The sequence below is a fragment of the Carcharodon carcharias genome, chromosome 19 (genome assembly GCF_017639515.1).
Source record: "Carcharodon carcharias isolate sCarCar2 chromosome 19, sCarCar2.pri, whole genome shotgun sequence".
Lineage (NCBI taxonomy): Eukaryota > Metazoa > Chordata > Chondrichthyes > Lamniformes > Lamnidae > Carcharodon > Carcharodon carcharias.
Genome location: NC_054485.1, coordinates 90952182 through 91013129, shown reverse-complemented (window position 1 = coordinate 91013129; position 60948 = coordinate 90952182). Strand labels below are relative to the sequence as shown.

Genomic DNA, 60948 nt, shown 5'->3' with positions numbered 1-60948 from the left:
TCTCGAAACGTCAACTCTTTTCTTCTCCGCCGATGCTGCCAGACCCGCTGAGTTTTTCCAGGTAGTTCTGTTTTTGTTTTGGATTTCCAGCATCCGCAGTTTTTTTATTTTTATTTTTGTTTTTAACCATTGAACGGAATGAGTTGGTAGAGTCAGAAGATTCGCAGAGAGAGAGAGAGAGAGGCTTTACGGGCACAAAAGGAGGCCATTCGGCCCATTCAGTCCCATTCCTCCCCGGCTTGTGTTGGGGAGTGCCTCGGGGGGTGGGACATCGAAACTGAAAGCGGGTTGGAATCATCAAGTGCTGAGTGTGAACATGGACTCTGGGCAGCAGCCCCGGAGCTGGACCCAGGAGGTAAATTGCTCCATTTGCCTTGATTTCTTCGCCGATCCGGTTTCACTGGAGTGTGGACACAACTTGTGCCGCTCCTGTATCACACGGTGTTGCGCACAGGCGGAGAGGGATTCCTGTCCGGAATGTAGAGAGGAGTTTCCGGACAGAAAACTCACGGTCAACAGGAATTTAGCGAGATTGGCGGAGAAGGCTCGAAAATTAAAGGTGAATCCGGGAGGGAATGGAAATAAACTTCACTGTGAGGAACATGAGGAAGAATTGAAACTGTTCTGTGAAACTGACAAGAAACTGATCTGTTTGATTTGTAGAGATTCGCGGGAACACAAATCTCACAATTTCATGCCGATTAAAGAAGCTGTTGAAATCTACAAGGTAACATGGAACAGATTTTATCTCCAGATTATTTTGTCACACTTTCACAGTCTGACCCTTTCATCCTGTGAATTTCTATCCCTATCCCAGGATCAGCTGAAATCATCTTTACAATCTCTCACAGAGAAGAAATCGATGTTTCTGGAAACGGAACTGAAACAGACATGGAAGATTTCCGAAGTTAGGGCAAGTTCTCCCTGCGCTGGGTTTTCTGGGGATCTCGGTTAGTTTTGTTCCCTGTTGTCGCGGTAAAGGATTATTTTTCACATTTCACTTGGCAGAAACAGTCGAGCAGTCTGCAAACCCACATCACATCCGACTTCAGGAAAATGCACCAGGTTCTCACTGGGAAAGAGCAGAGTTTACTGCGAGATCTCAGGAGAGAAGAGGAGGGGATTCTAGAAACGATGGAGAAAAACCTCCAAAAAAATTCAAGGCAATTTATATTCTATTGAGGAGGAGCTTTCAAAGATGCAGAAACAGGTGGAACAACAGGACGGAGTGAAATTCCTGAAGGTGAGGATTATGTTGCAGGTTAGTTTCAAATAAATGCAACATCTGCTGCGCAGCTCCAAACTGGTGTAAACAGATTAAATCATAGGTGAGAATCATTGAGTGGTCACAGCACAGAAGAAGGCTATTCAGCCCTTTGTTTCTATGTTGGCCCTCTGAAGGGGCAATTCCCCTTGTGCTACTCCCCAACCCCTTCACCGCCCCCCCACCGCCCCCGCCCCGCACCACCCCTCATAGCCCTGCACGTTTTACTTTTCAGGAAATAACCCAATTCCCTCCCGAAAGCCTCGAGTGAACTTTTCTCCATCACACTCTCAGTTAGCGCATTCCAGATCCTAACCTCTCGCTGCATTTAAAAAAAAAACCGGTTTCCCCTCGTGTCCCCATTGCTCCCTTGGACCAATTACCTTCAATCTGCCACCTCTGTTTCTCCAACCCTTCCACCAGTGAGAACAGTTTCTCCCTACCTCTACTTTGTCCCTGGCCCCTCCTGACTTTGAACACTTCCATCAAGCCCCCTCTCAACCTTCTCTTCAAGGAAAACAGTAACCAAGTTCTCCAACCCATCCACCTAACTGAAGTTCCTCAGCCCGGGAACCATTGCCGTGGATGGAATTTTACGGCCCTGTTGCGGTGGCTGTAACATTCCACCCCACGGACTTCGGTGGGACCGTAAAATCCCATCGGCGTAAAATTCCACCCCATGAATCTTTTCTGCACCATCCCTAGTTCCTTCACATCCTTCCCCAAGTGTCCAGTGCCCAGAACTGGATGCAATACTCCAGTTGAGGCCAAACCAGTTTTGTACAGGTTTGACAAAACTTGCTTGCTTTTGTACTGGATGTCCCTACTGATAAAGACCAGGGTACCATATGCCTTATTAAACACTCCCCAAACCTGTCCTGCTACCTTTAATGATTTATGCACATATACACCAAGGTCCCTCTGCTCCTGCGCCCCTTTTAGAATTGTATCCTTTAGTTTATACTGTGTCTCCGTGTTTTTCTATCAAAATGAATCACTTCACATTTCTCTGCATTAAATTTCATCTGCCACTTGCCCACCCATTCCACCAACCGGTCTATATCCTTTTCAAGTACCACACTATCCCCTTGGTTCACAGTACTTCAGAAGTTTTTTTTTATCATCTGCAAATTACATCCTACCTGGTCATTAATATATATCAGGAAGACCAGGGGTGCTAACACCGATCCCTGAGGAATACCTTCCTCCAGTCTGGAAAACAACTGTTAACCACCACTCTCTGTCACTCAGCCAATTCCGTATCCATGTTGCTGGTGTCCCTTTTATTCTATGAGCTCTAGCTTTACTGACAAGTCTGTTGTGTGGCACTTTACCAGACCCCTTTTGGAAACTCATGTACACCACAGCAACAGCACTGCCCTCATCAACCTTCTCTGTTAACTTATCAAAAAATTCAAGCAAGTTAGTTCAATACAATTTGCCCTTAACAAATCCATGCAGGTTTTTGTTAATTAACGTGCATTTGCCCAGCTGATTGTTAACCTCATCCTGAATTATCATTTCTAGAAACTTCCACACACTGAGGTTACACTGACTGGCCTGTAGTTGCTGGGCTTATCTTTTATTAAACAGGGGTATAGCATTTGCAATTCTCCTCTGACACCACCCTGGAATCTAAGAAAGATTGGAGAGTTCTGGCCAGTGCCTCTGCAATTCCACTCTCACTTCGCTTAGTATCCTTAGTGTATGGGGCACTGGTGAGGCCACATCTAGAATGTGATCCTTATTAAGCAGGGATATATACTTATATTAGAGATTCCTGGTCAGCCATGTGAAGGAAAGAATGTTGGAGCCTCTACCATCACTATCCATAGCTCCCAACAGCAAGATGCACATTGAAGTGCATGTTGCCACAGCATCTTGGACTTTCTGTCACACACCACTACCACCACACTTGAATTGGATGCAGTTCGGAGAAGGTTCACCAGGGTGATTCCTGGGATGGAGGAGTTGCCTTATGAGGAAAGGTTGAGCAGATTTAACCTATGCCTATTGGAATTTAGAAGAATGAGAGGTGATCGTATTGAAACCTACAAGATTCTGAGGGGGCTCAACATGATAAATGTTGGGAGGATATTCCCTCTCATGGGGAACCTAGAACTAGGGGGCATAGTTTCAAAATAAGGGCTCTTCCATTTAAGATGGAGATGAGGAGGAATTCCTTCTCTCAGAGGGTCATTAGTCTTTGGAATTCTCCACCCCAGACAACAGTGGAGTTTGGCTTATTGAATATATTCAAGGCTGAGTTAGATAGATTTTTGATCTACAAGGGAGTCAAGGGTTATGGGGGAGGCAAACTGTAAAGTTGAGTTGAGACCACCATCAGATCAGCCATGATCTTATTGAATGGTAGAGCAGGCTCAAAGGGCTGAATGGCCTCCTCCTGCTCCTAATTGTCTGTTCTTAAGTTCTATCTCCAAGGCTCTGGCAGTGAGAACTTGAGGTCATCATCCGCTTTTTGCAGTGCGTGTATAATTTCTGCTTTCTGGGTATATGTGATCAGTTGCCATTAACTCTGACTTGTGTTTTATTTGTTTCAGAAGATAATGTGTCAAAAGAGGAGGTAGGAAAAGATGTTCACTGAAACTTTGTACAATCTACTAAGATAGCTGAGGAAAATTTTTATGGCCAATTTGCATCAAATGTTTAATATTTGCAGGACTAGTGAGAACTATGACAAACAGCCATTAGCAGAGGGCAAGCTGTCAATCGGAAAGTTCAACAGCCCATTACAGTACATGGCATGGAGAGAAATGATTGACGCAATTAGCCCTGGTAAAACTCTTATATTCCTTTGCCCGATATATAACCCCAAGATGTGAAGATTCTAATCTGGCTCTCAGACTCGAGAGTATATGATCTGGGATGTCCAGCTCCAATCTGGGGCCAGGACATTAGTCAATATTTTATATCCAGCATTAAGGAGTCTCTTTGATGTTAACCATAGCTCAGTTGGGAGCATTCGCACCTCTTGAGCTAGAAGATTATGGGTTCACATGGGGTGATGCTGGCATAGTGGTAATGTCACTGGACTAGCAATCCAAGTGCCTAGGCTAATGCTCTGGGGCCATGGGTTCAAATCCCACTATGCAGCTGGTGGAGCTTGAATTTAATGAATAAATCTAGAATTGAAAGCTAGTCTCAGTAATGATGAATGACCATGAAATTATCATCGATTGTAAAAAAAACCCATCTGGTTCAATAATGCTGTAAATCTGCTGACCTCCATGTGACCCTAGAGCCACAGCAATGTGGTTGACGTCTGAAGTGGCCTAGCCACTCAATTCAAGGGCAATTAGGGTGGGCAACAAATGCTGGCCTACCCAGGGGGTGTGCATATTCCACAAAAGAATGGAAAAAAAAACTACCACTCATTCCAGTGGCTTGAGTCTGGAGTCACATGTAGGCCAGACCAGGTAAGGGCAACAGATTTCCTTCCCTAAAGGCCATTAGTTTTTAAAGACAATCAACAATGGTTTTGTGGCTGTCATCCAGATTTTTTTTGGATTCAAATTTCACCATCTGCCGTGGTGGGATTTGAACCCAGGTTCCCAGAGCATTACCCTGACCCAGACCATTGCCACTGCGCCACCACCTGCTCCAAGAAGACAGCAGTCACAGGGACTTCTGAAGTCTTTTCATTGGCTGAAAAGCGCTTTCAAACATCCTGAAGTGGTGAAGAACATTGTTCTTTTTGTGGAGAAAAGTGTTGACGGAATGGTGGTGAATTTGAGACTGCTTGGCTCTTTGAACCTTCTACATCCTGCAAGTGGGACGGTCAGAGAGGAGAAACCTCCGGCCGGGATTATAGCTTTGTGAAGCTTGTTCAGTTGGTGTGGTTTTGCCAGTTTGCGGCTCACCATCGCCATGAGATTGGGGAACAGAGAAGCCGTGTGCAAAATCGTTCTGTCATGTGTCTTCCACCTTTGGCCATTATGTCAGATGAGCCACCTTCTCAAGGGCAGTTAGGGATGGGCAGTAAATGCCAGCAGCGCCCACATCCTGTGAATGAATGAATAAATAAAAAAGGACAAACCCTCAGGTGAGAACGGACTCTCTTCTCAGAACCTGGGACCCATTCAAAAAAAGAGTTCTCACGTATCCCCCAAATTGCCACTTTAAAGCCGTTTTGTTTTTATTATTTTAATAAATCCCAGCACAAAACTAAATCACCTGACTTGTGTTATTTTAACTTACCCCCCAGCTCCAGCCTCTTTAACTCTTGATCCGGAAACAGCCAATCCCTGGCTCATGGTGTCTGAGGACCGGACCAGCGTGAGACTCAGGGACAAACCGCAGGAGCTCCCTGACACCCCGGAGAGGTTTGACTGTTGTGTCTCCGCCTTGGGATCGGAGGGATTCACATCAGAGAGACACTATTGGGAGGTGGAGGTGCAGAACAAGACATGCTGGAGTCTGGAACTTGCCCGACAGTCTGCCAACAGGAAGGGGCAAATCGACCCAAGGCCTCAGGCAGGCTACTGGACTGTTTGCCTGCTGCCTGGAAGAGGCTATGTTGCCGGCAGCTCCCACTCCGACACCCCGCTCGCCCCGGGTATAGGTCCCCAGAAGATCGGGGTGTTCCTGGACTATGAGGCCAGGCAGGTGTCATTTTACAATGCGGACAGCATGTCCCATCCCCACACTTACAACCACACTTTCACTGAGACACTCTTAGCATTTTTCTTTCCGGGACCAAATGATGGTGGGAAAAACAGAACACCTCTGAGCATCTGCGGATTCAAAGGCCACTAACCGGGCCATCCCATGAGGTCGCATTATCCACCTGTCCCCTGTAAACTGATGAGCATCAGCCTCTCTCACAGGTCATGCCATCTTCAATAAAGTGACAAGGTCTTATTGATAATCAGTGCAGTGGAAAAAACTCGCGGAAACTACAGGAACTACTGAAAAATCGTATTTTTAAAGAAAAAGCTTCAAGAACACTGAGGATCAGCAGGGCACGGAGATATACAGCATTAAGGTACAGGCAGAAATACAGCAGGAGAACCTGTGTCCACTTAGGAAGTTACAAGTAAAGATGGGCAGGAGCAAGTGTAAGAAATTGGGGTCTTTAAAACACTGGTATATTCAGGATAGTATGCAATCTTTGAGATTTGCTAAATAACATTGGCTCTCTCTCTGGCAGGAGAATTTCTAAACAATTTGACTTCTAAACAGTCCCTAGAAACACCAAGGTCACTTGATTCAGACTGCCATGTTGACATTCCTAAGCTGTTAAAGAGTTGCACGAGACACCATCCTATCTGTGCAAGCGTTTAGAAAGGACCAGGATATGACCCTCAGCATGATGTAAACTAAAAAGCTGACCTCAAAGTGGGTGGTGAACAATGGGGGGGTGGTGGTAACCACCCTGACGGTTTGGGTACATGCCCCCTGTATCATTGGCCAGAAGGGTTTTGATAAATGACTGACACTGGGTAAGCTACCATCTCCCAGGAAAAGGGTATATGAACAAGTGCTCAGGGCCAGGGGCGGGTCCTGGTGAGGTGGCAGTGCTTGTCAGCAGCTGCCTTCTTCGGATGGACGAGGAGGAGGATGAAGTTCGGGGGAAGCAACACTTGTGACTAGAGAGCAGAATGCTGTTATCATAAGCTACTGAGATCAACACAGTCTGTGCCAACCATCTGTTCTCTGGGATCATTAAACCGTTCTCAACTGTCATGGACCATTTACTTTTTCTGTCTAATTAGGTAATGCATGATATCTAAACTGTTGCTTATTATCTTAAAATAGTTGACTGCCTATCTTAGGTATCTGTGGCCTCCGAGAGAAAACTCGAGTGTAAAGTACATGATAAAGGGAGACCTTCTGAGATACGGCAAAACTTCGGTAGATGAAGCATTAGAGGGAGCAATTTCAGGGGTGCCGGTAGTAGGCAGTGTTCAATTGTTCTGTGCTTGATTATGTGAGCCTGGTGAATGATCTATGCTCACTGTGCTTGATTGGTTTAGCCTGGGTGCAGGCTCAGAGCAAAGTAAATAGATATCAGAGAAGCTCCTCAAAACTGGAGCTAGGAGGTGCATTGTGCAGACATTTTGTGAATGCCGAGATATTTTGAAACACTTCTAAATAACACTGTTGCACACCTAGAAACTAGTGTCATCTCTGCATTGCTCTGAGATATATAGAATATATCACAAACCGGTGAATATAAGAGGAGAGGGGTTGCGGGGGGGGGGGGGATCTTGATTACAGAAGACATGATCGGGAATTGCAGCGTTAAGGGAAGACACTCAAGTGATATTTTCTGAAATAGTACCGTGTCACGTACTGGCAAAAAGACACAGAATAACTAGGCAGACTTATATGTGGCTTGGATTTTGTTGTAAGGAATCACTGTTCCCATTCTTCAAACAGTGGGAAACACAGAATCATAGAATGACAAAGAACAGAAGAAGGTCCATCATGCCTGTGCTGGCTCCTTGTTGCAGTTATTCAATTAGTCCCAATGTCTTTCTGCCTTTTGCTACAGCCTTGCCAACTTTAGCTTGCAAGCACATGGCGGTGGGGGGGGTTAGGGTTGTGGGGGAGGGGAGGGGAGAGGAGGTGACATAGCGGTAATGTCACTGGACTAGTAATCCAGAGGCCCAGGCTAATGTTCTGGGGACACGGGTCCAAACCTCGCCATGGCAGCCGGTGCGATTTAAATTCAATTAACATAAAGCTCGTCTCAGTCATGGTGACCATGCAGCCGAGATCGGTGGTTGTAAGTTCAGGGAAGGAAATCAGTCTTCCTTACCCGGTCTGGCCAACATGTGACTCCAGACCCACAGCCATGTGGCTGACTCAGTTCAAGGTCGGTTGGGGATGGATAATAAATGTTGGCTTTAGCAGCGACGCCCACAACCTGTGAAAGAATAATGGAAAAAGAAAGCAACATACTGTGGTTGCTGGAAATCTGAATTCAAAACGGAAAATGCTGGAAAAATCCAGTGGGCCTGACAGCCGAGAGGGAAACAGAATTAAAATTTCAGGTCGTGACCTTTTAGAATGCACAGAGGTCAGGATTCTGATTAAAGGACAGGAAGGCATTCATTTTGTAGCTTTCCTTTTGACGCAATTCACCCTTTGATGCAACGCTTTCCATTTAACTGCACTTCCTCCTGCTAGCTCACCCATAAAATGGCCTCATTCTTGGGTGGGGGAACAAAGGAGGGACTTAAAATCCACCGGCAAAATTCAGAAAAGACAGGCCAGAACGCTGTAAATATATCGGGGACTGGATATCACTGGATATATCCTGGGAGGAGGCATTGGGTTCGAAGCTGGTTTTTTCAGCATTCGGGTAAGTGTGGTGGGGGGTGCGTGTAGGGGGGGAAGGGCGGGGGGTGGGGGGGTGGGGGTGAGGAGGAGGGGGGAGGGGGGTGGGAGGGGAGACGAAGGGTGTGAGGGGGAGGGGAGGGGGAGGGGGGCTGAGGGGGAGGGGAGGGGGAGGGGAGGGGGGGGAGGGGGTGGGACAGGTTAGCATTTAGGTTAGTAGAAATTCTTGGCCAGAGAACAGGGGTGAGGGAGATGGGCTGTGCCATCCCTCTTGACCTGTTCTATCAGCATGAAAGCCAATGGAGATTAATATTCAGTGGGCTGAGACCGGCATTCCACCCAATCCCATGGGGCTCATGTCTGCTAATTCAGACTAAATTTACCCTTGAAACTCTCTGGGCGTTGTTATCTTTCTGATATAGATTTCTTTCCTCTGCCTTTACCTCAAAGTAACAGATATACGAAAAGGTGGAAGTAATACTATTAGGTTCTGGTTAGGTTGCATTGAGAGCATTACATTCAGGCCTGTCCACCTCATCTCAGGAATGATATGTTCGCCTTGGGACGGGGTTGTGGGGGAGGTGGGGAGTGGTAGGCCGTGAGGCTTGCAGTTCAGTTTTGTCAGAATGATCGGCTAAAAGGTTTTAATATGAGAGCAGGTTGCATTAACTCTTATTTGCATCCCACTGTGTATGGAGGATGAAGGGCCTGGTACAAGTGAGACGTTTAAGAAAAATCAAAGCTTTCAATGAGGAAGCTTTCCAATGTTTGGAGACACGTGGGGCAGAAGTAGCCCATTTTTCCTGGAATGTGTCACTAGCCTAGAGCCAGATGCTACACAGCTTGAGGTGCACCAAGCAACAAGCATGGCTGACCAGGAAATTCTCCCGCTCTTGCCACCTGGAAGGATTGCAGGTTGATCACCAGCCTGTTTAGCCGCATTATAAATGCACCTTCCGTGGCCATTAGGTCTTGAGGTGGCGCTGGATCCTCCTCCAGATACCATGCCCTAAGAGTGCATTCATGATCATAGGCTTCCATTGGATTGGCCCAAGATGATGCTTGGCAAAGTACCGCAGTGGTTTGCCATTGCCTTCTGCAGTATGGCTGGCCTGGAAACTCTCTTGCTTTTCGTGCCTGCTATCAGGCACACTGGAAGGATTTACAAATTGATAATCAGCCTGTTTTGCCATGTTATGAACACACCTTCTGTGGCCACCAAGACCTAACATAGGATTTGAACACAGAGCTTCTGGTCCCAAGTTAGTGACGCTACCCACTGTCAGGTAAGGGACATGAGAGCAAAATGGAGTTATGATACAGAGCAGCTATGGTCACACTGAAGGATGGGACAGTCTCCTCTGTCCTTGTGCATTTTTAAGTGAACTGATCTCGTACATTTGCTAGTTCTTGTAGATTGCAGCTGAGGTGCGAGGAGACCCAGAAGTCAGTGCTCAAGGGGTGGGTCAGCCCAGAAGATCACGAGGAAACCAGAAGATGGCAGACAGCTTGTTGTGTTGAGGACTGCTGCCTTTCCTTGTCCCCACTGATATAACTAAGCGATGAAAAGACCTACTTGCTCACCAGGTGGCTTACGTGGTTCTACCAAGATGTTGACCTACCAGCCTCCAGCAAGTGGAGGTTTTCATATACCTTGACATTGAGTTGATTCAGCATTGTTGCCCATGTTGTAGAAACGATCTACTGGTGAAAATGTCCTGTTCGCCATAATATGAAACCTAGGTGAACCAGAAAGATGCTGGAAAAACTCAGCAGGTCCAACAGCATCTGTGGAGAGAGAAACAGAGTTAACGTTTCGAGTCCCTATGACCCTTCTTCCTCTGAAGGAAGTGACATTACCACTAATGCCACCACCCCCTCCCCCCTGGAAATGTTGTTTCCTAAGTCGGAGAAGTGATCCATGTCCTCGATGTTCTGTTGCCCAATGGTAATAGGAAGTCCTGGCTGCCATCCAGTAATCATTGTTTTGCTCTTCTCACAGGTGATGCGTAGGTGTTTCACAGGAGTGTTTATCAAAGGAGATTTGACACTGAGTCACACAAGGAGATATCACAACAGCTTGGTACGAGAGGCAGTTTTAAAGAAAGTCTGAAAGGAAGAGACCCATGTCGAGAGGCAGAGACGTATAGGAAGGGAATTTGAGAACTTAGTGCCCAGGCTGATGGAGGAAAACTGGGGATCCTGCAAAAGGCCTGAATTGAAGGGCTGTAGAGATCTCCGAGGGTGGTGCAGCTGGAGGATGTTACAGAGATCGGGAGGTTGGCCGTCATGGCAGGATTTGAAAACAAGCATGTAGGGTCTGGAGTCAATGTGTGTCAGTGAGCGCAGCGGGGGGTGGCGGGGGTGGCGGAGGGTGGTGGGGGTTGGTGGGAGGTGGTGGGGGGTGGTGGGGGGGTGGTGGGGTGTGATGGGGGGTGGGGGAGTGGTGGGGGTTTGGGGGGGTGGTGGGGTGGTGGGGGGGTGGCGGGGGGTGGTGGGGGGTGATAGCTGAACGGCACTGGATGCAAGTTACCATACGGGCCGCAGAGTCTTGGATGACTTCATGGAGGGTGCAAGGTGAGAGACCAGGCCAGGAAACATTGGAGTCATCGAGCCTAGAGATGCCTAAGGAATGGATGAAGGAATCCAAAAGTCTCTTCCGTCCAGTTAAAAACTTTCAAAGGACAGTCCCTGTGGTAATGTAGGAAATATCACAGCTGGTTTTCACACAACAAACTCCTTCACAAAGAAAGCAATGTGAAAATGGCCGGATTAGCAGTTCTAATGGTTTTGGTTGAGAACTAAATGTTGGCAAGGACACTGAGACTTCCCTTTTGAATCATACCATTTATGTTGCGGTTACAATTAGGTTTAAGGTTATGGTTAGCATCAAATTTAATGTTAGGTTAGTGGTTAGGATTATCAATACCTTAATGGACAGGGTTAGGAGAAGAGTTAGGCTGGGTGTAAGGGTTAGGGTTAGCATTAGGATTGCTTGTAGCACTTTAAAGCACCATGAGCAACATATTCACTGTTGACATTAGGATTTGGGTTAGGCCCAGTATTGACAACATCATTATGACTGGCCGACTCCAACTTTTTACCTTCACATTGATGAACGAGGAAACAGCCTCTCGTGAATCGCTCATTCAAGGAGCTGCCTTCTGGCAGGAGCTGGAGTTCCTCATGCGTCTACATCTCTGCATTTCTCGCAGAAAGAAAAAGACATCAGGCTGTCAGACACTTGGTATTTTGGCCAAAGTTGACCCAAGCGTCCCTCTGGTTGCGGTCAGTCAGCTGGTCGCCTGCAAAGTGCTGCTGAGAACAACAGGTCACCAGTCACCGCCTGCCAAACCACCATCTCTGCTTTTCCTTGGCCCTGTTTCTCATTGAAATACAAGTGGAGGCCAGGGATGCCGCCCTGAATGGAAAGTGGGGTGACTGAAGGGCGGACTCACATGGAGCATCAATGCACAATGGGAAAAGTGGGACTGGCCAGAGAGAGGGTGGTGGTGGTGGTGGGTGGGGGTGGGAGGAGGGAGGGGTAGTTGTACGTAAAACTCTGAGGCTGAGATGTGAACTGTGAACGGAGGGATCACGTGCTGGGGTAGGCGGGAAGGAGCGAAGGTTATTAAAACACTAGAGAAAGTGCAGGAAACGTTTACATGAATGACACCGGAATTGAGAGGTTATAACTGTCAGGGAAGGCTGAACAGACTGTGATTCTCTTCACTAGGAGAGGTGAACTGATCGAAGACTTTCAAATTGTGAAGGGCTTTCGTAGGGTAGATACAGAGAAGACGTTTCCATTTGTAGGAAGGACAATAACTAAGGTCATGAAGAAGTTCCTTCTAATGTCCCTGTGTGGCCTGTTTGTTGGACTGCACAGTCCCTTGCAGGCTGCCACTGGACCATGCATGCAGGCAACTTAAAGGCGCCACTGCTTCTGCACAGCATGTTAGACCCCTGGGCGACACATTCCCCATTGGTCCATGGCTACGGCACCGTGGAACTTAGAGGAAGTTTTAGGGTGTGAATTCACCCAAGGTTCCTTTGACAGCACCTTCCAAACTCACAACCACTACCATCTAGTAGGACAAGAGCAGTAGATAGACGGGAACACCGCCACCTGGAAGTTCCCCTCAAAGCCACTCACCACCCTGACTGGGAAATATATCACCGTTCCTTCACCGTCACTGGGTCAAAATCCTGTGACTCCCTCCCTACCAGCACTGTGGGTGTACCTACGGCACAGAGACTGCAGCAGCTCAAGAAGGCAGCTCACCACCACCTTCTCAATGGCAACTAGGGATGGGCAATAAATACCTGCCCGGCCAGTGAAGCCCACATCCCATGAATGAATAATAAAAAAAAATACAAAATAGTCACAAATAAATCTAGTAAGAAAGCCAGAAGAAACATTTTACTTACCCGGAGAGAAGTTAGAATATGGCACTGGCTACCACAAGTGGTTGGGGCAAAGAGCACAGATAAGGGGAAATTGTATACGTATATAACAGGGAAAAGGATAGAACATTGTGCTGATATGGTGAGGTGAAGAGGGCTAAGAGGAGGTTCAGGTGGAGCGTAAACTCCGGCATGGACCAGTTAGGCTCAATGGCTTGTCTCAGTGCTGAGAAACTCAGTATAACTTTATAAAGCCTAAGATCATCACCAGCAAAGTGAAGAGGGAGTTAGGAGAATTTTTAAGGGTTTAGTTAAGGCTTTCAAAGAGCCCATCCAGGCCTGATGGGTAGAATGGCCTTCCCGCTAAGCTGCACAATTCTACAGGGTGGGTTTTTGTACTTTGCTGAACCTTCCCTCTCATTAATTTGAAAGGAAGGGAACACCAACAGGTTCTCTTGTTGATGTTTGGCATATGTTTGGTGGTGGTATGTTTGGTGGGCCTGGCGAATTCATGACCTAAAACTCCCTCTAAACCTAATTGTAACCCCAATGTAAATGATCGCCTGAGTCTCCTATCTGCCCTGTACCCCCACCTCCTCCCCCCCAACTCTCACCCCTACAACACTTCCTGAAACTGAAGGTGCAAATCTACTCTTAATACCCTTCACTCTAAATCGCGTGTGAAAGCACTGATCTAAATAGTAGCAGCTCATAACTTTAACCCGGCCCAAAGCTCTTCACGGCCAGTCGGTTCATATTTATTTTTCCTGATGTACCCACACTGTTGTTAAGCAGGATGAGGAGTATTAGAAGAAGCAACTTGCCATTGTTTACCGGCGATGTACAGACTGAGGTGATTTTAATCTCAGCCGTCGGGCGGGTATCCTGGGAGATTGAGTGGAACCCCAGTTTTACCACGCATGCCAGAATGCTCCAATTGACTTTAAAGTCATGCTGGAGTGAAACCAGCATTGCCCCCACTCCTGTCAATTTCTCGATGGGTGGGTTAGAAAGAAGGAAAAAGCAAAAACTTGCAATTTTATAGCCCCTTTCCACCGTCTCAGGATTTCCCAAAGGACTTTAAGGCCAATGACGCTCTTTTGAAGCATCGTCACTGGTTTAATGTGGGAAATGTGGCAACCAATTTGTGCACAGTAAGATCCCAGTAACAGCAAGTGTTCTTTGAAATAGAGCCATGGGATTTTAAAATTCTTTAATTCTTTCATAGGATGTGAGCATCGCCAGCATTTGTTGCCCATTCCTAACCACCTTTTTGAACCATTGCTGTCCATGTGGTGTAGGTACACCCGCAGTGCTGTTCAGGAGTGAGTTCCAAGATTTTGACCTAGCGACAGTGAAGGAACGGTGATATAGTTCCAAGTCAGGATGGTGTGTGTTTTGCAGGGGTACTTGCAAGTGGTGGTGTTCCCATGCATCTGCTGCCCTTGTCCTTCTAGGTGGCAGAGGTTGTGGGTTTGGAAGGTGCTGTCGAAGGAGCCTTGGTAAGTTGTTGCAGTGCATCTCGTAGATGCTACACACTGCTGCTACTGTGCATCAGTGGTGGGGGTGTGAAAGTTTAATACAGCGAGTAGGGGCTGCTTTCTCCTGGATAGTGTCAAGAAGTCCATTCTCCTGGATAGTGTCAAGCCTCTTGCATACTAGTGAAGCTGCACTCCTCCAGGCCAGTGGAGGGTATTCAATCACACTTCTGACTTGTGATGTTGTTATGATTGTGAATATTTAAAGAGAAATTTGAGCACCCAGGGATTAACTGAAAGAACTGCACCACAAGATTTCACGTTTTCAACAAAAACAACCTTTACTGTATATTAAAAAAATAAACAAAGCAAATACTATTAACAACACTAAAGCTTGTAAATACATAGTATAAACCTTTTACTTTCCCCCACAAGAGCTCCCTTATACATTACATAATCTGTAGAGTTCATTCATTTCTTTTTTGGAACCAAGCAAAGTTATGCCACAGCTGTCTGGAATTCACTTTGAATTACCTTCAGTGTTCCAGCTATTCGCCAAGGTATGAGATTTCATGGGGATCCTTACGTTGGCTCTTGGCTAAGTGACCCTTCAACTGTCCTTCAAAACCTCATAATTGTGGACTCCTGAGCGCAAGCTCAGGGCTTCACTGCATTCTTACTTTGTGACTTTTAAAATCAGAAAACACTTTTGCTATGGTCCCGCAGCTGCTTTACAGCACCTTTCAGATTCTATCTTTCTGCCTTCTCCAGGCTCCAGCCAAGCTGATTTCTAACTGCTAGCTTTCTGTGACCAAACACACACAGATAAATTAAACAAAGGGACCCAACTCTATGGAAATGTGGCATACTTTGGGATGTTCCAAGCAGAAAGGTTAGCTAATCGTCCTTACCTTCATCACCATGACCCTTTAATTCTGAGGCCCACATGAATGCTTTATATCTCTAATTAAAATAACAGCCCTTTAACCATACTTACTGGTTCCATTAAGAAACTCCTGTGTTTTCAAGCTGCTTTTAGCTTCTCCATCTTAGTTGGGTTCTGATGATGAGTTCAATTCCAGACACTACTGTTCTTTGAAATACCTCAGTGTTGCACATTTTGTTCTCCTAGTTGAAGCTCATGATATTTCAAATGCATCTCATGTGTAAACTGTCCAACTGCTTACTATGTCTGGAAACACAGTCCATGTCTCCCAGGCTAGAGAAGATGTTTTGTTTTGTTCTAAGTTTGATGCCTCATTTCCTCCACGGTCTCTTGCATAAACGGGCAAATCTATTTGTCACCTCACTGTCAACGAGGACACTTCTGGAGATTGTGCTTCCGGGATTGATGTAGTTATCTGCAACCTTAATGAGTGTGTCACTGTTAGTTATAGTGGGTCGGGTATAGTCAGAAGTTGGTGGTGGACTATCTTTGTCTTCCTTAAGCTGATGGTTTTCCCATAAACAACAGCTACTTTTGAAGAAGTCCATGATCCTTTGAAGGCCATGCTCACAGTGTGACATGGAGACCCAGTCATTGGCAAACAGCAATTCATATATCATCTCTGAAACATTAGTTGAGGATCTCAGTCATCTCAGTATGAAGAGATTGCCATCTGTACTGAATTGGATGCACCATGTTCCATCAACATTTCCATCAAATGCCGCAGAAAGCCCAGCAACAAAGAATGTGCTGAAGGGCACAGAGGCCATGACACAGCCCTGCTTCACACCACTTGTCTCATCAAAGGAGTGAGTGTATTCATGACCATCAGCACTTCTGGCTGTCATTCCATCATGAAACTGCTGTACCAGGTTTTCAACTGTATCAGGGCATCCCAGCTTGGCTAAGACTTCCCACAAGACGTCTGTTTTTACTGTTTCAAAGGCTTTCATCAGATCAACATTACTCAGTAGAGTCACATCTGTTGTTTGCAGCATTTCTCTTATATCTGTCGAAGAGTGAAGATCATGTCACAAGTGCTTCTGCCTTTCCTGAACCCACTTGACTTCCTGGCAGCACTAGTTCTACTACAGGGCTTATCAGTCTGTTGAGTTGGAATTCTTGCTAGATTATTACCAGCCATCACAAGCAGCGAGGTTCCTCTGCAGTTGACACAGGCAGATTTTTGTCCTTTTCCTTTGTATGAGTGAACAAAGGTGGCATCCTTGAACTCCTGAGGTATGGTTTGTTAATCTCACATTCTGTGGGATTCAATTGTGTGAGTCTGATGGCTTACTGGGGTCTGCCAGATCTGTAAATTTCTCACAGGATCCTGTTGAACCTGGAGCCTTCCTTGCAGGTGGGGATCTGATGGCTTTGTCACGACAGAGGGTTTGCTGTCCAGGTCCTCATATTCAGGCCAGTCAGGAAGCTTGTCTGTAGCGGCCCCATTCACGGTGGGTGGGTGGTTAAGCATAGCCCCCAAAGTGTTCAGCCCTGAGCTCTTTGATAACTGCCCTGTCTGTGGGGAGAGATTCCCCTTCAGCACTGAAAACAGGTGGCTGTCAGCATAGACACAAAGCTCTCTGGCTTCTTTGGCCCACCATGCATCTTGCACCCTACACAGCTTCTGTTGCAGGTTCGCCTTTCTCTGCTGGAGTGAATTTTAGCAGCAGAAGTGTCTTTATTTCCCAGCCATGATGCATTATTCCCCCCGTGGCAGTTCCTTAATTCATCATCATTTTCAACAAAGCAACCTCAGTGGCCTTTGTCCTGTGTTCCCAGGGCATCATTAGCAGCTTCCATTCTATTTGCCACCTCGTTGTGAAGGAGGACCTTCCTGGAGATTGTGCTTCTGAGGTTGCTGAAGTTACCTACAGCTTTAAGGGTTGAGTCATTGATAGTAGGTGGGGTATAGTCAGAACTTGGTGGCGGCCGATGGACTATCTCTGTCTCCCTTAAGCTGACGGTTTTCCCATAGTTGTCAGCCACTTTTGAAACAGCCCATGAACCTTTGAAGGTCATACTCACAGCCATGAAACGTGGGCCCAGCCATTGGAAAACAGCAATCCACATATCGTCGTCTCTGATAACTTGGTTGAGGATTTCAGTCATCTCAGACTGAAGAGATTGCCATCTCTTCTGAATTTAATGTATATTCCGTCAACATTTCCATCGACTGATTGGGATGATTTGAGCTGTTTTGAAGGTTGGCTATGCCACTTCAGTGTCATCACTTGGGTATTTTTTGGAGGACAGCTGTTGCTCAAGTCTGAGCCTGAATTGTTCACTTGGTTCTGTGGGTGGGGTTTCTGCACAGCTAGCTTTCTTGGTGGGGGAAAGGGGGGCAGTACCGTGGACATTGCTCTTCTTTTCAGTGAGATAGTGAATTTCATCTTGGGGTGCAGCATCCTGTGGTCTTCACAGCAACCCACCCCTCTGGCACTAGTGATCATAACATCTTTTATCTTGCTCTGTCAAGTGTTGCTAAAATCAACCTGGGTGTCAGTGTTTAGATCTTGGGCATCTCTAGATCTCTGCAACTCGCTGTGTAAATTTTCTTCCTCTCATGTCATGTCTGGTTATTTTTCCAATCGTGCTAAATCTGTGTCCTCTCAGCCTCTACACCACTGGGAATAATCACCCCTTACTGCCACTATTAAAAGCGTTCATGATTTTGAACTGCCCTATCAAACCTCCTATGGGCCTTTGCTTCTCTGAAGAGCATAACCCAGTCTCTCACACGTAACTGAAGTCCCTCACCCTGGCACCATTCCAGAGAGATGGTGTTAGTGACTGACACATTCCAGCAGGTGCAAAGACTCAGGAGAGGTGGGCCAATTGCCACTGTGTTTCCCCATGCTTTGATTCCCTCAGGACACCATCCCAAGACAGATAGTCAGCTCCCTCCCTTACACTGAAGCCCCTCAGCAGAATGGGCTTGTCCTCCTGTCCAGCGCTATTGAATCTGTCACCTCCCCTTCGGTATGTGTACATCAGGTCACAATCATTGTCCCATTACGGCTCAGAGAAACTACAAAAGAGAATCGCTGGAATGGTGCCAGGGTGAGGGACTTCAGTTACGTGTGAGAGACTGGGTTATGCTCTTCAGAGAAGCAAAGGCCCATAGGAGGTTTGATAGGGCAGTTCAAAATCATGAACGCTTTTAATAGTGGCAGTAAGGGGTGATTATTCCCAGTGGTGTAGAGGCTGAAAGGACACAGATTTAGCACGATTGGCAAAATAACCAGACATGACATGAGAGGAGGAAAATTTACACAGCAAGTTGTGGTGATCTAGAATGCATGTACTGACGGAGAGGAAACAGATTCAGCAGTGAGTTTAAGTAAGAAATTGGTTTAATACTTGCCAGTGAACATTTCCAACAGCTATCAGGAAATAGCAGAGTAGTGGGACTAATTGAAGAGCTCTACCAAAGAGATGGCACCGGCATGATGGGCCAAATGGCCCGAATGCTTTGTTATTCTATGCTTCTAGATGTTCCACTGTTTGAAGAATTGATTCCTGAGACCAAAGCCACAGCTATTTACGGATCTGTCTAATTACCCTTCCTCTCTCGGAAAACATCACACTCGAGGTTCTTCCCTTAACTTGCTCCCACCCGTCCATGATTCCTGGCCCCTTTGTGACAGGAGCCCCTCATCCTCGTCGAGGTACTGGGGTCTCCTGCACGACCTCACCTCTAACATAATCTTCCCTCATGCCAGGTCTATAAAAGCTTACGGTGTCTCAAATGGTTTCCTTTGGTCTTGTACTTCTCACTGCGGTGTTACACCTCACCTAGACCCTCTCCCCTCCCCCTCTTGACCTTTAACTCCCCAGCTGAATGCTGGGTTCCCTTGTAGCATTCCCACAAATCTGTTAATGCTGCTTCTCTCTGTGTCCTGATGACTCCAGACATTCTTGAAGCTTTATGTTAAAAAAAAATAACCATTTTACAGTAGTCTCTGGAGCAGTTTGTTCCACTGCACCAATTTACCAAACAGGGCATCACCAACATAAAATGACTCCCCCCCATTGTCCCTGCCCTGACCTCAGGTGACACTTGGACCATTGCCACCTCCGGCCACTGAGACTGATAACCTATCAGTTTGCAGCTGGCAGGAGGCAGGGGGAATATTATGGGATAGATCACTTAGTGACCCATGACCCCACAGATTGCCAAGGGCGCTGAGTTTTTCCCATCATCATTTGGTCCCGGATTGAAGAAGGGAAAGAGCCTCTCAGTGAAAGTGTGGGCGAAAGTGTGAAGGTGGGACATGTTGTCTTCTCTGTAAAAGGACACCTGCCCACCCTCGTAGTCCAGGTACACCCCTAGCTTCCGGGGGTTCACCCTCAGGTTGAGGGGGGTCACTGAGGGGGAGGTGAGGGCAAAGTGGCCACTCCCAGGCAGCAGGCACACATTCCAGTACCCCGCCTCGGGTTTTGGGCCGATGTTCCCTTTCCTCTCGGCAGACTCTTGCGCCACCCCTGCCTCCCACCATGTCTTATTCCCCACCTCCACCTCCCAGTAGTGGGTCCTGTGTGTGAATCCTTGCGATCCCAGGATGCAGGGCCCGCAGTCAAATCTCTCCGGGGTGTCAGGAAGGTGCTGCGGCCGGCCTCCAAGTCACACACTGGTCCTGTCCTGAGACACCACCAGCCAACGGTTCACTGTATTCGGATCCAGGGTTAGAGAGGCTGGAACTGGGCGGGGGAGGGGGTGGGGTGGGGTGGAGGGGTTGGTGGATAACAGCAAAGTAACAGTCAATGAATTTGTTTGCTGCTGTGATTCAATCAATCACTTCCTTTAAAAAAACACAAGTAGCCCTCCGGTGGACTCCTGAGTTCTCTGTTGTCTTTAAAGGGCTCCAGGCTCTGTTATTCGAATCGGCTATGACCCTGGGCTCGGCTTCCTAGGATCTCTCTGGGCTTCGGCTGAACATTGTGAGCCCCAATCAGAAATTTTGCGGTGCCCCACCCTGTTCCCCCTGTTGTTCTCAATGGCTGCAGAGTGACCCGCAGACCTTCAAGAAATATACCAGGAATTGGCACCAAAGGCTTGGGAATGGACAGAGGGCAAACAATGCTGGAGCTCCCTTGGTGACGGGAGAGAGGGAGAGAGTGAGATGGATCAGAAAAAGGACTGCCTGTGACAAATAAGAACAGAAAATGCTGCAAAAACCAGTAGATCAGGCAGCATCTGTGTGGAGAGAAACAGGGTTAATGTTTCAAGACTGTATGACACTTCAGAGCTGAAGAGAGGTAGAAATGTGATGGATTTTATACTGTTTAAGATGGAGTGGAGCAGGTGGAGCAAAATAGGAGGTCAGGGATAGGTGGGAGCTCAGGAGAGATTTGACAAAGATGTCATTGGCGCAAGACAAAGGAAGTGTTAATGGCAGTGTTAAAGACTAAAGAAGGTGCTAATAGTGGCATAAAGGTAAAATAGCAGAACAAGGGTCAGTGCTCTGTGAAAGCACAACACAAGAACAAGTTACAGATGGCCCTGTGGCAGGAGGGGGTTGGTGCGCATGACAAATGTCAGGTTGAGAATACAAGTGGGATCCAGGTTGAATATAGACAGTTCACAGGGCAAGTGCAAAAGGAAATAACAGCAACACAGAAAAGTGAAAAGTGACTGGCAGCTAACATAAAAGGGAAATTAAAAGTTGTCTATCAGCATATACATAGTAAAATGATAATAGAAGGTAGGGTGCGGCCGTTTAAGAATCAAAAAGCAAGCCTAATTGCAGAGGTAGAGGCCATGGCTGAATTATTAAATGAATACTTTACATGTCTTTAATATGCTACTAAAGCAATAGTGAATGAGGAAGTGGTTAAGACACTAGATGGGCTAAAAATTGATAGAGTGGAGGCATTAGATAGGGCTGGCAGTCCTTAAAGTTGATATGAACTACCGCCACCGGGTAGGATACATCCAAGAATGCCGAGGGAATTCAATGTAGAAATGACGGAGGCACTGGCCTTAATCTTCCAAACCCTCCTTAGATACAGGGTGGCGCTCTCAGGCTTAGAGAACTGAAAATGTGGCAACGTTCTTCAAAATAAAGTGGTGGGAAGATAAACCAGCCCATCACAGGCCGGCGGGCTAAACCCCAGCTTTCAAAAGTGGTAATCAGGAGGGAAAGTGACAGTCACCTGCGCAAGAACGCATTAATTCAGGAAAATAAGTACAGTTTGGTGAGCCCACCACCCAAAGTGAAGGAACCCACATTCCCCTTGAACCTTACACAAGACGTACTCTGGATGGAATACCCCCCGTCTCACCCATTTTAAGATGAGACAAACAGGACCACCAATTGTGTAGCATAGTGGTATTGTCACTGACTGGTATTCCAGAGACCCAGGGTAATGAAATTTGAATTCAATAAAAAATATGGAATTAAAAGTCTAATGATGACCATGAAACCATTGCTGATTCAAGAAGGAGTTAGATATAGCTCTTGGGGTGAAAAGGATCAAATGGTATGGGGTGAAAGTGGGAGCAAGCTATTGAGTTGGATGATCAGACATGATCATAATGAAAGGTGGAGCAGGATCGAAGGGCTGAATGGCCTACTCCTAGTTTCTATTTTTCTAAGATTGTCGTAAAAACCCATCTGGTTCACTAATGCCCTTTGGGGAAGGACAGCAATGTGGTTGACCCTTAAATGCCCCCTGAATAAGGGCAATTAGGGATGGACAATAAATGCTGGCCTAGCCACATCCCATGAATGAATAAAAATAAATTCAGAGGTTGGAGCCTACTATCAATGCTCAAGAGTTCTTGCCTACCTCTTGGTGAAGGTCACCTCCACACACATACCCAAAGGTAGAAAAAACATGACGGACCTATGGTAACAAGGCCACTCTTAAATTATTATTTTTTTCTTTATTCTTTCATGTGATGTGGGCCTTATTGGCAAAGCCAGTATTTGTTGCCCCCCTTCTTGAGCTGAGCATCTCAGAGGGCAGTGAAGAGCCAACCACATTGCCATGGGTCTGGAGTCACTGGTAGACCAGCCCAGGCAAGGGTGGCAGATTTCCTTCCCCACAGGGTGAATCCGGTTGGGTTTTATAGTTGTCATGGAGACGAGCCTTATGTTCCAGATTGATTCATTGAATTTAAATTCCACCAGAGCATTAGCCTGGGCCTCAGGACTACTAGTCCAGTGACATTACCCATCGCACCACCATCTCCCCCCAAACTAATCACCGTCATTCAGTATAGAAGAGGATTACAGTTATCTCCACATGATATTCCTTTTTTTTGCCTTCTTGAAGGCAGGTCCTACCTCCAAGGGCAAGGAGGCAGATCCTGAATCCAGCCCAGCCAGAACGGAGATCAAACCCCATGCTCTTGGGACCAATCTGATCCACACCGACCCATCCAGCCCACCGCCCTGCCCCCACACCCCCACGCCCCACACCCCCACACCCCACAAACCCACGCCGAACACCCCCACGCCCCCCCACCCCGGAAAATCCTTTGGCTCAGATATGGGGGCACAATGCATTGCACCACAAGACTTCCTTATAGTATTCCTACAGGCTGCTTAATGTTGACTACAAAAAGTGGCCACTCTTCAGTTCGCCCATCCCTAACTGAACAGAACTGAGTGGCTTATGAGGCCATTTCCGAAGGCATTAACAAATCAACCACATTGCTGTGGGTCTGGAGTCATAAGTAGTCCAAACCAGGTAGGGACAGCAGATCTCCTTCCCCCTGTGAACCAGATGGGTTTTTTAATGACAATAGCTTCATGGTCCCCATTGCTACAGATAGTTTTACATTCCAGATTTATTAACTGAATTCAAAATCCACCAGATGTTGTGGTGGTGGTGGTGGTGGAGATTAGAACTGGCACCCCTGGATAGCTAGCCTAGGCCACTGGACCACTATGCCACCACCTCCTCGGGTTTATACGCCTGAGAATAGAATGTAAAAGCTTTACCGGGGCTAATGGAGTCTATCATTTGTCTCCACGCTGTGTACTGTAAAGGGCCGTTGAACTTCCCAATTGGCAGCTTGCCCTCCGCCAATGCTCGTTCGTCATAGTCCTCGCTGGTCCTGCAAATACAAATAGTTGATGTTATAAATTGACCTGAAACTTATTCTGAGTTATTTTAGGAAATGGTATAGAATTTCAGTAAACACATTGTTCTACCTCCTCTTCTGACACAGTTATTCCTGAAGTAAATAAACCACAGATCTGAGTTAACGGAGACTGTTCCCGGGAGAGCAGCCTATATTGTCACAGCTGAAGATAATTCCGAATTCCTGCTGCCAGTGTCACACAGTTAGAAAGATCATATATTTGAAAACCATGCAGCAGAAATTTCAGCGAGCACACGAAAAGCGTCTGATAGAAAGCGGATGCAGGGGAGTAAGTGATTTGCATTTTTGGGTTCTCACTCAGCAGACAGTGACTCTCACATCCACCGTACCCACACAATGTAACTGGCAAGTTATGTGAGTTCCAGGGGCATATTAACAGCTGAGTAATTGAAGCCAGTTATAGTAGGGAGACGGTGGTATAGTGGTACTGCTGTTGGGCTAGTAATCTAGAGGCCAACACTCTGGTTCAAATCCTGCCGTGACAGATTGAGGCACTTAAACTCAACTAATAAAACGCGGAATTAAAAGATTGTTGCAAACATTCACTTTTGTCCCCTTTTTAGGGGAGGAAATCTGACTCAGGAGTCACAGCAATGTGGCTGACTCTGAAATGGTTCAGTTCAACGGCAGTTAGGGGTGGGTAACAAATATTGGCCTTGCCAGTGACGCCCACGTCCCATGTAAGAAAAAATAATTGTGGTCTAAGTGTTATTTTCCGGATATTCTGTAGACAGTCAGGGAGCTGACCCGCCCTGAAATATACAAAACAAGCGGTTTCGAATTTTTCACCAAATTCTCAAATTTCGCGCTATCATCTATCATTTTGCAACAAAGCAATTTTTACCTTCAGAAATTTCACTCCGTCCTGTTGTTCCATCTGTTTCTGCATCTTTGAAAGCTCCTCCTCAATAGAATATAAATTGCCTTGATTTTCTCGGAGGTTGTTCTCCATCGTATCTAGAATCCCCTCCTCTTCTCTCCTGAGATCGCGCAGTAAACTCTGCTCTTTCCCAGTGAGAACCTGGTGCATTTTCCTGAAGTCGGATGTGATGTGGGTTTGCAGACTGCTCGACTGTTTCTGCCAAGTGAAATGTGAAAAATAATCCTTTACCGCGACAACAGGGAACAAAACTAACCGAGATCCCCAGAAAACCCAGCGCAGAGAGAACTTGCCCTAACTTCGGAAATCTTCCATGTCTGTTTCAGTTCCGTTTCCAGAAACATCGATTTCTTCTCTGTGAGAGATTGTAAAGATGATTTCAGCTGATCCTGGGATAGGGATAGAAATTCACAGGATGAAAGGGTCAGACTGTGAAAGTGTGATAAAATAATCTGGAGATAAAATCTGTTCCATGTTACCTTGTAGATTTCAACAGCTTCTTTAATCGGCATGAAATTGTGAGATTTGTGTTCCCGCGAATCTCTACAAATCAAACAGATCAGTTTCTTGTCAGTTTTACAGAACAGTTTCAATTCTTCCTGACAGTGAAGTTTATTTTCATTCCCTCCCGGATTCACCTTTAATTTTCGAGCCTTCTCCGCCAATCTCACTAAATTCCTGTTGACCGTGAGTTTTCTGTCGGGAAACTCCTCTCTACATTCCGGACAGGAATCCCTCTCCGCCTGTGCCCAACACCGTGTGATACAGGAGCGGCACAAGTTGTGTCCGCACTCCAGTGAAACCGGATCGGCGAAGAAATCAAGGCAAATGGAACAATTTACCTCCTAGGTCCAGCTCCCGAGCTGCTGCCCAGAGTCCATGTTCACACACAGCACTTGCTGATTCGAAACCGCCTTCAGTTTCGGCCTTGGTGCGCTGCCGAATACTTTATCCGGTTCAAAAACAGAATTACCTGGAAAAACTCAGCAGGTCTGGCAGCATCGGTGGATAAGGAAAGAGTTGACGTTTCGAGTCCTCATGACCCTTCAACTGAACTGGGTGAATCCAAAGAGAGGGGTGAAATATAAGCTGGTTTAAGTTGGGTGGGGGGAGAGAACTGGAGGGGGGTGGTGTTGTTATAGGGACAAACAAGCAGTGATAGGAGCAGATCATCAAAAGATGTCACAGACAAAAGAACAAAAGAACACAGAGGTGTTGAAGGTGGTGATATTATCTAAACGAATGTGCTAATTAAGAATGGATGGTAGGGCACTCAAGGTATAGCTCTAGTGGGGGTGGGGGGCATAAAAGATTTAAAAATAATGGAAATAGGTGGGAAAAGAAAAATCTATATAAATTATTGGAAAAGGAAGGGGGAAGAAACAGAAAGGGGGTGGGGTTGGAGGAGGGAGTTCAAGATCTAAAGTTGTTGAATTCAATATTCAGTCCGGAAGGCTGTAAAGTGCCTAGTCAGAAGATGAGGTGCTGTTCCTCCAGTTTGCGTTGGGCTTCACTGGAACAATGCAGCAGGCCAAGGACAGACATGTGGGCAAGAGAGCAGGGTGGAGTGTTAAAATGGCAAGCGACAGAGAGGTTTGGGTCATTCTTGTGGACAGACCGCAGGTGTTCTGCAAAGCGGTCGCCCAGTTTACGTTGTCTCTCCTATGTAGAGGAGACCACATTGGGAGCAACGAATGCAGTAGACTAAGTTGGGGGAAATGCAAGTGAAATGCTGCTTCACTTGAAAGGAGTGTTTGGGCCCTTGGACGGTGAAGAGAGAGGAAGTGAAGGGGCAGTTGTTGCATCTTTTGCGTGGGCATGGGGAGGTGCCATAGGTGGGGGTTGAGGAGTAGGGGGTGATGGAGGAGTGGACCAGGGTGTCCCGGAGGGAATGATTCCTATGGAATGCCGCCAGGGGAGTGGGGGGGGGGGGGGGGTGAAGGGAAGATGTGTTTGGTGGTGGCATCATGCTGGAGTTGGCGGAAATGGTGGAGGATGATCCTTTGAATGTGAAGGCTGGTGGGGTGATAAGTGAGGACAAGGGGGGCCCTATCATGTTTCTGGGAGGGAGGAGAAGGCGTGAGGGTGGATGCGTGGGAGATTGGCCGGACATGGTTGAGGGCCCTGTCAATGACCTGTCAACGACCGTGGGTGGCAAACCTCGGTTAAGGAAGAAGGAGGACATGTCAGAGGAACTGTTCTTGAAGGTAGCATCATCAGAACAGATGTGACGATGATGCTACCTTCAAATACAGTTCCTCTGACATGTCCTCCTTCTTCCTTAACTGAGGTTTCTCACCCAAGGTCAATGACAGGGCCCTCAACCCTGTCCGGCCCATTTCCCACACATCAGTCCTCACGCCTTCTCCTCCCTCCAAGAAACATGATAGGGTCCCCCTTGTCCTCATTTATTACCCCACCAGCCTCCTCATTCAAAGGATCATCCTCCACCATTTCCGCCAACTCCAGCATGATGCCACCACCAAACACATCTTCCCTTCACCCCCCCCCCACCCCCGACAGCATTCCATAGGGATCGTTTCCTCCAGGATACCCTGGTCCACTCCTCCATCACCCCCTACTCCTCAACCCCCACCTATGGCACCTCCCCATGCCCACGCAAAAGATGTAACACCTGCCCCTTCACTTCCTCTCTCCTCACCATCCAAGGCCCCAAACACTCCTTTCAAGTGAAGCAGCATTTTACTTGCATTTCCCCCAACTTAGTCTACTGTATTTGTTGCTCCCAATGTGGTCTCCTCTACACTGGAGAGACCAAATGCAAACTGGACAACTGCTTTGCAGAACACCTGCAGTCTGTCTGCAAGAATGACCCAGACCTCCCTGTCGCTTGCCATTTTAACATTCCACCCTGCTCTCTTGCCCACATGTCTTTCCTTGGCTTGCTGCATTGTTCCAGTGAAGCCCAACTCAAACTGGAGGAGCAGCACCTCATCTTCTGGCTAGGCACTTTACAGCCTTCCAGACTGAATATTGAATTCAACAACTTTAGATCTTGAAATCCCTCCTCCATCCCCACCCCCTTTCTGTTTCTTCCCCCTTCCTTTTGTTTTTTTTTCCAATAATTTATATAGATTTTTCTTTTCCCACCTATTTCCATTATTTTTAAATCTTTTATGCCCCCCCCCACCCCCACTAGAGCTATACCTTGAATGCCCTACCATCCATACTTAATTAGCACATTCGTTTAGATAATATCACCACCTTCAACACCTCTGTGTTCTTTTGTTCTTTTGTCTGTGACATCTTTTGATGATCTGCTCCTATCACTGCTTGCTTGCCCCTACAACCACACCACCACCCCATCTACTTCTCTCCCCCCACCGAACCCCAGCCCCCACCCCCCCCCCACCTTAAACCAGCTTATATTTCACCCCTCTCCTAATATTCACTCAGTTCTGTTGAAGGGTCATGAGGACTCGAAACGTTAACTTTTTTCTTCTCCGCCGATGCTGCCAGACCTGCTGAGTTTTTCCAGGTAATTCTGTTTTTGTTTTGGATTTCCAGCATCCGCAGTTTTCTGTTTTTGTTTTTACCTTATCCGGTTCATCGGTTTCCCCACCAGGCCTCACAGAATCCGCACTATCTGGAACCCGTCAGCAGGAGTCCCCGCTGTTCAATATTTCTCCACGAAATATTCTTGTAAAAGTTTTCTATGAAATGCTAAGATAAAAGCAAAAAAAAAAACTGGGGATGCGGGAAATCGAAAACAAAAACAAAAATACCTGGAAAAACTCAGCAGGTCTGGCAGGATCTGTGGAAGGGAGCACATTTGACGTTTCGAGTCCGCATGTTGTGTTGAAGGGTCAGGAGGACTCGAAACGTCAACTGAGCTCATCTCCGCCGATGCTGCCAGACCTGCTGAGTTTTTCCAGGTATTTCTGTTTCTGTTGTTGAAATGAACTGCGTTCCCCGAACAAGAGCTTTTTATAGAAAAACTCAGCGGGTCTGGCAGCATCTGTGGAAGGGAGCACTTTAATACAATTCATTTGTTTTCTGTATGAAACAAATCGATTCAGCCCGTGCGTCTGCTTAATGTTGTAAGGAGCTTCGATGCGCTTCAATGCCTTTCACATCCCTTTATGCCATTGGTATTTAGAAATGTCAGTCTCTGCTTTAAAAAGACTCAATGTCTGAGGCCCCCACAGACCCCTGAGCAAAATCAAAAAAAATCTCCTCATCTCGACCCCGTTATTGTGAAATTGAAGGTGTTGAAATAGTTGCTCTTATCCTAAGTGTGTTTCAGGCGATGTGAATACTTCAGAAACCCATCTGTGCTCAGTCTCCCGGGATTGTTAAAATACTTAATGGCACCAGGCTCAGGAACTTGATCTGAATTTTCTAGCAGCCTATTTCTGTCACAACCGTTTTTGGATACCAAACACCGAGAGGGATTGACAGGGTAGGTGCAGGTAAGATGTTCTCCCCCTGGTTGGGGAGCCGAGAACCAGCGGACACAATTTCAAAATAGGGGGTGGGGGGGAGCCACTTCGGGTCGAGATGAGGAGTTTTTTTGTTTTTGCTCAGACATTGTGTCTGTTTAAAGCAGAGACTGACGGATTTCCAAATACCAGTGGCATAAAGGGAAAGGCATTGAAGTGGATGGTCAACATGGCCGTATTGAATGGCGGAGCAGGCTCGACGGGCTGAATGGCCTCCTTCTGTTCCTATGTTGCTTCACAGTGTTCTAGAAGCATCAGGCGGTGGTGGGGTGGAACAGCCTGTGCCTGATTCCCACTGCAGCTGAATGTGTGGGTGCAGGGCTGTACTGGGAGAGCGTAACAGGTCTTTAACAATTAAATCACAAAGTCCCACTCTTTACCCATGCAGACAGGCAAATGGTACGCTGGCCTTCTTCACAAGGGGCTTTGAATACAGGAGTAAAGATGTCTTGCTGCAATCGTTTAGAGCCTTGGTGAGACCTCACAGTTTTAGTCTCCTTATCTCAGGAAGGATATACTTGCCATTGAGGGAATTTCACAAGACTAATCCTTGGAACTGCAGGGTTGTCTTATGAGGAGAGGTTTAGCAAACTGGGCCTGTGTTTCTCTAGAGTCTCAAAGAACGAGAGGTGATCTCATTGGAACTTAGGAAATTCTTACACTCTTACAGGGAGCGACAGGAGAGGTGTGGAAAGGATGCTGAGTCAAGAACCAAGGGGACACAGTCTCAGAATGAGGGGCAGGTCATTTAAGTCTGAGATGAGAAGGAATTTCATCACTCAAAGGGAGGTGAATCTTTGGAATTCCCTTGCCCCAGAGAGCTGTGGAATCTCAATCATTGAGCATGTTCAAGACAGAAATCAATAGATTTATAGGGACCAATGACATCAAGAGATATGGGGATAGCGCAGGACAGTGGCATTGGGGTTGACAATCAGCCATGATCTAACTGAATGGTGGAGCAGTCTCGACAGGCCGAATGGCCTCCTCCTGTTCCTATGAACCTAGATGTTTGGTGTGCACTTCCTGTAGCTGGAACAGGGCAAACAGTGGGACAAAGAAATCACAGAATCTTACAGTTTTGGAGGAAGTCATTCAGTTCCTCACGCAGGTATTGCTTTTTTGAAAAGGGTGTTTAATTTAGTCCCAAACTGAAGCTTTTTAGCCCTCTTTACCTGCATGTCCAATTGCCTTTTGCAAGGTCCTATGGGACTTGATTCCACCACCCTTTCAGGTAGTGCATTCCATACCTTAAACCAGTGGTGCAGACAGAAGAACATGTAGACACATTGTGTCTGTTTCAGCTAAACAAAATAAATGACAGCCTTTCACTGACTCATTCCTCAGGGCAATGCCTTGACCAACCAAGGACAAGCTGCTGGTTTAAATTTCAAACAATGCTTGGCAGTTAACTGTCAATCACCATCACTGGTGCATTCTCTATGGGAACGCCTCTACCAATCAGGGTTCAGTTGCCAATCAATCAGCATAATCTCTTCACATACAGTATAAATTGTTGTTTTCCTCTTATATTGGTATTCTTGTGAAGTGTCCTGATGAGTGCAAGATGAAAAGCTTCGACATGTCTCTTTGTTCAGCAATGATCAAGTTCTGTACTGACAAATGACTAAAAGCGAGGAAGTTATGATGAATCTTTACAAAACATGGTTCAGCCTCAACCTGCATGTTTAGTGCAATTCTGACAATGCAATTTAGGAAGGATGTGAAGGCTTTGGAGATGTAGCAGAAAAGATCAACAAGGATAATTTCAGATACGCGGGACTTCAGTAGCCTGGTTAGATTGACAAAGCTGAGGTTGCTCAGCTCAGAGAAGACAGAATTTGAGGGATGATTTGATAGAGGTGTTTGAAATACTGAGGTGTCGAGACAGAGTAGGTATTGAGAAACTGTTCCCACTGTTGGAAGTTCAAGAACCAGAGGCCACAGGTTAAAAGTGATTGGCAAAACAATCAAATATGCTGGTGGTTAGAAATTGGAATGCACTTCCTGAGAATGTGGTGCAGGCATTTTCAATCGTGGTTTTCATAAAATAATTGGATGAGCACGGGTGGGGGGGGGGGGGGGGGGGGGGGGGGGGGGGGGTGGGGGGAGAGGAGAAATGCAAAGTTCTGGGAAAAGGGTGGAGAGTGTGAGTGGGACTATCTAAATTGCTTTTTTGGAGAGCCAGCATGGGCCTGATAGGCTGAATGGGCTCCTTCCATGCTGTAACCACTCTACAGTTCCAGGATTCCATGGTCTTGCCCCCCCCCCCCCCCATTTCTGTAACATTCTCCAGCCTTACAAACCTCCTAGATCTCTGTGCCCCTCCAACCCTGACCTCTTGCACAGTTCTTAGAGCTATCATTTCACCACTGGCCAAATGGCTCCATCAGCCTGGGGCCTGAGCTCTGGAATTCTCTCCAAAAAAACCTCCCCACCTCTCTCTCTTCCTTTAAGATGTTCCTTGAAAACTACCTTTTTGACTAAGCTGTTCTAATCCCTCCTCATGTGACTCAGTGTTGAATTTTCCTCGATTATACCTCCTGTGAAGGCCCTTCAGCACTTTACAGTATAAAAGGTGCAATATATCCATTCGAGTGGGTGTGCTTGAGGTTGTGAAGGCAGCTGCATAAATGAATACCTTTCTTTATTTGAATCATAACCAAGGCTTCATATTTTGCAGCAAGGGGCTGAAGCTTCACACAAGCCCTTACACTGTTGGGTACTATTGGTGTGTATTGCGTGAAACACAAGGAACATTTAAAGGCTTATATGTGAAGGACCCAGAAAACATCCTTGATTTGATATGAAGCCGCCATATGAAACAAAAGCAGAAAATGCAGGAAAAGCTCAGCAGGTCTGACAGTGTCGGCATAGAGAAGGACACAGATAACGTTTCGAGTCCAGATGACTCTTCTCCAGAGCTTGATATGGTCAGCCATCCTGAAAACAGACAACAATGTTAAATGATGTTGGGTCACGTAGGCTGATTAACCATCAGGCACAGGGAGTGGCACCAATTTAATGTCATTAGATATGTTTATCTTTGATCTGAGTGGTCATTTGTTGAAACGTGCATTCTTTCCAGGCCGGGAATTGTCAGATTCCCATGGGGAATACTATCACATGCAAATGGCCTGAATTTTTCCCGCTCAGGGTGGGCTGGATGGGATCGGGCGGGGGTAGGTGGTGGAGGGGACTGCTACCCGCAATCGGCTCTGTGCCACCATTTTGAGCAGGTGGGCTAATTAAGGCCCTGCCCAGCGTAATCCGCGAGCGGGAGCGCTCGGTGCTACCTGTGCGGGCGGTAGGGGGAGGGGGAGGGAGAGTTGGGGCCAGTGTCTTTCAAACACGCGGGCGAGAGAGAACTTCAATCTCCCTGAGGCAGCTCCGTGCTGAAGATTGAAGAGCCTTTGAAATAAAATCAATAAAAATTGAATGAAACACGTCCCCTCTGTGCGTCACATAAGATGCGACATGTTTTCATTTTTCAGAAAAAACCTTTTATTTAATTGATAAAAGCTTCAGGAAACCTTATCCCGCTCGTGGATGAGGTTGCCTAAAAAAAAAGGCAAAGGCCGCTTGGCCTTTTCACCTGCCCACCGACCGTCAGGATGGACAGGCATCATAAACGTGACATCAATTACTTCGTTAATGGCCTTAACGGGTCTTTTAGTTATTGGGGGATATGCAGCCGACTTCGGCGTCCAGCTGCCCACCAAATAAGACATCGTGAGACAGCGCGATGACATCGGGACGCATGCAGGACATTATTGCGCGTCGCTTTATGCGCCAGCCTGTCGGACCCGCTACACACACACACACACACACACAAATGCCAACTAGAAAACCCTGGCCAGAAAGAAAGGAGGAGATAACTGCAGGATCAATTCCCAGCTCGGACAGAGCAAGAGCCAACTCACCTTTTTCACACTGGCTCACAACCTGAACACAACTCTCCACAACGGGGCCTGATTTAGGATACGGAGAAAAATACGGAAGGTACAACATGGACACCAGCTCTTTGAAAAAAATTAAGTCCATTTCAGCATTTCAACTCCACCAAAACCAGCTCTATTCACGTTGAACCCTCCTGCTCATATGTCCCTCGATCCTTTACTTCATGTCTCACCGGCCAAAATTCCGGCGGTTCCCGGAGGAGCAAACTCACCTGTGTGTAAATAAATACAAATAATGTCCTGGGGTGGTTTTTTACATTGCATGACAGTGTTAACTGGTCGAAATCACATTTTGTTTGTGATCCTACACACGGATGAGCCCCAATCTGGGCCGATCCCCAGTCCCACGTCCCTCCTTCCAGAATATATCAGGAGATATATGTTCCCTGGCCTATATACACAGCTCTCTGTCAACTTCCATCGATTCCAAATACCAGTTTCGTTCTACTTATCTACCTGCCCAAGAGTAAGGTCAAACTGCTGAGATTTTTTAAAATTATACTTTCATGGATGCACACTCTGTTGACTGGGTTAACATTGATTCTTCATCACTAACTGCTCTTGAGAAGGTGGTGCTGAGTTGCCTTCTTGAACCTCTGCAGTCCACGTGGTGCAGATACTCCCAACAGTGCTGTTAAGAAGGGAATCCCAGGCTTTCGACTGAGCGACAGTATGGACCAAGTCAGGGTGGCCTGTGGCTTGGAAGGGAACCTTCATGTGGTGGTGTTCTCATGCGCCTGCTGCCCTCGTCCTTCTAGGTGGTAATGGTCACAGGTTTGGAAGACTGGTCCCAACCTGAATGATAACATTGCAAGGGGCTGTAAGCACCTCCACCAGTGACTGCTCCATGGCCAGCTCTCGCAAGGAGATTGTACAACTTGCCCAGTCGGCCGATTGTTCTGCAGTCCACTAAAGCACTCATTAGTTTACAGTCCATGCCCAAGGGGTGAAAAGCCTGGAGCATTTGGTGGCACTTTCAGGGATCTGCGTTGCTTGAGTGGGCAGGTAAGCTAGAGGCCCAACTCCAATCGTATCGATGTGGCTGCACCTGAACTGTCTCAGCTGTGGAGGAATGGTCACTTTATACAAAGTTTCCCTAATGCGTAGCTGCTTTCCTACCCACCGCCCCTCCCCCCATCCCCCACACCCCAAATGTGCTTCTGGGCTGCCCTTGCCTCCCCGAACTTTATCTTAAATAAGGGTAGTTGCAAAGGAATAAGGGCAGAGTTGGCTGGAGTGATTGGGAAAGGAGGTTAGCAGAAAAGACGGTTGATGAACAATGACAGATGTTTAAGAAAATAGTTCAAGAATCACAACAAAGATATATCCCAGTGAGGAAGAAAGATTCCAGGAAAGGGATAAGCCAGCCATGGTTAACCAACGACATTAAGGATAGTATCAAATTGAAAGAAAAATCATACAACGTGGCAAAGATTAGTGGTAAGCCAGGGGCTTGGGAAAGTTTTAAAAACCAACAAAAGATGAACCCTTTCATAGTACCAATTTTATTAGTGTATAATTATATATTAGTATATAATATAAACATTGCTTGGTCTCAGGTAAAAATGCAAATTCACTCTACCTCTTACGTCTCAAACTAGTACACAGCAAAGCACCCAGACTGGCTGGCTTTAATCCAATTAAGACACATCCACATATGTTCTATTTTAAAAAAAAAATATTTTCCAATAATATTATAAACATTAATAGCTTCATGACATTCCCCTGCCTATTGAAAAATGAACCGTAATAATTCTAAAAAACGGCTTCATTTTAATAACCCGTTTCACACTATCTCCTAAACTTATTACACTATTAAATTGCATTAACACCACAATATAGAAATACAAGTCCTTGGAATCGACAGAAATCACTCATTTAGTGTCCAGGTTTTTTGTTTAAAAAATGTCTCATTTTCCTTTAAGCTTCAAGCTCTTGATAACGCATCTGCGAACAGATTTTCTCTTCCAGCAGCATGTATAATACGTAGATTAAATGGTTGTAATAATAGACTCCATCTGAAAAGCCTTGCACTTTTGTCTCAAAGTTTGTCCAAAAACTTCAAAGGATGGTGGAGGCGGGTTGCCTCACATCCTTTAAAAAGCACCTGGATGAGCACTTGGCACATCATAACATTCAAGGCTATGGGCCAAATGCTGGTAAATGGGATTAGGTAGGTAGGTCAGGTGTTGGTGCAGACTCGATGGGCCGAAGGGCCTCTTCTGCGCTGTTTGATTCTGTGATTATGGTCTGTATAAACAATTGTTTCCGGTGAATTGTTTGCAACATAAATTTCAAATGCTGCAATGCTAACACCAAACTCAACATTTCTTTTTTGATCATTGATCATTTCCTCTGTTGTAATTCAGCTTCCGTGAAAAATACCCTATCAGTTTTTCATTTCCAATGTCATCTTCTTGCCTGTATGCTTGCATCAACGGCAAACTTAAATTGCTTGGCATAATTGGGTACTGCCAAAATTGGTGTGGTAGTTAATACAGTTTTCAAACTATCCAATGCCTTCTGACACTCCAAAGTCCATTGAAACTTCTTTAATAGTTCAGTCAGTGGAGCAACCACACTGCTAAAATTTGGTACAAATTTCCGGTAAAACCCACTCATGCCCAGAGATCTCAAAACTTCTCATTTTGTTGTAGGCACTGGGAAATCCACAATAACCTTAATTTTACATCTCTCGGGGCCACCTTACCATGTCCAATGATATGGCCTAGATATGTAACTTACGCTTTTGGAAATTCACTTTTAGCCAAGTTCATCAACAAACTAACTTCTTGCAGTCAAGTATATAATTCTTCCAGATGCTGTAATTGCTCCTCTCATGTCTAACTGAAAATGATTAGATCATCAATATAAACCACACAATTACTTAGACCTGCAATTAATTTGTTTGTCCATCTTCTAACTGTCACAAGTGCATTCTTTGTACCAAATGGTATGACTTTAAACCGATATAGTTCACTTAGTGTTACAAAAGGTGATATCTCCTTTGCTCTCTCCAACAATGGTACCTGCCAATATCCTTTTCGCAAGTCAATCTTTGTGATAAATTTCAATTGTCCCACTTTCTCAATGCAATCTTCCAGCTGTGGTGTGGGATAGGAATCCGCTTTGGTCACCCCAGTCACACAACCTTTCTGTTCCATCTGGTTTCGGTACCAGTACAATAGGCGAACTCCAATTACTGCAACTAGACTCAATGATATCATTTTGAAATATGATATACTGGCATTGGAGGCAGTCCAGAGAAGGTTCACTAGGTTGATCCCGGGTATGGAGGGATTGTCTTATGAGGAGAGGTTGAGTAAGTTGGGTCTGTACTCATTGGAGTTTAGAAGTATAGGAAGCAACTTATTGAAACATAAGATTCTTAGGGAGCTTGACAGGGTAGATGCTGGGAGATTGTTTCCCCTTGTGGGAGAGTCTAAGACCAGAGGGCATCACCTCAGAGTCAGGGGGCACCCATTTAAGACAGAGATGAGGAGGAATTTCTTCTCTAAGAAGGTAGTGAACCTATGGAATTCTTTACTGCAGAGGGCTGTAGAGGCTGGGTCGTTAAGTATATTCAAGGCTGAGATAGACAGATTTTTAATCAGTAAGAGAATCAAGGGTTATAGGATAAAGGCAGGAAAGTGGAGTTGAGGATTATCAGATCAGCCATGGTCTCATTGAATGGTGGAACAGACTTGATGAGCCAAATGGCCTGATTTTGTTCCTGTGTCTTATGGTCTTAAATTAAAGGGCTTTCGACTTTGGAGTTATCATCAGGACACCACATTTTGCATCACAGGAAATGAGGCATTTTTTGCCTGTAGATATTCTCCCAGGCCTGAGCAGCAATGTTCAGACAAGTAAATGGGTGGGATTTTCCCCGCCTGCTGCCAGGATCATCCAGTCCTGCTGAAAGTCAATGGAGTTATGACTGGGCTAGCGAATCTCCCACGGTGGGTTCAGCAACGATGGGGCTGGAAAATCCCGGCCAATGTAAAGCTGCATCTCACTAAGAGGTCTGCAGGCTTGTGTGATTGAACATGAACCCTTTATTGTTAACACACCAACTATACACATGTCTCCAAGGTGTCGGCCTATCAAGGTGCTATCCAATGACACTTCTCAGATTCTCTCCACACAATTCTGTTGCCTCTCTACTGTCATGTGACTCTCTGCATCATACTGTGGGCAGCACTGTTCACAAGTCCCACATTAACCCTTGCTGTGCCGTGCACTCTTATACTACATATGGGAACTCCCATCCATAGGCAATTGATAAGTTGTGCAAGACCAGGTCAACATCTTGGCAGAACCGTACTCCTGGCTGGTGACCAAGTACATTCTCTTCATCAGCTGCGTGGAGGTGACACACGCTATTAGAATTTCTCATGGCACACTACCTGTCATCTGCTGGGTTTCTCCCACTTTATTGGGCTGATACATCCTGTCACCCACACTTTTCCGTCTTCTCCCTATACTTATCAGATGCAGCACACAAGAGCACTCTGAAAAAGATCCATTTATTCCTACTCTCTGTTTCCTGTCTGCTAACTAATTCTCGATGCACGCTAACATAATACCACCCACCCACCCCCATCCCATATGCTTTAATTTTGCATACTAACCTCTTATGTGGGACTTTATCAAAAGCTTTCTGAAAATTCTAATCCACCACATCCACTGGATCTCCCTTATCTATTCTGTTAGGTATATCCTCAAAAAACTCTAGTAGCTTTGCCAAACATGATTTCCCTTTCATAAATCCTTGAAATTTAAAACAGAGAAATGTGAATAAACAGTTAGGTGGAAATAATAAATAGAAGCAAAACAAATGAAGTGCTACAATTGTAAAGGGTCTGCATCAAAACAGACATTTGGGATGCATGTGTATAAATGTTTGACAATGGCAGGACAAATTAAGAAGGCTGTGGATAAAGCAAGTTGGATATTTGGCTTGATTAATAGAGGCATAGATGACCAAAGCTAGGAAGCTTTGCTACACCAGTGATTAGGTCTGAGTGGAATATTGTGCTCATCTCCTGGCACCACACTTTAGGAAAGATGTCAAGGTATTGAGCAGATGTTGAAGAGACTTACTGGAATGGTGCCAGGGATGAAGGAGCTAAGCTAAGCGGAGACAGTTGAGAAGCTGTGGTTGTGTGTCTTGGACTAGAGAAGATTAAGCGGAGATTTGATAAAGATGTTCAAAACAATGAGTCATTCTGCAAGTTGCAGAGGGGAATTGAAAAAAAACAAATAAGAAAATCAAAGAGCGATTATGGGAAGAGACTGACAGCTAATGCACATTTCTTTCATCAAATTGTGGCTCATGGAATAAAAGGGAAAGTGTCATCTTGGATTTGAAAAATATGACTTAAGGGCAGAAAACAGTGACTCTTTTAGATGGTTCCTTTCTCAGACTGCAGAATGGCCGATTAAGTACTTAGAAGGGGAGTTTTTCAATGAGGTAACGGAGAAGGTCGATGAGTAATGCATTTGATGTTGGTGCAAAAGGACTTCCAAAAGGCATTTAATAAGGTGCCGCACAACAAACTTATGGAGCAAAGTTAGAGCTGATGGAACAAAATGGACAGTAGACACATGGATACAAAATTGGCTGGGTGACAGGAAAGAGAGAGTAGTGATGAACAGGTGTATTTCGGACTGGAGGAACGATTACAGCAATGTTAGCTTGGTAGGGCGCTCACTCTTCCTGATATATATTAATGACCAAGACTTTGGTGTCCAATACACATTTTCAAAATTTGCGAATGCTACAAAACCTGGAAGGATTGTGAACTGTGAGGAGAACAGTGTTAAACTTCAAAAGGATATAGACGGGTTGCTGGAACGTTTTATGTGTGTGTTTGGGGGAGGGGTTGAGGGGGCATGATGGGGAAAGTGGCAGATGAAATTTAATGCAGAAAAATGTGACGTGATTCACTTGGTAGGAAAAACAGAGAGAGACAATATAAAATAAAGGGTACAATTCTAATGGGGATTAAGGAGCAGAGATTCTGGGGGTATAGGTTGCAAGGGAGATTGGGAGAGTGGTTAATATCCTGGGCATTATAAATAGGGGCATAGGATGCAAAAGTAAGGAAGTTATGATAAACCTTTAAAAAACACTGGTTAGGCCTCAACTGGAGTATCGTGCCCAGTGCTGGGCATCACACTTTAGGAGGGATGTGAAGGCATGAGAGAGGGACTGAAGAGATTCACGAGAATGGTTTCAGGGATGAGGGTCTTCAGTTGGGTCAGTCGATTGGAGAAGCTGGGGTTGTTCTCCCTGCAGCGGTAAGTTTGACAGAGATTTGATGGAGGCATTCAAGATTATGAGGGGGTCAGGACAGGATAGCTGGGGAGGAACTGTTCCCACTGGTGCAAACATCGAGAATGAGAGGGCACAGATTTAAGATGATTGTCAAAAAGAGCAGTGGCAACATGAGGGAAAACCTTTCTTTCACATAGCGAGCGGTTAGGGCTTGGAATGCACTGTCCCAGAGTGTGGAGGAGGCAGGTTCAACTGAAGCTTTCAAAAGAGAACTGCATCTTAACCTGAAAAGTAAATAATTGCAGGGCTATGAAGGAAAGGCAGGGGAGTGGCAAGAGGCGAATTGTTCTCGCAAAGAGCCAGCATGACACAATGGGTTGAATGGCCTTCTTCTGTACTGCAACCATCCAAAATTCTATGACTCGCCTATCCCGCCTAACCTGAGATAAACAGGATTTGCACCAATGATGCTCCATTCAAACCTTAGAGCCGCAAATCTGTCCTCTTCCACAACAGACTCCCCCTGGGCATAGTTCATCTCCTCACATATACCTGACGCTGAAAAATGCACGGCAGGCTTATTGCGCACGGTCACTCTGTTCCCTAATTTCAGAGAGGGAATGGCAATCTGGGAAAGGTACACCAAGGCCGGAATTTTACCTCCCACGGGCTGGTGTGTGCCTGACCCGAAGGGCGAGCGTCCTGATGTCATCGCGCACCCACGCGATATTTCACTCGGCGGACATGTGCAAAAGTCAGAAGAGCGTCTGGGGCAATTAGATGGGCGATTAAGCTCATTAACAGCCCAATTGTAAGTGATTTTCCAGACCCCGTCCAACCTTACAGTTGGCGAATGGGCCAATCGGCCTTCACATTTTTAATAAAACCTCATCCAAGGGCGGGATAAAATCTCCGTTAGAGATAGAAAGAAACATTGGGGGTCAGTATTTTTATGAAGTCTGCTTTCAGGTGCTGGATTGCGCTGCGCGGACATCTTTTGCAGCATTTTTGTGCCCTCTTTTATTATTTGGAGGTCTGCAACTCCCTGAGGCATCTGTCTGCCTTCATGGAGCTCAGAAGAAGTACACACCAGTACCCGCGGTGACTTCCACGCCCACCCTCTTCCCATCCCCACCGGCAGTGCTGAGCCTTTCCCAAGGCGGGTTTCACGTTAGTGCAGCAAACCCTCAATTACTGACACTCCAATACTGCAGCAAATCCTCAATTACTGACACTCCAATAGTGCAGCACACCCTCAATTACTGACACTCCAATAGTGCAGCATACCCTCAATTACTGACACTCCAATAGTGCAGCACACCCTCAATTACTGACACTCCAATCGTGCAGCACACCCTCAATTACTGACACTCCAATCGTGCAGCACACCCTCAATTACTGACCTTCCAATAGGGCAGCAATATTGAGAAAGACAGAGGGAGAGAGAGAGGGAGATACATAGATAGAAAGAGAGGGCGGGATTGAGGTAGAGTGAAACAGAGAGCGAGAGACAGAGAGAAACACCGCATTATTGGCGGCTCTACTCCTGCCCCACCCTCCGTCTCTTGTGCTCATTGCAGACAAAAAACGCCACCCCCAAAAATTAGCTCGGTCGTTCACCTCAGTGCTGCTCGCGGGATCTTGCTGTGCACAAGCCGTGCGCTGCCTCCTGATGGTGCTTCATTGCCCGTGGGCCGCAGACATGTTCGGGGTGTCAGCAGGGGACATGCAGGGGTGGTGGGGCGGAAGCGGGACAATGTCCGTCCAGCAGAGACCGCAACCCGATACAACAGAGTCATCGCCCATCCCATCGCAGCATCGGTTATTCCACAGAGTTACCAGGTGTAGAGGGAGTTTTACTCTGTACCTAACCCCGTGCTGTACCTGTGCTGGGAGTGTTTGATGGGGACTGTAGGATTTCCTTAGGGTGCTGCCCTCAGCCCAACCATCTTCAGCTGCTTCATCAAGGACCTTCCCTCCCACAAGGGTGACTGCACAATGTTCAGTTCCCCTTGTAACTCCTCAGCTGGGCCAAAATCCTGGGAACTCGCTCCCTAACAGCACGGTGGGTGCGCCTACACCACAGGGACTGCAGCGGCTCAAGAAGGCGGCTCACCCACCACCCTCTCGAGGGGGCAATTAGGGATGGGCCATAAATGCTGGGCCCAGCCCAGCGACGCCCACATCCCATGAATGTTCAAAACAGGGAAAGAGGGAGGAGCCAAGCGGCAAGACAACAGCAACAGACTTGACAATTGTGCGTGGTCTTGCAGCCTGGACCAGCTTCAGCAATGGAAAGTCATGCAACAAAGGTCTATGAGACCAGAAGAATGAGGAGCAGCAGGAGGCCATTCGGTCCCTCGAGCCTGCTCCTCCCATTCGATAAGATCGTGGCTGACCTGATTGTGGCCTCAACTCCACTTTCCTGCCTGTCCCACCCCCCTCCTCCTCCTCCTCCTCCTCCTCCTCCTCCCTCCCTCTCCTCCCCTCCTCCTTCTCCCTCCCCCATAACCCTCGACTTCCTCACCGATCAAAACTCTGTCTAATTCAGCCTCGGTAGCAGATGGCAGGCAAGGGCAGGTTTAATAGAGGGCTTTCTGTACTGCAGTGAATTCTGGGAGAGTGCAGTCACCATTGCTCCCATCACTATTCTCTCTATTTCGTTATCTCTTTCTGCTTCTCTCCACCTCTCTCACAGGCATAGGGATGGAAATTACTTCCCCACCCCACCCCACACAATCCCCGCCTACCACCTTCTCAAAGGGGCAATTAGTGGATGGGCAATAAATGCCAGCCAGCTCACCCAGTGGAGCCCACATTCAATGACTGAATTTTAAAATATTGTAGTAGCCCCCCCGGCCTTCAAATATGCTCCAGTGGTGCACGCCCCCGCCAGCCCCCCAACCACCATCCCCACATCCCCCCCCACCCCACACCCCTCCCCCCCCACCCAACACCCCCACCCCACACCCCCCCACACCACCCCCACCCCACCCCCCTCCACCACCCTCCACCACCCCCCACCACCCACTACCCCCACACCTACCCACCACCCCCACACACACCCCACCCCCACACACCCCCCGCACCACCACCCCTCGGCTGGGTGGATCCTGCACACGGACGTGTACACAGCGGGTATATCGGAACCGTTAGCTCCCGGCTGGCACTGCCCAGCTCGCACCATTTTCGTTTCATCTCCCGCATGTAGGAGCGCAGGCATGATAGAACTCTGCCGTTTGGCCAGGGAGGCGTCACCTCGCCTTGTGCGCTGAGCCATGCCTCACCCACTGAGACCTCCCTACTCCCCTCGCCCCTCCCCGCAATCCCAGTGTCTCTACCTACCCACCTCCCTTCCCTCCCTCCATCACTCCCCCTCCCCACCTCCCTTCCTGCAATCACAGTGTCTCTACCTCCCCTCCCTCCATCACTTACCCCTCCCCAACTCACGCCCCTCTCTCCATCACTCCCCCTCTCCATCTTCCTAACCCCTCTCCCCTCCATGCAATTCCAGTGTCAGTCCTTCACCCCACCTCCCTCCATCACTCCCCCTCCCCACCTCCCTCTCGCCTTCCCACAATCCCAGTGTCTCTACCTCCCCACCTCCCTCTCCCCTCCCTCCATCACTACCTCTCCCCCCTCCCTCTCCCCTCCCCCCTCCCCGCAATCCCAGTGTCTCTACATCCCCCCACCTCCCTCCCCACCCTCCATCACTACCTCACCACCTCCCATCCACCATCACTAACCACCCCCCCTGCCCCACCTCCCTACCACACTCTCCACTCCCTGCAATCCCGGACTTTTTACCACCCACACCTCCCTTCCCATGGTGTCACCCCCTTTCCCCCAGAATCCCCTCTCCCCCGCAACCCACACACCCACCCCATCAACCCCAACCCCAACCCTCAGCCCCACCCCCAGCCCCACCACATTGCCGCCGTCTCTCGGTGACCGTGGTTCTTTTGTCTCTGGCTGCCAGGAGCTAAACACCAATGCCGAGGCGGAAATGGGTGAGTTACCGGGTGGGAGTGATGGAGACGCTTATGTTGAAGATGCCGAGGGCAGGGAGGTAACCAGGCAAACCTGCCCCCTCCCAGCGTGATGATTATTGAATCACGGACTGCAATCAGGGCTTTCAGGCGCCCCCATGGAGTCCGACACAAGGCCTCACACCCGGGCAGGGATCTCGCCCATTCCCAAATGGCACCAGTTCATACCTGGTACAAGAAAAGGACCCAGGACCAGCCTTACTGTTCAAGGGGGATGATTCCAGGAGCTGGTATCTGAAAGTGGGACAGGCTGTGTGTTAGTGAGGGAGGAGGTGGTGTCTGAAAGTGGCACAGGCTGAGTGTGAGGGTGGAGCTGGTATGTAAGAGTGGGACAGGCTGTGTGTTTTAAAGGAGTAGCTGGTATCTGAGAGTGGGACAGGCTGTGTTTTTGAGAGGGAGGAGCTGGTATCTGAGTGAGACAGGCTGTGTGCTAGTGAGGGAGGAGTTGGCGCCTGAGAGTGGGACAGGCTGTGTGTTAGTGAGGGTGGAGCTGGTATCTGAGAGTGGGTCAGGCTGTGTTTCTGTGAGTGAGGAGCTGGTGTAAGAGATTGGGACAGGTTGTATGTTAGTGAGGGAGGAGCTGGTATCTGAGAGTTGGACAGGCTGTATTTTTGTGAGGGAGGAGCTGGTGTATGAGATTGGGACAGGTTGTGTGTTACTGGGGGAGGAGCAGTAATCTGAGAGAGGGACAGGCTGTGTGTTAGTGAGGAGCTTCTATCTAAGTGAGACAGGCTGTGTGTTAGTGAGGGAGGAGCTGGTGTCTGAGACTGGGACAGGTTGTGTGTTAGCGAGGGAGGAGCTTGTATCTGAGACTGGGACATGCTGTGTGTTAGTGAGAGAGGAGCAGTAATCTGAGAGAGGGACAGTCTGTGGTACTTAGGGAGGAGCTGGTATCTGAGAGTGGGACATGCTGTGTGTTCAAGAGAGACAAGCTCGTATCTGAGTGAGACAGGCTGTGTGTTAGTGAGGGATGAGCTGGTATCGGAGAGTGGGGATGGCTGTGTGTTAGTGAGTTAGGACAAGGTGTATGAGAGTGGGGCAGGTTGTGTGTTAGTGAGGGAGGAGCTGGTATCTGAGAGTGGGACAGGCTGTGTGTTAGTGAGGGAGGAGCTGGTATCTGAGAGTGGGACAGGCTGTGTGTTAGTGAGGGAGGAGCTGGTATCTGAGAGTGGGACAGGCTGTGTGTTAGTGAGGGAGGAGCTGGTATCTGAGAGTGGGACAGGCTGTGTGGTAGTGAGGGAGGAGCTGGTATCTGAGAGTGGGACAGGCTGTGTGTTAGTGAGGGATGAGCTGGTATCTGAGAGTGGGACAGGCTGTCTGTTAGTGAGGGAAGAGCTGCTATTTGAGAGTGGGACAGGCTGTGTGTTAGTGAGGGAAGAGCTGCTATTTGAGAGTGGGACAGGCTGTGTGTTAGTGAGGGAGGAGCTGGTATCTGAGAGTGGGACAGGCTGTGTGTTAGTGAGGGAGGAGCTGGTATCTGAGAGTGGGACAGGCTGTGTGTTAGTGAGGGAGGAGCTGGTATCTGAGAGTGGGACAGGCTGTGTGTTAGTGAGGGAGGAGCTGGTATCTGAGAGTGGGACAGGCTGTGTGTTAGTGAGGGAGGAGCTGGTATCTGAGAGTGGGACAGGCTGTGTGTTAGTGAGGGAGGAGCTGGTATCTGAGAGTGGGACAGGCTGTGTGCTAGTGAGGGAGGAGCTGGTATCTGAGAGTGGGACAGGCTGTGTGTTAGTGAGGGAGGAGCTGGTATCTGAGAGTGGGACAGGCTGTGTGTTAGTGAGGGAGGAGCTGGTATCTGAGAGTGGGACAGGCTGTGTGTTAGTGAGGGAGGAGCTGGTATCTGAGAGTGCGACAAGCTGTGTCTTAGTGAGGGAGGAGCTGGTATCTGAGAGTGGGACAGGCTGTGTGTTAGTGAGGGAGGAGCTGGTATCTGAGAGTGGGACAGGCTGTGTGTTAGTGAGGGAGGAGCTGGTATCTGAGAGTGGGACAGGCTGTGTGTTAGTGAGGGAGGAGCTGGTATCTGAGAGTGGGACAGGCTGTATTTTTTGAGGGAGGAGCTGGTGTCTGAGAGTGGGGAAGGGTGGGTGCTGTGAGGGAGGAGCTGCTATCTGAGAGTGGGAAAGGCTGTTTTAGTGAGGGAGGAGCAGGTATCTGAGAGTTGGACAGACTGTGTTTAATTGAGGGAGGAGCTGGTATCTGAGAGTTGGACAGACTGTGTGTTAGTGAGGGAGGAGCTGGTGTATGAGATTGGGACAGGTTGTGTGTTAGTGAGAGAGGAGCAGTTATCAGAGAGTGGGACTGGCTGTGTTACTGAGGGAGGAGCTGGTATCTGAGAGTGGGACAGGCTGTGTGTTTGAGAGAGACAAGCTCGTATCCGAGTGAGACAGGCTGTATTTTTTGAGGGAGGAGCTGGTGTCTGAGAGTGGGGAAGGGTGGGTGCTGTGAGGGAGGAGCTGCTATCTGAGAGTGGGGAAGGCTGTGTTAGTGAGGGAGGAGCAGGTGTCTGAGAGTTGGACAGACTGTGTGTTAGTGAGGGAGGAGCTGGTATCTGAGAGTGGGACAGGCTGTGTGTTAGTGAGGGAGGAGCTGGTATCTGAGAGTGGGACAGGCTGTGTGTTAGTGAGGGAGGAGCTGGTATCTGAGAGTGGGACAGGCTGTGTGTTAGTGAGGGAGGAGCTGGTATCTGAGAGTGGGACAGGCTGTGTGTTAGTGAGGGAGGAGCTGGTATCTGAGAGTGGGACAGGCTGTGTGTTAGTGAGGGAGGAGCTGGTATCTGAGAGTGGGACAGGCTGTGTGTTAGTGAGAGAGGAGCTGGTATCTGAGAGTGGGACAGGCTGTGTGTTAGTGAGGGAGGAGCTGGTATCTGAGAGTGGGACAGGCTGTGTGTTAGTGAGGGAGGAGCTGGTATCTGAGAGTGGGACAGGCTGTGTGTTAGTGAGGGAGGAGCTGGTATCTGAGAGTGGGACAGGCTGTGTGTTAGTGAGGGAGGAGCTGGTATCTGAGAGTGGGACAGGCTGTGTGTTAGTGAGGGAGGAGCTGCTATTTGTGAGTGGGACAGGCTGTGTGTTCGTGAGAGAGAAGCTCATATCTGAGTGAGACAGGCTGCGTCATAGTGAGGTAGAGCTGGTATCTGAGTGTGGGACCTGCAGTGTTAGTGAGGGAAGAGCTGGTATCTTAGAGTGGGACAGACTGTGTCTTAGTGAGGGAGGAGCTGGTATCTGAGAGTGGGACAGCCTGTGTGATAGTGAGGGAGGAGCTGGTATCTGAGAGTGGGACAGCCTGTGTGATAGTGAGGGAGGAGCTGGTATCTGAGAGTGGGACCGGCTGTGTGTTAGTGAGGGAGGACAAGGTATATGAGAGTGAGACAGGCTGTGTGTTAGTGAGGGAGGAGCTGGTATCTGAGAGTGGGACAGGCTGTCTGTTAGTCAGGGAGGAGCTGGTAGCTGAGAGTGAGACAGGCTGTGTGTTAGTGAGGGAGGAGCTGGTATCTGAGAGTGGGACAGGCTGTCTGTTAGTCAGGGAGGAGCTGGTAGCTGAGAGTGGGACAGGCTGTGTGTTAGTGAGGGAGGAGCTGGTATCTGAGAGTGGGACAGGCTGTGTGTTAGTGAGGGAGGAGCTGGTATCTGAGAGTGGGACAGGCTGTGTGTTAGTGAGGGAGGAGCTGGTATCTGAGAGTGGACAGGCTGTGTGTTAGTGAGGGAGGAGCTGGTATCTGAGAGTGGGACAGGCTGTGTGTTAGTGAGGGAGGAGCTGGTATCTGAGAGTGGGACAGGCTGTGTGTTAGTGAGGGAGGAGCTGGTATCTGAGAGTGGACAGGCTGTGTGTTAGTGAGGGAGGAGCTGGTATCTGAGAGTGGGACAGGCTGTGTGTTAGTGAGGGAGGAGCTGGTATCTGAGAGTGGGACAGGCTGTGTGTTAGTGAGGGAGGAGCTGGTATCTGAGAGTGGGACAGGCTGTGTGTTAGTGAGGGAGGAGCTGGTATCTGAGAGTGGGACAGGCTGTGTGTTAGTGAGGGAGGAGCTGGTATCTGAGAGTGGGACAGGCTGTCTGTTAGTCAGGGAGGAGCTGGTATCTGAGAGTGGGACATGTTGTGTTTCAGTGAGTGAGGAGCTGGTATCTGAGAGTGGGACAGGCTGTGTGTTAGTCAGGGATGAGCTTCTATCTGAGTGGGACAGGCTGTGTGTTAGTGAGGGAGGAGCTGGTATCTGAGGGTGGGATAGGCTGTGTTTTTGTGAGGGACGAGTTGTGTATGTGATTGGGACAGGTTGTGTGTTCGTGAGAGAGGAGCAGTTATCTGAGAGAGGGACAGGCTGTTTGTTAGTGAGGGAAGAGCTGCTATTTGAGAGTGGGACAGGCTGTGTGTTCGTGAGGGAGGAGCTGGTATCTGAGAGTGGGACTGGCTGTGTGTTCGTGAGAGACAAGCTCGTATCTTTGTGAGACAGGCTGTGTGTTAGTGAGGTAGAACTGGTATCTGAGAGTTGGGAAGGCTGTGTGTTAGTGAGTTAGGGCAAGGTATATGAGAGTGAGACAGGCTGCGTGTTAGTGAGGGAGGAGCTGGTATCTGAGAGTGGGACAGGCTGTGTGTTAGTGAGGGAGGAGCAGGTATCTGAGAGTGGGACAGGCTGTGTGTTAGTGAGGGAGGAGCTGGTATCTGAGAGTGGGACAGCCTGTGTGTTAGTGAGGGAGGAGCTGGTATCTGAGAGTGGGACAGGCTGTGTGTTAGTGAGGGAGGAGCTGGTATCTGAGAGTGGGACAGGCTGTGTGTTAGTGAGGGAGGAGCTGGTATCTGAGAGTCGTAAAGGCTGTGTGTTAGTGAGGGAGGAGCTGGTATCTGAGAGTGGGACAGCCTGTGTGATAGTGAGGGAGGAGCTGGTATCTGAGAGTGGGACAGGCTGTGTGTTAGTGAGGGAGGAGCTGGTATCTGAGAGTGCGACAGGCTGTGTGTTAGTGAGGGAGGAGCTGGTATCTGAGAGTGGGACAGGCTGTGTGTTGTGAGGGAGGATCTGGTATCTGAGAGTGGAGAGGCTGTGTGTTAGTGAGGGAGGAGCTGGTATCTGAGAGTGGGACAGGCTGTGTGTTAGTGAGGGAGGAGCTGGTATCTGAGAGTGGGACAGGCTGTGTGTTAGTGAGGGAGGAGCTGGTATCTGAGAGTGGGACAGGCTGTGTGTTAGTGAGGGAGGAGCTGGTATCTGAGAGTGGGACAGGCTGTGTTTTAGTGAGGGAGGAGCTGGTATCTGAGAGTGGGACAGGCTGTGTGTTAGTGAGGGAGGAGCTGGTATCTGAGAGTGGGACAGGCTGTGTGTTAGTGAGGGAGGAGCTGGTATCTGAGAGTGGGACAGGCTGTGTGTTAGTGAGGGAGGAGCTGGTATCTGAGAGTGGGACAGGCTGTGTGTTAGTGAGGGAGGAGCTGGTATCTGAGAGTGGGACAGGCTGTGTGTTAGTGAGGGAGGAGCTGGTATCTGAGAGTGGGACAGGCTGTGTGTTAGTGAGGGAGGAGCTGGTATCTGAGAGTGGGACAGGCTGTGTGTTAGTGAGGGAGAAGCTGGTATCTGAGAGTGGGAGAGGGTGTGTGTAAGTGAGAGAGAAGCTGGTATCTGAGAGTGGGACAGGGTGTGTGTAAGTGAGAGAGAAGCTGGTATCTGAGAGTGGGAGAGGGTGTGTGTAAGTGAGAGAGAAGCTGGTATCTGAGAGTGGGAGAGGGTGTGTGTAAGTGAGAGAGAAGCTGGTATCTGAGAGTGGGAGAGGGTGTGTGTAAGTGAGAGAGAAGCTGGTATCTGAGAGTGGGAGAGGGTGTGTGTAAGTGAGAGAGAAGCTGGTATCTGAGAGTGGGAGAGGGTGTGTGTAAGTGAGAGAGAAGCTGGTATCTTAGGGTGGGACAGGCTGTGTGTTACTGAGGGACCAGGTTCTATCTGAGTGAGACAGGCTGTGTGTTATTGAGTGAGAAGCTGGTATCTGAGAGTGGGCGGGATGTGTGTTAGTGAGGGAGGAGCAGTTATCTGAGAGTGGGACAGGCTGTCTGTTAGTGAGGGAAGAGCTGCTATTTGTGAGTGGGAAAGGCTGTGTGTTCGTGAGAGAAAAGCTTGTATCTGAGTGAGACAGGCTGCGTCATAGTGAGGTAGAGCTGGTATCTGAGTGTGGGACATGCTGTGTGTTAGTGAGGGAGGAGCTGGTATCTGAGACTGGGACAGGCTCTGTGTTAGTGAGGGAGAGCTGGTATCTGAGAGTGGGTTAGGCTGTGTGTTAGTGAGGGAGGGAGTGTATCTAGAGTGGGATAGGCCTGTGTGGTCTAGTGAGGGAGAAGCTGTATCTGAGAGTGGGACAGGCTGTGTGTTAAGTGAGGGAGGAGCTGGAATCTGAGAGTGGGACAGTCTGTTATAATGAGGGAGGAGCTGGTATCTGAGAGTGGGACAGTCCGTGTGTTAAGAGGGAGGAGCTGGTATCTGAGAGATAGACGAGCTGTGTGTTAGTGAGGGAGGAGCTGGTATCTGAGTGTGGGACAGGCTGTGTTAGTCAGGAAGGAGCTGGTGTCTGAGAGTGGGGAAGGCTGTGTGTTAGCGAGGGACGAGCTGGTACCTCAGTGGGACAGGCTCTGTGTTAGTGAGGTAGAGCTGGTATCTGAGAGTGAGACAGGCTGTGTGTTAGTGATGATGGAGGTGGTATTTGAGGGTGAGACAGGCTGTGTCTTAGTGAGGTAGAACTGGTATCTGAGAGTTGGGAAGGCTGTGTGTTAGTGAGTTAGGACAAGGTATCTGAGAGTGGGACAGACTGTGTGTTAGTCAGGGAGGAGCTGGTATCTGAGAGTGGGAGAGGCTGTTTTTTAGGGAGGGAGGAGATGGTGTCTGAGTGTGGGCAAGGGTGGGTGTTGTGAGGGAGGAGTTGCTATCTGAGAGTGGGGAAGGCAGTATTAGTGAGAGACGAGCTGGTGTCTGAGAGTGGGGAAGGCTGTGTGTTAGCGAGGGACGATCTGGGACCTCAGTGCGACAGGCTCTGTGTTAGTGAGGGAGGAGCTGGTATCTGAGCGTGGGACAGCCTGTGTGATAGTGAGGGAGGAGCTGGTATCTGAGAGTGGGACAGGCTGTGTGTTAGTGAGGGAGGAGCTGGTATCTGAGAGTGGGACAGGCTGTGTGTTAGTGAGGGAGGAGCTGGTATCTGAGAGTGGGACAGGCTGTGTGTTAGTGAGGGAGGAGCTGGTATCTGAGAGTGGGACAGGCTGTGTGTTAGTGAGGGAGGAGCTGGTATCTGAGAGTGGGACAGGCTGTGTGTTAGTGAGGGAGGAGCTGGTATCTGAGAGTGGGACAGGCTGTGTGTTAGTGAGGGAGGAGCTGGTATCTGAGAGTGGGACAGGCTGTGTGTTAGTGATGAGGTGCTGGTATCTGAGAGTGGGACAGGCTGTGTGTTAGTGAGGGAGGAGCTGGTATCTGAGAGTGGGACAGGCTGTGTGTTAGTGAGGGAGGAGCTGGTATCTGAGAGTGGGACAGGCTGTGTGTTAGTGAGGGAGGAGCTGGTATCTGAGAGTGGGACAGGCTGTGTGTTAGTGAGGGAGGAGCTGGTATCTGAGAGTGGGACAGGCTGTGTGTTAGTGAGGGAGGAGCTGGTATCTGAGAGTGGGACAGGCTGTGTGTTAGTGAGGGAGGAGCTGGTATCTGAGAGTGGGATTGGCTGTGTGTTAGTGAGGGAGGAGCTGGTATCTGAGAGTGGGATAGCATTTTTTTTAGTGAGGGAGGAGCTGGTATCTGAGAGTGGGACAGGCTGTGTGTTAGTGAGGGAGGAGCTGGTATCTGAGAGTGGAACAGGCTGTGTGTTAGTGAGGGAGGAGCTGGTATCTGAGAGTGGGACAGGCTGTGTGTTAGTGAGGAGGGAGCTGGTATCTGAGAGTTGGACAGGCTGTGTGTTAGTGAGGGAGGAGCTGGTATCTGAGAGTGGGACAGGCTGTGTGTTAGTGAGGGAGGAGCTGGTATCTGAGAGTGGGACAGGCTGTGTATTAGTGAGGGAGGAGCTGGTATCTGAGAGTGGGACAGGCTGTGTGTTAGTGAGGGAGGAGCTGTTATCTGAGACTGGGACAGGCTGTGTCTTAGTGAGGCAGAGCTGGTATCTGAGAGTGGGTTAGGCTGTGTGTTAGTGATGATGGAGGTGGTATCTGAGAGTGGGTTAGGCTGTGTCTTAGTGAGGTAGAACTGGTATCTGAGAGTTGGGAAGGCTGTGTGTTAGTGAGTTAGGAGCAGGTATCTGAGAGTGGGACAGGCTGTGTGTTAGTGAGGGAGGAGCTGGTATCTGAGAGTGGGAGAGGCTGTTTTTTAGGGAGGGAGGAGATGGTGTCTGAGTGTGTGCAAGGGTGGGTGTTGTGAGGGAGGAGCTGCTATCTGAGAGTGGGGAAGGCAGTATTAGTGAGGGACGAGCTGGTGTCTGAGAGTGGGGAAGGCTGTGTGTTAGCGAGGGACGAGCTGGTACCTCAGTGGGACAGGCTCTGTGTTAGTGAGGTAGAGCTGGTATCTGAGAGTGAGACAGGCTGTGTGTTAGTGATGATGGAGGTGGTATTTGAGGGTGAGACAGGCTGTGTGTTAGTGAGGTAGGAGCTGGTATCAGAGAGGTAAACCGGCTGTGTTAGTGAGGGAGGAGCTGGTATCTGAGAGTGGGACAGACTTTGTTTTAGTGAGGGAGGAGCTGGTATCTGAGAGTGGGACAGGCTGTGTGTTAGTGAGGGAGGAGCTGGTATCTGAGAGTGGGACAGGCTGTGTGTTAGTGAGGGAGGAGCTGGTATCTGAGAGTGGGACAGGCTGTGTGTTAGTGAGGGAGGAGCTGGTATCTGAGAGTGGGACAGGCTGTGTGTTAGTGAGGGAGGAGCTGGTATCTGAGAGTGGGACAGGCTGTGTGTTAGTGAGGGAGGAGCTGGTATCTGAGAGTGGGACAGGCTGTGTGTTAGTGAGGGAGGAGCTGGTATCTGAGAGTGGGACAGGCTGTGTGTTAGTGAGGGAGGAGCTGGTATCTGAGAGTGGGACAGGCTGTGTGTTAGTGAGGGAGGAGCTGGTATCTGAGAGTGGGACAGGCTGTGTGTTAGTGAGGGAGGAGCTGGTATCTGAGAGTGGGACAGGCTGTGTGTTAGTGAGGGAGGAGCTGGTATCTGAGAGTGGGACAGGCTGTGTGTTAGTGAGGGAGGAGCTGGTATCTGAGAGTGGGACAGGCTGTGTGTTAGTGAGGGAGGAGCTGGTATCTGAGAGTGGGACAGGCTGTGTGTTAGTGAGGGAGGAGCTGGTATCTGAGAGTGGGACAGGCTGTGTGTTAGTGAGGGAGGAGCTGGTATCTGAGAGTGGGACAGGCTGTGTGTTAGTGAGGGAGGAGCTGGTATCTGAGAGTGGGACAGGCTGTGTGTTAGTGAGGGAGGAGCTGGTATCTGAGAGTGGGACAGGCTGTGTGTTAGTGAGGGAGGAGCTGGTATCTGAGAGTGGGACAGGCTGTGTGTTAGTGAGGGAGGAGCTGGTATCTGAGAGTGGGACAGGCTGTGTGTTAGTGAGGGAGGAGCTGGTATCTGAGAGTGGGACAGGCTGTGTGTTAGTGAGGGAGGAGCTGGTATCTGAGCGTGGGACAGCCTGTGTGATAGTGAGGGAGGAGCTGGTATCTGAGAGTGGGACAGGCTGTCTGTTAGTCAGGGAGGAGCTGGTATCTGAGAGTGGGACATGTTGTGTTTCAGTGAGTGAGGAGCTGGTATCTGAGAGTGGGACAGGCTGTGTGTTAGTCAGGGATGAGCTTCTATCTGAGTGGGACAGGCTGTGTGTTAGTGAGGGAGGAGCTGGTATCTGAGGGTGGGATAGGCTGTGTTTTTGTGAGGGACGAGTTGTGTATGTGATTGGGACAGGTTGTGTGTTCGTGAGAGAGGAGCAGTTATCTGAGAGAGGGACAGGCTGTTTGTTAGTGAGGGAAGAGCTGCTATTTGAGAGTGGGACAGGCTGTGTGTTCGTGAGGGAGGAGCTGGTATCTGAGAGTGGGACTGGCTGTGTGTTCGTGAGAGACAAGCTCGTATCTTTGTGAGACAGGCTGTGTGTTAGTGAGGTAGAACTGGTATCTGAGCGTGGGACAGGCTGTGTCTAAGTGAGGGAGGAGCTGGTATCTGAGAGTGGGACAGGCTGTGTGATAGTGAGGGAGGAGCTGGTATCTGAGAGTGGGACAGGCTGTGTGTTAGTGAGGTAGAACTGGTATTTGAGCGTGGGACAGGCTGTCTGTTAGTCAGGGAGGCGCTGGTAGCTGAGAGTGGGACAGCCTGTGTGATAGTGAGGGAGGAGCTGGTATCTGAGAGTGGGACAGGCTGTGTGTTAGTGAGGGAGGAGCTGGTATCTGAGAGTGGGACAGGCTGTGTGTTAGTGAGGGAGGAGCTGGTATCTGAGAGTGGGACAGGCTGTGTGTTAGTGAGGGAGGAGCTGGTATCTGAGAGTGGGACAGGCTGTGTGTTAGTGAGGGAGGAGCTGGTATCTGAGAGTGGGACAGGCTGTGTGTTAGTGAGGGAGGAGCTGGTATCTGAGAGTGGGACAGGCTGTGTGTTAGTGAGGGAGGAGCTGGTATCTGAGAGTGGGACAGGCTGTGTGTTAGTGAGGGAGGAGCTGGTATCTGAGAGTGGGACAGGCTGTGTGTTAGTGAGGGAGGAGCTGGTATCTGAGAGTGGGACAGGCTGTGTGTTAGTGAGGGAGGAGCTGGTATCTGAGAGTGGGACAGGCTGTGTGTTAGTGAGGGAGGAGCTGGTATCTGAGAGTGGGACAGGCTGTGTGTTAGTGAGGGAGGAGCTGGTATCTGAGAGTGGGACAGGCTGTGTGTTAGTGAGGGAGGAGCTGGTATCTGAGAGTGGGACAGGCTGTGTGTTAGTGAGGGAGGAGCTGGTATCTGAGAGTGGGACAGGCTGTGTGTTAGTGAGGGAGGAGCTGGTATCTGAGAGTGGGACAGGCTGTGTGTTAGTGAGGGAGGAGCTGGTATCTGAGAGTGGGACAGGCTGTGTGTTAGTGAGGGAGGAGCTGGTATCTGAGAGTGGGACAGGCTGTGTGTTAGTGAGGGAGGAGCTGGTATCTGAGAGTGGGACAGGCTGTGTGTTAGTGAGGGAGGAGCTGGTATCTGAGAGTGGGACAGGCTGTGTGTTAGTGAGGGAGGAGCTGGTATCTGAGAGTGGGACAGGCTGTGTGTTAGTGAGGGAGGAGCTGGTATCTGAGAGTGGGACAGGCTGTGTGTTAGTGAGGGAGGAGCTGGTATCTGAGAGTGGGACAGGCTGTGTGTTAGTGAGGGAGGAGCTGGTATCTGAGAGTGGGACAGGCTGTGTGTTAGTGAGGGAGGAGCTGGTATCTGAGAGTGGGACAGGCTGTGTGTTAGTGAGGGAGGAGCTGGTATCTGAGAGTGGGACAGGCTGTGTGTTAGTGAGGGAGGAGCTGGTATCTGAGAGTGGGACAGGCTGTGTGTTAGTGAGGGAGGAGCTGGTATCTGAGAGTGGGACAGGCTGTGTGTTAGTGAGGGAGGAGCTGGTATCTGAGAGTGGGACAGCCTGTGTGTTAGTGAGGGAGGAGCTGGTATCAGAGTGGTTCAGGCTTTTTGTCAGGGAGGGAGGAGCTGGTTTCGGAGAGTGGACAGGCTGTGTGTTAGTGAGGGAGGAGCTGGTATCTGAGAGTGGGACAGGCTGTGTGTTAGTGAGGGAGGATCTACTGTCTGAGAGTGGGACAGGCTGTGTGTTAGCAAGGGAGGAGCTGTATTTGAGATTGGGAGAGGCTGTGTGTTAGTGAGGGAGGAGCTGGTATCTGAGAGTGGGACAAGCTGTGTGTTAGTGAGGAAGGAGCTGGTATCTGAGAGTGGGACAGGCTGTGTGTTAGTGAGGGAGGAGCTGGTTTCTGAGAGTGGGACAGGCTGTGTTAGTGAGGTAGGAGCTGGTATACGAGAGTGGGACAGGCTGTGTGTTAGTGAGGGAGGAGCTGGTATCTGAGAGTGGGACAGGCTTGGGCTGTTAGTGAGGGAGGAGATGGCATCTGTGAGTGGGACAGGGCTGTGTGTTAGTGAGGGAGGAGCTGGTATCTGAGAGTGGGACAGGCTGTGTTTAACTGAGGGATGAGCTGGTATCTGAGAATTTGACAGGCTGTGTGTTAGTGAGGGAGGAGCTGGTATCTGAGAGTTAACAGGCTGTGTGTTTGTGAGGGAGGAGCTGGTATCTGAGAGTGGGACAGGCTGTGTGTTAGTGAGGGAGGAGCTGGTATCTGAGAGTGGGACAGGCTGTGTGTTAGTGAGGGAGGAGCTGGTATCTGAGAGTGGGACAGGCTGTGTGTTAGTGAGGGAGGAGCTGGAAACTGAGAGTGGGACAGGCTGTGTGTTAGTGATGAGGAGCTGGTATCTGAGAGTGGGACAGGCTGTGTGTTAGTGAGGGAGGAGCTGGTATCTGAGAGTGGGACAGGCTGTGTGTTCGTGAGGGAGGAGCTGGTATCTGAGAGTGGGACAGGCTGTGTGTTAGTGAGGGAGGAGCTGGTATCTGAGAGTGGGACAGGCTGTGTGTTAGTGAGGGAGGAGCTGGTATCTGAGAGTGGGACAGGCTGTGTGTTAGTGAGGAGGAGCTGGTATCTGAGAGTGGACAGGCTGTGTGTTAGTGAGGGAGGAGCTGGTATCTGAGAGTGGGACAGGCTGTGTGTTAGTGAGGGAGGAGCTGGTATCTGAGAGTGGGACAGGCTGTGTGTTAGTGAGGGAGGAGCTGGTATCTGAGAGTGGGACAGGCTGTGTGTTAGTGAGGGAGGAGCTGGTATCTGAGAGTGGGACAGGCTGTGTGTTAGTGAGGGAGGAGCTGGTATCTGAGAGTGGGACAGGCTGTGTGTTAGTGAGGGAGGAGCTGGTATCTGAGAGTGGGACAGGCTGTGTGTTAGTGAGGGAGGAGCTGGTATCTGAGAGTGGGACAGGCTGTGTGTTAGTGAGGGAGGAGCTGGTATCTGAGAGTGGGACAGGCTGTGTGTTAGTGAGGGAGGAGCTGGTATCTGAGAGTGGGACAGGCTGTGTGTTAGTGAGGGAGGAGCTGGTATCTGAGAGTGGGACAGGCTGTGTGTTAGTGAGGGAGGAGCTGGTATCTGAGAGTGGGACAGGCTGTGTGTTAGTGAGGGAGGAGCTGGTATCTGAGAGTGGGACAGGCTGTGTGTTAGTGAGGGAGGAGCTGGTATCTGAGAGTGGGACAGGCTGTGTGTTAGTGAGGGAGGAGCTGGTATCTGAGAGTGGGACAGGCTGTGTGTTAGTGAGGGAGGAGCTGGTATCTGAGAGTGGGACAGGCTGTGTGTTAGTGAGGGAGGAGCTGGTATCTGAGAGTGGGACAGGCTGTGTGTTAGTGAGGGAGGAGCTGGTATCTGAGAGTGGGACAGGCTGTGTGTTAGTGAGGGAGGAGCTGGTATCTGAGAGTGGGACAGGCTGTGTGTTAGTGAGGGAGGAGCTGGTATCTGAGAGTGGGACAGGCTGTGTGTTAGTGAGGGAGGAGCTGGTATCTGAGAGTGGGACAGGCTGTGTGTTAGTGAGGGAGGAGCTGGTATCTGAGAGTGGGACAGGCTGTGTGTTAGTGAGGGAGGAGCTGGTATCTGAGAGTGGGACAGGCTGTGTGTTAGTGAGGGAGGAGCTGGTATCTGAGAGTGGGACAGGCTGTGTGTTAGTGAGGGAGGAGCTGGTATCTGAGAGTGGGACAGGCTGTGTGTTAGTGAGGGAGGAGCTGGTATCTGAGAGTGGGACAGGCTGTGTGTTAGTGAGGGAGGAGCTGGTATCTGAGAGTGGGACAGGCTGTGTGTTAGTGAGGGAGGAGCTGGTATCTGAGAGTGGGACAGGCTGTGTGTTAGTGAGGGAGGAGCTGGTATCTGAGAGTGGGACAGGCTGTGTGTTAGTGAGGGAGGAGCTGGTATCTGAGAGTGGGACAGGCTGTGTGTTAGTGAGGGAGGAGCTGGTATCTGAGAGTGGGACAGGCTGTGTGTTAGTGAGGGAGGAGCTGGTATCTGAGAGTGGGACAGGCTGTGTGTTAGTGAGGGAGGAGCTGGTATCTGAGAGTGGGACAGGCTGTGTGTTAGTGAGGGAGGAGCTGGTATCTGAGAGTGGGACAGGCTGTGTGTTAGTGAGGGAGGAGCTGGTATCTGAGAGTGGGACAGGCTGTGTGTTAGTGAGGGAGGAGCTGGTATCTGAGAGTGGGACAGGCTGTGTGTTAGTGAGGGAGGAGCTGGTATCTGAGAGTGGGACAGGCTGTGTGTTAGTGAGGGAGGAGCTGGTATCTGAGAGTGGGACAGGCTGTGTGTTAGTGAGGGAGGAGCTGGTATCTGAGAGTGGGACAGGCTGTGTGTTAGTGAGGGAGGAGCTGGTATCTGAGAGTGGGACAGGCTGTGTGTTAGTGAGGGAGGAGCTGGTATCTGAGAGTGGGACAGGCTGTGTGTTAGTGAGGGAGGAGCTGGTATCTGAGAGTGGGACAGGCTGTGTGTTAGTGAGGGAGGAGCTGGTATCTGAGAGTGGGACAGGCTGTGTGTTAGTGAGGGAGGAGCTGGTATCTGAGAGTGGGACAGGCTGTGTGTTAGTGAGGGAGGAGCTGGTATCTGAGAGTGGGACAGGCTGTGTGTTAGTGAGGGAGGAGCTGGTATCTGAGAGTGGGACAGGCTGTGTGTTAGTGAGGGAGGAGCTGGTATCTGAGAGTGGGACAGGCTGTGTGTTAGTGAGGGAGGAGCTGGTATCTGAGAGTGGGACAGGCTGTGTGTTAGTGAGGGAGGAGCTGGTATCTGAGAGTGGGACAGGCTGTGTGTTAGTGAGGGAGGAGCTGGTATCTGAGAGTGGGACAGGCTGTGTGTTAGTGAGGGAGGAGCTGGTATCTGAGAGTGGGACAGGCTGTGTGTTAGTGAGGGAGGAGCTGGTATCTGAGAGTGGGACAGGCTGTGTGTTAGTGAGGGAGGAGCTGGTATCTGAGAGTGGGACAGGCTGTGTGTTAGTGAGGGAGGAGCTGGTATCTGAGAGTGGGACAGGCTGTGTGTTAGTGAGGGAGGAGCTGGTATCTGAGAGTGGGACAGGCTGTGTGTTAGTGAGGGAGGAGCTGGTATCTGAGAGTGGGACAGGCTGTGTGTTAGTGAGGGAGGAGCTGGTATCTGAGAGTGGGACAGGCTGTGTGTTAGTGAGGGAGGAGCTGGTATCTGAGAGTGGGACAGGCTGTGTGTTAGTGAGGGAGGAGCTGGTATCTGAGAGTGGGACAGGCTGTGTGTTAGTGAGGGAGGAGCTGGTATCTGAGAGTGGGACAGGCTGTGTGTTAGTGAGGGAGGAGCTGGTATCTGAGAGTGGGACAGGCTGTGTGTTAGTGAGGGAGGAGCTGGTATCTGAGAGTGGGACAGGCTGTGTGTTAGTGAGGGAGGAGCTGGTATCTGAGAGTGGGACAGGCTGTGTGTTAGTGAGGGAGGAGCTGGTATCTGAGAGTGGGACAGGCTGTGTGTTAGTGAGGGAGGAGCTGGTATCTGAGAGTGGGACAGGCTGTTTGTTAGTGAGGGAGGAGCTGGTATCTGAGAGTGGGACAGGCTGTGTGTTAGTGAGGGAGGAGCTGGTATCTGAGAGTGGGACAGGCTGTGTGTTAGTGAGGGAGGAGCTGGTATCTGAGAGTGGGACAGGCTGTGTGTTAGTGAGGATGGAGCTGGTATCTGAGAGTGGGAAAGGCTGTGTGTTAGTGAGGGAGGAGCTGGTATCTGAGAGTGGGACAGGCTGTGTGTTAGTGAGGGAGGAGCTGGTATCTGAGAGTGGGACAGGCTGTGTGTTAGTGAGGGAGGAGCTGGTATCTGAGAGTGGGACAGGCTGTGTGTTAGTGAGGGAGGAGCTGTATCTGAGAGTGGGACAGGCTGTGTGTTAGTGAGGGAGGAGCTGGTATCTGAGAGTGGGACAGGCTGTGTGTTAGTGAGGGAGGAGCTGGTATCTGAGAGTGGGACAGGCTGTGTGTTAGTGAGGGAGGAGCTGGTATCTGAGAGTGGGACAGGCTGTGTGTTAGTGAGGGAGGAGCTGGTATCTGAGAGTGGGACAGGCTGTGTGTTAGTGAGGGAGGAGCTGGTATCTGAGAGTGGGACAGGCTGTGTGTTAGTGAGGGAGGAGCTGGTATCTGAGAGTGGGACAGGCTGTGTGTTAGTGAGGGAGGAGCTGGTATCTGAGAGTGGGACAGGCTGTGTGTTAGTGAGGGAGGAGCTGGTATCTGAGAGTGGGACAGGCTGTGTGTTAGTGAGGGAGGAGCTGGTATCTGAGAGTGGGACAGGCTGTGTGTTAGTGAGGGAGGAGCTGGTATCTGAGAGTGGGACAGGCTGTGTGTTAGTGAGGGAGGAGCTGGTATCTGAGAGTGGGACAGGCTGTGTGTTAGTGAGGGAGGAGCTGGTATCTGAGAGTGGGACAGGCTGTGTGTTAGTGAGGGAGGAGCTGGTATCTGAGAGTGGGACAGGCTGTGTGTTAGTGAGGGAGGAGCTGGTATCTGAGAGTGGGACAGGCTGTGTGTTAGTGAGGGAGGAGCTGGTATCTGAGAGTGGGACAGGCTGTGTGTTAGTGAGGGAGGAGCTGGTATCTGAGAGTGGGACAGGCTGTGTGTTAGTGAGGGAGGAGCTGGTATCTGAGAGTGGGACAGGCTGTGTGTTAGTGAGGGAGGAACTGGTATCTGAGAGTGAGACAGGCTGTGTGTTAGGGAGGGAGGAGCTGGTATCTGAGAGTGGGACAGGCTGTGTGTTAGTGAGGGAGGAGCTGGTATCTGAGAGTGGGACAGGCTGTGTGTTAGTGAGGGAGGAGCTGGTATCTGAGAGTGGGACAGGCTGTGTGTTAGTGAGGGAGGAGCTGGTATCTGAGAGTGGGACAGGCTGTGTGTTAGTGAGGGAGGTGCTGGTATCTGAGAGTGGGACAGGCTGTGTGTTAGTGAGGGAGGAGCTGGTATCTGAGAGTGGGACAGGCTGTGTGTTAGTGAGGGAGGAGCTGGTATCTGAGAGTGGGACAGGCTGTGTGTTAGTGAGGGAGGAGCTGGTATCTGAGAGTGGGACAGGCTGTGTGTTAGTGAGGGAGGAGCTGGTATCTGAGAGTGGGACATGCTGTGTGTTAGTGAGGGAGGAGCTGGTATCTGAGAGTGGGACAGGCTGTGTGTTAGTGAGGGAGGAGCTGGTATCTGAGAGTGGGACAGGCTGTGTGTTAGTGAGGGAGGAGCTGGTATCTGAGAGTGGGACAGGCTGTGTGTTAGTGAGGGAGGAGCTGGTATCTGAGAGTGGGACAGGCTGTGTGTTAGTGAGGGAGGAGCTGGTATCTGAGAGTGGGACAGGCTGTGTTTGTGAGGGAGGAGCTGGTATCAGAGAGTGGACAGGCTGTGTGTTAGTGAGGGAGGAGCTGGTATCTGAGAGTGGGACAGGCTGTGTGTTAGTGAGGGAGGAACTGGTATCTGAGAGTGAGACAGGCTGTGTGTTAGGGAGGGAGGAGCTGTTAACTGAGAGTGGGACAGGCTGTGTGTTAGTGAGGGAGGAGCTGGTATCTGAGAGTGGGACAGGCTGTGTGTTAGTGAGGGAGGAGCTGGTATCTGAGAGTGGGACAGGCTGTGTGTTAGTGAGGGAGGAGCTGGTATCTGAGAGTGGGACAGGCTGTGTGTTAGTGAGGGAGGAGCTGGTATCTGAGAGTGGGACAGGCTGTGTGTTAGTGAGGGAGGAGCTGGTATCTGAGAGTGGGACAGGCTGTGTGTTAGTGAGGGAGGAGCTGGTATCTGAGAGTGGGACAGGCTGTGTGTTAGTGAGGGAGGACCTTGTATCTGAGAGTGGAATGGCTGTGTGATAGTGAGGGAGGAGCTGGTATCTGAGCGTGGGA

At 49.1% G+C, this 60948-nt stretch overlaps 1 protein-coding gene and 1 pseudogene across 1 annotated transcript; one reads left to right on the top strand and one right to left on the bottom strand.

The window, feature by feature from the left end:
* The first annotated feature begins 316 nt into the window (after positions 1-316).
* Positions 317-6040, top strand: LOC121291280 (zinc-binding protein A33-like). The gene is made up of 5 exons (XM_041212350.1): positions 317-727; positions 818-907; positions 3826-3848; positions 3945-4060; positions 5490-6040. Exons 1-5 carry the CDS (start codon positions 317-319, stop codon positions 6038-6040), a joined length of 1191 nt encoding a protein of 396 aa, XP_041068284.1.
* A 13516-nt stretch (positions 6041-19556) lies between these two features.
* LOC121291279 lies at positions 19557-32636 on the bottom strand (annotated as a pseudogene).
* Between the last annotated feature and the right edge of the window lie 28312 nt (positions 32637-60948).

Bases quoted from the DNA above. Each gene is read 5' to 3' on its own strand.
- LOC121291280 (XM_041212350.1), top strand. From the start codon at position 317: ATGGACTCTGGGCAGCAGCCCCGGAGCTGGACCCAGGAGGTAAATTGC. The intron at 908-3,825 runs GTTAGGGCAAGT...TATTTGTTTCAG, and splicing joins AGACATGGAAGATTTCCGAA to AAGATAATGTGTCAAAAGAG. The intron at 4,061-5,489 runs GTAAAACTCTTA...CTTACCCCCCAG, and splicing joins GATTGACGCAATTAGCCCTG to CTCCAGCCTCTTTAACTCTT.